The sequence below is a fragment of the Mucor mucedo genome, assembly GCF_025094135.1.
Source record: "Mucor mucedo strain NRRL 3635 chromosome Unknown EV154scaffold_206, whole genome shotgun sequence".
Taxonomy (NCBI): Eukaryota; Fungi; Mucoromycota; class Mucoromycetes; order Mucorales; family Mucoraceae; genus Mucor; species Mucor mucedo.
Window position 1 is genome coordinate 161 of NW_026252490.1, and position 72089 is coordinate 72249.

A 72089-nucleotide genomic window follows, 5' to 3' on the forward strand; every position below is an offset into this window, starting at 1 on the left:
AAACTAGCACCAGGAAACACTATATTCGCTGTGGTATCCACGTTACTCTGTGATCGGTGTGTACCAAACGTTTTTACATGGAAGACATTTATAAAAGGATATACGACAATGTCACAGGATTCTCGTCTCCCTGGTGTTGGAACGACTGTAAATTTATTAAGTGACCAACTGAGGCTAAAAACGGTGACCAACTGAAGTTCTGAAAAGTGATCAAATGATCTTCAAAAAAGTGGCCAATTGAAATTTAAAAATGTTTCCAAAAAATGACCAATTGATGGCGGAAATTCAGTCCATTTTTATTTCATCTAAAAAAGGTAAGCATACACTATTTCCCGAAATTATTGGCGCACTTTTCGAAAAAAATTAGGCTCATTGAGAGAAAAAAAATTGCTTCAAAGTCCGAAAAAAAATAGGTTCATTGACAAATCAAAATTTGACTCATAAATAAAAATGCTTAGGCTCAAAAAAATAGAAAAAATTAGCCCAAAAAAATATTAAATGTTAGCGCAAAATTAGATCTTTCTTTTTATTAAAATCAACACCTTTTTGCATGACGATGGTATAGGACGATTACACGATGACACTGGAAATGATGTAGCAGTTCTTGACATGGAGGTCGACGACGACCTCTTTCCTTTGGGCGAGATAACTGAATATAGACAATATCTCGATCTGAAGCCAACCGAGAAAGCTCCCAAACAACGCAAGGCACCTAAACGAGACATAATTGAGGCAAGTCCTTCTCAAATAGCTACCGATAAAGGGGGTAATCCGGGAACTTATAGATCTTACAAGGATGAGGACAAGGATGCTCTTTTTTTTTAATTTATGAAAAAGGATGTAGCGTCCGTAGTGCCGCATCAAAATTAAACATCCCTCCCACGACTGCTCGGAACTGGCTTAAAAAAGAAGAAGAGAACAACAATGTGGAAGTAACTGGAAGAAAACCTGGCAGCGGTAGACCAGCCGGAAGACCAACTGATTTCAATGACGAACATAAAGGATTATTGACTGAGCTGATTGACAACAAGCCTGATATTGTGCTGGACGAAATGATGGAAAGCTTGACGACACAGTTTATTGATCTTGACATTTCTAAGTCTGGTTTGCATAGATTTGTGACCGAAAAGTGCAACATCAGTTTGAAAAGAGCGCATTTTCATTCAGTGGAACAAAATAGCCCAGCAAAACTTGAGGAAAGATATCAATGGGTCAAGAAATGGCAGGACACTGACATGGACTATATGAGCAACTGTGTATTTGTGGATGAAGCAGCATTTCATATCAACATGAAACGCTCTTTTGCCTGGTCAAAAAAAGGTACTAGAGCAGTTGTCCAGATTCCAAAAACAAGAGCTAGAACGACAACCATACTTGGTCCTGTATCTAGTCTCGGAGTCGTAAATATTAGAGTTAAGCGTCCAAAAGCGGTAACTCCTCAAAAGAAAAGGAAAGCAAATGGGGGTGTAGTGAATTCTGCCAATGTGAAAGGGAGAGGTGGTACTGTTACAGGCCACTACTTTAACTTTATTGCCAGTACATTGGATGTTATGGACCAGCATGACGAGTTTAAGGGGCATTACATCATTATGGATAATTCACCCATTCATACAAATAAGGATATACAGCTATATATTGAGGGCAGGGGTTACGGTTGCATTTATCTTCCGCCCTATTTACCTGAGCTCAATCCCATTGAACAGTTTTGGTCAGTGTGTAAGAGTAAGCTCAAAAGAGAAACGCTTTTAAGTGAAGAAACCTTGACCTCCAGAATCCAAGATGCCTGCAACAGAGTCCTCTTGAGTGATTTGAAAGGATTCTGTAGGTATTCTGTCTCCAAGTTCAGCGATTGTATCGAGCGTAAACCTTTATAATGCATTCACAATTTGGTGCACTTGGCACACCCTCAATCTGTTCCATTTTATTAAGAATTTTTAAGCCTTTTTTTTTTATATATCTGAACCAATTTTATTTTTGTAAATAAACCTATTTTATTTCGGACTTTGAAGCAATTTTTTTTCTCTCAATGAGCCTAATTTTTTTCGAAAAGTGCGCCAATAATTTCGGGAAATAGTGTATAATGTATAGGAAATTAGTTCGTGTTGTGATGTAATAACGTATGGGGTGATGAAGTGAGATTTAATTTTAATATTGTTTTATGGTGTGATTAGTAACAACAGTAGGTGGATCACCACAAAATCTATACTCAGTTTCCCGCCTTACATTAAATGAATTCTACTCGTTAGAATTGATTTCAAATAACGTCGCCCTGAATCAACCGATCTGGGACACTCTTATTGTTCTGTTTAAAATACAGAATTCGAGTAAGGTATTGTGTAACGGTGGCTAGTTAAAAGATGCATAAGGTTTTTGTGTTTAATTGGTTGTGGTAGAACATGTAGTTATGTCTGATCATTTATCCATTCTGTTGATTATTTTTATCTAAGACATGGGTAAATATGTGATCCTAAATATAGAACATCTTATCGATGTTTGTATATTTAGTTGTAGAAAATAGGCATCCAAATATTCCATGCACTACTTCTCTTATACACTTACAATCGTATAAGTTGGGTTTATCAATATATAAGTAAATGAACCATTTATATAAATAGCTGTTCTATTCTCTCTATGGGTAGCTAATCCATTGAGAGAACTATTAATATTAAGTTTCTCTTTCTTATATTTCTTGATTTGATCGGAGAAGCTTCTCTTCCCGACCGGTGATATCGTAACTCAGTGGTATAGAATTCTATATCCAACTGTCATTCGTATATCGATTTTAAGCCAATCATGCAATCTTTTTATATAGAAATATGTACTCATAGTAGGAGTCGTTGTGTAGCAGTATACAGGTGTATGCTGTTACTCAATATTAAAGGATGTTTTTATTCCATGTTTTTATTTTATTCGATTTATTTGTTTATTCTCAAATAAATCATACCCAAATACGACAAACACGATCGAAGCTCGCTCGAGAGTTTCGATCTTCATTCGAAACACTATATAGCATTCTGTATCCAACTGGCATTCGTATATCGTATTTAGGCCAATCATGCAATCTTTAATATAGAAGTATGTACTCGAAGTAGGAGAAGTTGTATAGCAGTATACAAACGTATGCTGATATTGTGGAAATCGGTGTAGATTTATAAAATAAAAACAAGAAAATTATCAAACTTGCAAAAATTAACTAAGGCTTTATTAAACAAATAAAAAGGGGTCTTTATATACATATTATTTCAGACATTGATCACAGATGGGCTGATGACGGTCGTGGGTAGATTCATCCAGTTAATACTCGGATGTAATGATCCCATATAGAAAGGCCATAATGAGATGTCAATAACAATAACAATAACATTCATTCTTAAACTGTGTATGTCTTGTAGCACAATATTCGGGGGAAAATGTAGTTCTTAATTCAGATAGCTGTGGCACCTCAATGTGGCTGATGTAACCTTCATATGTGCTCATATCAATGTTATTATTTAAATGTATGTCTTATACTTGTATGAAGGATGATATGAGATCAAGCCTGTACATAAAGTAAATGATCAGTATTTGATATAACAGTATCAATAAGAATTATATTTAGGATTATCAAATGGAAGATTTAAGAAGTGTAGATAGAGTCATATATTAAGTATATAGCCTCGATCACGACAGATATGCAACATCAAAGGTTGTTTTAATTTCGTAGTTTATTTATTTTAACGACTTGCTTAATTACTCTTAAGTGAATCGTACCCAAATACGACACCCAGATAAACTCTCTAGCCATTGACGAGTACTCTCGAGTCAAGCAATGCTTAGTATCCAAAACGTTAGTGAACTGTGGTTCAATGTACGTCTCATAAGTGCTGATACAGTAAGTACCTGATCAAAAATGTGTCCGACTCAAAATCCAATCCAGAGAAGTCAATGGCAGGTAATACACTGTTCCAAAGAAGCTCAAACGTGGCATCGATGAAACAGGAGTTGTCTGTGTTGATGCTTATGTGGCTGTAAAACTTTATAGGTTGTCTTCTGTTTGGTCTGGTACGGCTACCTTCATTATACTTTCTTGTAAGCTCTTGGTACGTCTTAATGGTCAACAGCTGTTTTTTTGAGCTGGTTTAACCAGAGTAGTTTTCTTCATTGCTGGTATGTCCATTAGAATTGCTTCAAGTTCTGAATTGCGGGGTTCACGGATTTTCCGTTGTATTCTCATTGAAATAACGTCGTTTTCAGGAACATATCCTTTAGCATAAAGCTCTTCGAATAGCTTTACCGAATCTACGGATTCGACAGACTTTACAGACTCGTTGTCACTAATGTCATTCGCATCAAAATAATCATCTCCCCTCATGATATCTTGATTGGGATCATTAACAATGAACCCATTGAACACCTTTTCCATCGTTCCAGTGAAAATTATGTCTTCCAAATCAACTGTAGTTTCGGCAACTTGAATGTATTCATCAGTGTCAGCGATGTCGTAATCTGCAAGGAAGGACGCAATACTTTTTTTCAGTTCATCGTCGTGTTTGCCGTTAATTTTACAGTCCTTATTGAGAAATTCGAGAGTGATAATAGCGAATTAAGAATAAAATGTAAAATTTAACAAAGTGAAATTATCAAACTGCAAAAATAAACTAAAGCTTTATTAAACAAATAAAAGGGGGTCTTTATATACACATTATTTCAGACATTGATCACAGATGGGCTGATGACGGTTATGGGTAGATTTATCCAGATAATACTCGGATGTAATGATCCCATATAGAAAGACCATAATGAGATGTCAATAACAATAACAATAACATTCATTCTTAAACTGTGTATGTCTTGTAGCACAACATTCAGGGGAAAATGTAGTTCTTATTAAAGATAGCTGTGGCACCTCAACGTGGCTGATGTAACCTTCATATGTTTTCATATTATGTTATTATTTAAATGTATGCCTTATACTTGTATGAAGGATGATATGAGATCAAGCCTGTACATAAAGTAAATGATCAGTATTTAATATAAAGTACCAATAAGAATTATATTTAGGATTATCAAATGGAAGATTTAAGAAGTGTAGATAGAGTCATATATTAAGTATATAGCCTCGATCACGACACTTATCAACTCCAAATACATCCTAAAAGTTCGTTCCTTGATTAACAGAAGACGTCGTTTCAACAACCTTTTTTTTCTTGAAGATAGACGCTTGCGTACCGTAGATTGGATTCATGGTATCCGGAGCTCTACTATCACCGAGTTCATAAAAGCTTTTGACCAATTTTTTGAGGTGTTTGTTTGCTATTTGGACCCATAGTTTGGCCTAACACCATCATTGTAATAACCTAACATGTCATCGCCGTAGATGCAGGATACCTTGATAATTTCACGCAAAGCTTGGCTTAAATGGGATCCTTTCGTGATGAACCTATACACGTTTCGGTGGTACGATTCGATTCCATTCGATGTACGTGATTCGTGTCTACGAAGATCCTTTTTCATCAGTCATTTGGCATTGAAGATCATTGATGACACGATCTTTTCAAGCCACCACTGAAGCCATGCTCTGCTGCCAGGGAACTTTTCAAGAATGAGATTTGCCGTCTCAAGGAACAAGTCATTGTTTGTCGTCTTTTGGAGTTTGTAAGTCATTGCAATAAACGTCTTGGCATTTTCAGGGGAAACAATGTTCTGCATTTTAACAATACGTCGGACTGACTGCATCCAATGAAAGTAGCAACATTTAATATGTCCAAGAGACTTGTCCTCGCTCATATCAAAGTATTTTTGGCAGGCCTTTTGGAAACCTTAGCGTTCTGCCAAAGAGAAATCCATAATCATGCCGAGGAAAACCTTGTGCTGGATGGCGAATTTCTTAAATAAGGCCTCAAAATAAAAATCAAATTGCTCGGCCGTTTGGTGCTTAATTATAGCTTGAAAAATTACAACATGTTTTCTCATCTTTTCCACATAAACGACAGATGTTACCAGATAGAAGCCAGTTGATACCACTTTAAATGTTACATCAGTAATGATAGGATTCTTATGAAAAGGTAAGAAAGCAAATTCATTGCAGGATGAGAAAATGTGATGCAAAAATTAGAATGAACAATCTGAGCATGATTGATATGACCTGCAAAGTCTTCCTCAATTTTAACAAAATCGGCCAAAAGTCATTGTTGTTTTTGTCAGCAGAACCCTGTCGATGTCTTGATTCTTTTAATTCTCTCTTTACACGGTCTTTTTTTCCGAGAATTTGATTGATTTTTCTAATGGACTCAGTGACGTCACTGCTATTTTCGCCACCAAACACTGCGACTGTTGGTGTCATCAGTCGATTTTTTTGAACAAAAGCATTGACTTTACATTTTTTGGTTGCTGAAATATGCTTCGAGTTATAAATACCGTGAATATGTTTTACTGTCTTGTCTTTGTTGCTAATATGTGTCATTGTACAGACGCTTTCGTTGACTCTGAACAGATAATCTACAGTTACTTTACATTGAATACAAGACATGACAGTTCCGCAATGTTGACAGTTGCTGTACTTAATAGAGACAATTTTGACAGGGGATCGAGTAGCATCTTGGTAAAAAGGGCAGCTACTTTTAGGGCACTTGATAGCATCTGCGCAAGGCTTAACGATACCACGATCGTTTTTATGTTCTTTAGGATTCTCACATTCGGGACTATTATTTTTGTTGGGTTTATAAGAATTCGCTTTCGTCAATGACCAACCAATTTCAAGGCCAAAATTCTCAAAGCTTTCGGTAGACTCGTTATAATGATCATACCAAGTCTCTTCCAAAAGCTCCTCTGGAGAATTTGCTTTAAACGTGGTTTTTAGTGATGTTGCTGTCATAATTATAGTAATTAGTGAAAAAGGGGCAAGAAAAAAAAATGAAACTTCGCGAAGTACATTGTGGCTTTTCTTACACCCTCCGGGGAAATAATGTACCGAAAAATTACACCCTTTTGCCCCGGACCCTTGAATTTTGGGGGCTAGAATTTTTCGGCTGCTTCTTCTGAAGCCAATCCTTTCTTTTTTCCACCAAACGATTGAAACAATATTCGTACACAGATAAATACCTAGCATTGTTGTATGATGCACGAGCATGATGGTCCTTCTTCTTACGCATTACGGGTAAAGTAATAGCCTCGACAGCAAGCATAATGTTTTTGATGTCTTCGTTTTCTTTTTCCGTGTGAGGAATGAACTTTATTAATTGCTGAGTTTCTACACTTTTTGCAAAAGTAAATCTAAAACGTTGAAGGGTCTGGTCTGGATCTACCTTTGCAGCCTCGGCATTCTTTCTCCCTTTTGTTGTTCTGGATATACCGGTGTGCGTAAGTGGTATTTTACTTATTTCTATATTGCAATCTGAAATAAGATCAAGAGAACTCGCCTCAGCTCTTAAAACCTGGGCTTGCTCGACTAATTGACCGTGATTCAATTCAATGGTCTCTCATTCAGGGAGTACCACTTCGGCAGATTGAATGCATTTATCTTCTCTTCTAAGTCTGTTTCTAATAGCCCTTTATTTTTTGTTAGGTCTGGGCATGTTATGATAGAAAAAATGTGAAAAGGATAAAAACGATCATTTAACATTCGTCAGACGCGTAAGATTGTTCATGTTTGATTTTAGAAAGCGATAATGAAAAGACTCTCGGCATTTATTTTTATACAAAGTAATAAAGGGGACCTTAAGACGTGATTGTATACAGTTTTAGCAACCTAAATTTATATCTAAGCAATTTGTAAAAGATTTATTAAAAAAACCTTAAAACTTTAAAAATATGCCAAGTCGGCTCACCCTAAAAGGAATATGTATTAGGGGAAATATTACATGCGCGACATAGTGTGTAACGACCGAAAATGATAGAAGTCGTAAATACTTTACTTTTTTCTTATAAGTTAAAAACAGGAATCAAAAGACATTCTTGTACAAAGTTTTCTCTTTTGTTTTATGTATCTAAATATTTCATAGAATTTATTTTTTCAAAAAGCATAAGCATTTAACGTGCCACCAAGCTTAAACCTGATAAATTTTAAATTTGTTTCAATTTTTTTTTTTTTTCGAAATTGCGATGTTGGTGATGAGTATTTTTTTTTTCTTTTTTTTTGGAAAGAGTACCCAATCCCCTTGACATTAGGCAAAAATAAAAAAGTTCAGCATTGAAAATCAAATCAATGCTAATTGATGTGTATTTATAAAAAAAATATTCTATTCACGGTCTAAGTCCGAAGCGATTCTAACCTTTCTGTGGGAAAGGTACTTTTTCTCCGCAAATTTTTTCACCACTTCCCGACTGTCACTACACTTGCTGTAGGCTTCAATGTATTCAGTTGCGCGCCGAAAGTATCTTCTAATTTTGGCAATGCTTCCTGCCTTATCCAAAAATGCATCCATCTTGCTATCCAAAGACTTGAAAGTGTAATCGCATTTGAGGCGAGCCTCCCGCTTTGCTCCACCCCTATACATTTTTATCCAATTACTCTCACAGTGGTACTTTGGATATAGTTCGAAGATGTCGCCAGCATCTTCTATTACTTCTTGGAGTGTTGATTTTTGATTACAAAAATCTGGGCAAGAACCCAAGAAGTGACGAGCGCAACAGATCTTATCAGAAGATACCTCGGGTGAACCGCAACCCAACTTCCGCGCTTTGCCATTGATGTCATGACCAATCCACTGATTTCTCTCCTCCAAGATAGTTTTGATTCCTTTAAAGTACCGTACAGTTTTAGACTTAGTACGGCCTTTCTTATCTCTACTGGTAGCAACCTTGTCATAAAAGAAGGACTGCTCCAACACCTCTCCACTTGTTAAATTAAAAACAGTATCATGAAACTGAAACTTGCTCGTAATTGGCCACACTCGATCGTTCAAAGCCATTATGTTGGCCACAACAGTTTCATCGGGATAAGCTCCGTGGTTGGAACTATTGTCAAAAAGAAATATTGCTTTAAAACCTGGATGCAATGCATCAAAGAGACCGATAGCATTCTCCTCCAATTGTTCCACCATGTGCTTATAGGTCCACCAACCTTCTCTGCTATCACCTGCCTTAAACTTCGTTCTTGACGACCAATTTGCAATCTTCATGGTACCATGACAAGGACACTGGAACTCTCTGATCATAATTGAAGATCCAGGTCCCTTTTTGCGAATATGGTTCTCACCATCCTCCAGCCAAAGATCGTTTTTACCATCATTGGCCTAAAACGTGCTTTCATCCTGTGTTACGAAAACAAGCTTTTTGTTACCGTCTTCTAACGTTGGCTCCAAGATATTCTCTTCATTTTCCCCAGTATAGAAATCAATTTTCTCCATGCACTCCATCCTTCTTCTTGACCAAATATCTCTGTAAGCAACAACATCCTCACGTTCATGACCATCAAAGTAGATCATTTTCTTGTTTTTTCTATAGGCCTATCCCCATTTATACAGGTACTTGCTAATTGTTGTTTCAGCGACAGATCTATTAGCAACACCCAAAAAAGAAGGAACAACAACATCATCAATAAATGTTTTAATTACAACCAAGGATCGCTCAGCTGGCTTGGTCTTTCTCATCTCTTCAAGGATCATCATCTTAACGTCTAAATCATTAAGAAAAGACTTTCTCTTGATATGAACACCTTGAAAATGGTCAAAAAATTCGCGTTCCAGCAAAAATTTATTAGACCACCTGATACATGTCATAGCCCGATAACCAACGTTATTATCATGCCCAAACTGTTTTGCCGCATTGCGTGTGTTGCGGATATCATAGATATAATAATAAAGTTAATTGTCACATAACATTAAGGATAGATAATAAATTTAAAGTTAATCATGAATCACACATTACCCCGCTTGTTCTCATCCTACCGTTGGAGTCTGTATGTGGTATTTGACAAAATATTACATAGAAAAGTAATAAGATAAAAGTATAATTTTATTAGGGGTAAAAATAGACTTAAAGAACTCTGCTGCTATGAAATAATTGATCCTTTTTATATTGCGCAACTCTCCTGAGCTTTAATGATGAGTCAACCTTTCTGGTTTTGGAATAGATCTATACTTTGTTTCCCGCCTTGGGTTAAATAGATACTACTCGTTAGAATTGTTTCCAGATAACGTTGTCCCATATCAGTGGATCGGGAGCATGAGTATTCTAATACAGCTTTAGAATTACGAGACACTTATTCATCAGATCATGCAACGGTTACTGTAAAAGATGCATACTTGTTTGTCAAGCGTAATTGGCAATAGAACAAAATAGTTGATCATTTATTCAATATCATTGTAACGAATAAATTACGAACCCAAATATAAAATGTCTTATCGATATTTGTATATTTGGTTGTAGAAGCTACAGGTATTCATTAATTCATACACTATTTCTTTATACTCTTTATCAGCAGTATAATTATATCAATATATAAGTAAATGAACCATTTATATTAATAGCTGTTCTATTCTCTCTCTGGGTAGCTAATCCATTGAAAGAACTATTTATATTAAGTTTCTCTTTCTTATAATTCTTGATTGATTAAAGAAGTTTCTCTTCCCGATCGGTGATATCGTAGCTCAGTGGTATAGCATTCTGTATCCAACTGTCATTCGTATATCGTATTTAGGCCAATCAAGCAATATTTAATATAGAAGTATGTACTCGAAGTAGGAGAAGTTGTATAGTGTGGTAAAACACATAATATATAACTACGTAAACTACATAAATAATAACGGCTACAGCCAATAATAAATATACACAATTGCATAACAAAGCATACAACCAATAAAATACATAATACCATTTCAGATAAGGATATGACAGTAAAATATCCTTATCACCATTCTACCATTAGTCATAGACAGGGACAGAATTTCTATAATAAGGAAATAGAAAAAGAAAACTCTGTGTTACCTCACAGAGTATCTTCAAATCCAAATATACCTGCTGTAATCATAAAAGATAGACAGCCATTTTTCTGTGTAACATACACAGAATATAGTTTCTCAAGCATAAGATAGTGATAAGCACAGTAACAGCTTATCACAATTATAAATCATTACCGTCTAACAATTCATATAAATAGGACAATTTCTAGATAGATAGTTTTCCTTTAGTTTATTTTTAACCTTTAACCTGGAATAAAACCACACTGGATATTTAACTTATTCCCTGTTTTTATTTTTCTGTGTAAACTAATCCCGTTTACCACATATAGCAGTATACAAGCGTATGCTGATATGCAACATCAAAGGTTGTTTTAATTTCATAGTTTATTTATTTAAACGATTTGCTTAATTATTCTTAAGTGAATCGTACCCAAATACGACAACCATCGTAATCATTGGTCCAGATCTTTACATTCAGGATTTTGTCTGTAACACCAAAGTTACTATTAGTCGTGGAGCTTCCCTGGGGTTTAGGGGTAGCTGCAGACAGACGTGGAATTGTTTCCGGCTCCTCAGTTTGTTGAGGCTATGCTGAATGTCGACAGGTGTTCGGTTCATTTTTAAAATTTATGAGATATTTAAGATGAAATAAAAGACAATCTCCAACGTTATTTGTATATAACACTCATCATCATATCGGGAGCCAAAAATTTTACTTTGTAATGACATTGGACAACGAAAAAATTTTGCTGGAACCTGGAGGCTCCATTTTATTGGAGCGTGGCTGTTACCTTTCCATGGAGCGAATTAACGCCAAATATAAAACCAAGAGGCGACCGATCAGCTTGTGCAGAAATCTGGCTATATACTGGTCGCAATACAAAAGAGTGTTCTTGTTATAATACTGTAAGAGCATAACAGTATTATAAGACCAGTATACTTAACTAACACCTCCCTTGCTGGTGTTACAAATTACGGAGGATGTTATCTCAGTACCTCTTGTTGGTTGTCCACTGGTCACATCGCACATCACGGCAAGGAATTCAACGAACTTGCCAACATCCCGAAGCCATTTGGAATATAAAGTTACGTTAATTGTTCTGCTATCAAGATTTTGGTATTGTTGACGCAATGTTGGTGATGACAGAATGTGACGGAGAACATAGGTTGATGTTTTGATATCCACCAAAGTATTATTCTCAGAGTCAATGATGAACGAATATCCAGGACGGCTGTTGTTGAGCAGGTCAACATAACGGGTGTTTTCAGGGTTGATAGCATTACAAGCATTTTACCTTTGTAATGTTTGCCACAGTCTTTCACGATTTCAACAATTTCAATATAATAAAACTATCCTAAAAATAAATTTAACAATTTGTGATTGTTGTGCCAAACGTTCAAAGAATGTAAAAACAGAATTATCCGGCCAATATAGTATTGTATAAGCCGCTATTCGCAAGCAAAATATTTATTACGAGTACCTGGGTCTGGATGCGACCATTAAAACGTGAAAATTGATGACTAAAATTTACAACCGTATTATTCGGCTACACTCCAAAATCTACTTTACCTGTTTATGTTTTTGGCATTCGTGGCTTTATATCTACTTCGGTTCCAGTACGACTGTAACAAATAGTGCGATAAATGCATCTAAATAACTTCAATTAAATACAGTTAATTTTTAAATATCTCGGATATTTTGTGCTCCAACCAAGATCGGAACTAAAAATTCATTTTATCACCACAATATTACAGACTTATGGATTTGTGAACCTGTCAATCAGGTCTAGATGGAACTATTTTATTTTGGCAGGGACTAAAAACAATTTTTCCGAAATCAGAAAATCTATTATAAAGCCGCTTTTAAATAAGAAACAAATTACACATTTAGTAGCTATTTTTAAATTGACTTTTGAAAGGAAATAGTAATAGCGTAAACATTCCAAACATTATTTATGCATGATAAAATAATAATCTTGTTTTTACAGGACGTATAAATATTATTCGTAAGGATCCACAAGCATTAGCAAATGATATAACAAGGGTGATATGTTTACTCTGGGTTTATTCCTATAATCTGTCACGTATCTAACACCCTGTGCTGTTTATTTAGAATAAACATAAACCTATCACCAGGTTGACCCTCTAAACAAAATATAACGTCACGACAAAAATTGCGGGTATTGCGTGAGGCATTGTCATTATTTATATCGCTATTCTTTTTCAATTTGTTAATTCATCGTAGTTTAGGTTCACCTTTTACGTAGTCTATACCTTTTTTTCATAACAATGTATAAAGCTCAAATAAAACTATAATAAAAAACCACATCTTAAATAATAAAAGTGCACGGTGGTAGAGTTTCTTTCAAGACAGTAACTTGCCTGAGAACAAATGTAACAATTTGAGATTTTTGTTATAAATATGCGAAGAATGTTTTAGAAAAATTAAATTTATGTAAAGTATACAAGGTAGGACTATTGTTAAAACTATTATGGTCATCGCATTTGTTCGTATCTTATCTATCCAGTGTATTAATGACCAGCAAAAAAAATAGATGTTGATATGACGTGTTATGCTGACAATGATTTATGAAGACAGACAAAACTATTTTCAAATATGTTTTTTATACGGGCGTCTACTTATTAAAACATAATGTATAACAATTGCAATTTAATCAACGTTGCCATATATTCCATAGAAAAATTTAAGTATGACATTAAGAAAGACTTGTGGTTTCAGTAACACTATGATAAAACCAGGTTTGTTCAATGTAATTTCAAATACCTGCCCAATGATTATTAAGAAAAAACCGGTGACAGGTTAGTATGTTATATTAGGATTGGTTTAAACAGATACGGTCTAGCAACACCACTAGACTTTGAGAGTGCAGCCAGCTGTGGTATTTGCCAAGCAGCTTTAAACTAATTGTTGACGAACTCAATCAAATTCCTGCAGCCACGAAGCGAGTCGTTGAGGACGCTAATAATGAAAATGACTTGGGTGCGTTGAAGTTTTCTACTGCTGTTGCCTTGGATCCTGTTCCATCCCTGCCAACAAGAAGTGGCATTAATGAGCCAGTGATTTTCACCTTCGAATCAGATGATGTGGACATCAGCTCGGTGATGCTCACTTTAGCCAATGTAATTCCAATTAATGGCTACCCTGGTTTGGACTGCCTGGTGCAGAATGATTTTGTTGAGGCCTCTGTGTACAGACATTTGCGAAAGCAAAAAAACTTTGCCGTCGTCGCTGGCATTTTTTTGGTGTCTCGTTTTTCGAGCATTTCCGTCCGGCTCTTTGTTGAGCTTTTCCTAACAGAGCTTGTGTGCTGCTACAGTGGATGGTCAGGACGTGGTGAAGATCTTTCCCAAAAAGATATATACGGCCTGGGCCATCGGGTTTTTCTTCCTGGTTTTGTTGTCGAGTCTCTTGTGATGAATACATACGAGATGAGACTTTCGGAGGCGACATTGCGAAATGTAGACAAGTGGCTTTTGCCATCTGTGGAAACAATTTGGGAAACCGACGAAGTGGCATTTGAGGAGTTGGCCTATTTTTGTCGGTCATCTCCTTGGAAGAAAATATGCACTCGTGCGTATTTTCTTCTCATGGTCAAATCCCTTGATCCTGAGCATCCCGAGTATGCCTCCAGAAGGCTGGAACTTGCCACATTTCGTCGGGAAGTTATCCAACTTCTCGTGAGAAAATACGAGATTTTAACCTTGATGGCCAAGGATAAGCTTTGGCGTGTAAGAGACTCGAGACTTCAGTTTGTTTTAATCGACACTAACCTGCAATAATTTGTTTTTTCTCTTTACTTCTCCTCTGCCTTTTATATGCTTCTCTCTCCTTATGCTTTATGATATTTTCCACCTTCATATTTTCCTTCTTTTTAATAACCTTTCTATATGCTTTTTGTACTATACCTTTTGCTTTTATATGCCCTTACATTCTTTCTTACTATAAACCATATGCCCTTACATTATTTTTACTATCAATCCTATGCCCTTTCCTTAAACTCCAGCATGCATTTCCAATAATAAAAAATCCCCATGCCCCATGTTGTGTGTGGGTGTGTGTATGTGAGAAAAAGACGGAACATGTATAAAAGATATTTATATATATATATATATTTAAGCTTTTCTTGCTTGTTTTGTCGGCCTGTCGGTAATGGTTGTTGTAATAAAAGAATACTGAGCGTTCCTGTCTGTTGTTCTGCCTTTAGTTCTATTCCATTTGGAGTTGGCTTGAATATCTGGGAAAAGAGTAACATACCGAAACATATTATCACGAAACAAGTGATGGACGGCTTCAGCTTCTGCACGAAAATTTGTTTAACTAAAAGTTACATGACAATCATGTAAGAAGTTCTTGAATACACAATCACTGCTATTTTGGACTTGTTTCGAATAATTTTCACAATGTGATTCAGGTTGTGATAATTGCGTATATAAAAGTATATGTCTATAGTTTTTTTGTCAGAATAAAAAATAAGACAATTTATCCCTTTATTTTAAGTTGGAGAGTTTGTCATATATAAAATTAGAGGTCCTTTTAAATACGAATTATTACTTCAGGTAAATTCTCTGCTTATTTTTAATTAAGGGTTTACACGAGATAGTGATACCTTAACTTGAGATAGAAATCAATGACAATGTATGATGGAGTTTATTACTTCTGTTACGTTGGTTCTGTCGTATTTGGGTATGATTTATTTGAGAATAAACAAATAAATCGAATAAAATAAAAACATGGAATAAAAACATCCTTTAATATTGAGTAACAGCATACACCTGTATACTGCTGCACAACGACTCCTACTATGAGTACATATTTCTATATAAATAGATTGCATGATTGGCTTAAAATCGATATACGAATGACAGTTGGATGTAGAATTCTATACCACTGAGTTACGATATCTCCGATCGGGAAGAGACGCTTCTCCGATCAAATCAAGAAATATAAGAAAGAGAAACTTAGTATTAATAGTTCTCTCAATGGATTAGCTACCCATAGAGAGAATAGATCAGCTATTTCTATAAATGGTTCATTTACTTATATATTGATAAACACAACTTATACGACTGTAAGTGTATAAGAGAAGTAGTGCATGGAATATTTGGATGCCTATTTTCTACAACTAAATATACAAACATCGATAAGATCTTCTATATATTAGGATCACAGATTTACCCATGTCTTAGATAAAAATAATCAACAGAATGGATAAATGATCAGACATAACTACAAGTTCTACCACAGCCAATTAAACTCAAAAACCTTATGCATCTTTTAACTAGCCACCGTTACACAATATCTTACTGGAATTCCGTATGTTAAACAGAACAATAAGAGTGTCCCAGATCGGTTGATTCAGGGCGGCGTTATTTGAAATCAATTCTAACGAGTAGAATTCATTGAATGTGAGGCGGGAAACTGAGTATAGATTTATTACAAGACCAGAAAGGTTGACTCAACACAAGTACCAGGGGAAGTTGTTCAATATAAAAAGGATCAATAATTTCATCGCAGCAGAGTTCTTTTAGTCTATTTTTACCTCTAATAAAAATATACTTTTTTCTCATTACTTTTTCATTGTAATATTTTTGTCAAATACCACAGCATCCCCAGCAGTGGCCCTTAAAAAACGGTTATATAAAAGTACGGTTAAATAAAAGTTTTAAATCAACCCCAGCAGTTGACAAAAAAAAGTAAAAACTGACTTTAAAAGCTTAATTGTATGTGTCTGAAAAAAAAAAGTTTTCTTTTTACTCATCTTAAAGACTTTTTAACATGGAGAATTACTCAGCCCTCGCAATGGCAATTATGCAAAAGCGTAGAATAGACACTGCTGTTCAGTTAATTAAAATTGAAATGTGTTTAGACGAAATGAAGAGAAAGTCAAAGACAGGTGGCTCTGTCAAGGGACGTAGAGTCATTAATAGGGATAGTGAGGCAGGCTATCAGCTTCTTATGAACGATTACTTGGCCGAGAGACCAGTTTACGGTAAAAAGGAGTTTCGTCGTCGATTCCCAATGCGTAAAGGCCTTTTTATGAGAATTGTGGAAGCTGTCACCGAGCATGATCCATACTTCCAAAGAAAGCCCAATGCTGCTGGAAAATTGGGTCTTTATCCTTTGCAGAAAGCTACTGCTGCTCTCCGACAATTTTGTTACGGTTTTAGTGCTGATGCAGTAGATGAGTACTTGAGATTGGGCGAAAGTACTGCAATGGAGAGCCTCAAGAAATGCTGTGCTGCAGTCGTTCATGTTTTCGGTGAGGAATATCTGAGAAAGCCCAACGTGGAAGATACGGAAAGACTGTTGGAGCAGAACAAGAAACGTGGATTCCCTGGTATGCTGGGATCAATTGATTGCATGCACTGGGCATGGAAAAACTGCCCAACAGCATATCATGGGCAGTATACAGGCAAAGACAAGAAGCCAACAATCATTCTTGAGGCTGTGGCATCCTACGATTTGTGGATCTGGCATGCCAATTTTGGTTTGCCTGGCTCGCTCAATGATATAAATGTTCTTAACAGATCGGATATCTTTGATAGATATACGGAAGGAAGCGGTCCCGATGTCAAGTTTAACATTGGTGACGAAGAGTTCAATTTGGGGTATTATCTTGGTGACGGGATATACCCCAATTATGCGAACATTGTGAAGACGTATTCCGTCCCTAGACCTGGTGCCGAAGCTGTAAGTCTTGTTTTTACTAGCAATACTTAGTATTTGGGTTATTAATCGACTCTTCCTCTTAAATAGAACTTTGCCAAGACACAAGAAGTATGTCGAAAGGATGTGGAGAGTGCTTTTGGTGTGTTGCAGGCTCGATTTGCCATTATTAGTAATCCTGCAAGTCTATGGAAAAATGGTGATCTTGATACCATCATGAAGGCATGTATCATCATACACAACATGATTGCTGAGGATGAGCGCGACGAAAGCGAAATGGGATCGTACAGATACCATAAAACGCATTCTGCCAATCCTGCTGAGACTGCTGACATATCTCGTGATGGTTCACATTATAGCTTCAGTAGCTTTTTGGAACGTCATGGTCATAGCATAGACTCATCTGAGCACTTCAGATTGAAAGCTGCCCTGGTCTCCCATCTTTGTCACATAAAAGGATTTGGAAGCCCCTCAAACTAAAATAAAAAATCACATTATAAAATTAAATAAAATCGATTAAAAAAGAAAAACAAAAGATTTATTGTTCTCTGGAAGTCTTGCCTTTCTTGATCGTTCTAAGGCTTCCTCACGATTAAGTTTATAATAAAGTAATGCCGTCTCGTTACCCTCAAAATCCTTCAAGTTAATCTTGAACAAGGCGTCATCTTTTTCTCGTTCACGTTGCTCGCGATCTTCTCCCACTTGACGAAGTTGGATCTCACGGGCTTGATCCATCTGTTCAAGGATCTTCTTAAAGTCCTCTTCTCCTTGGGATTGGATCTTGTCCAATCCATCCAAAATCCCTTTGTACTTCGTGCCCAATCGGCATCGTTCTTGCTCTTTTTACGTCCAATAGGACGCACTGCGACTTATTCGTCACTCATGGCATCCTCATCGTCATCAACTGCTGCCGGCATATCAGCATGGCTACGTGGAGCTGAAGAGATAGCCACTTTACTCTTCACGACCTTTTGCTTCTTCGCCTTAATTTTGCGATCTCTGCACTTTAACTCACTTTTCCACTCAGGGGCACCATTAAGCTCCTGAAAGCACGGGAAGCATTTGAATGGAACCTGGTTCTTTCGCTCAAAAATCTTGAAGCTATTGCCCATCTATTTATAAAAATGTTTGCTCTAGATTATAATATTTTTAAAACAAATCTAATCATAATTGTTACCTCGTCAGCGGCAACCTTACCACCTGGCTTACGTCGCTCAATTGCAGCGACGACACGACAAAGCTTGCTGACCAAAGCAGAAACAACTCTCCAGTGGTCTTTCAAACTTTTTTCCGTTCTTTCTGGCCAGGCCTGGTCGCCGGCAGCCTTAAAGTCGGAAAGATCACACTTCCAAAAAGCAGATGATTTAACCGAATTTCCTTCGATAGGTCTTTCCGAGACGGCCACCCAAGACTTACACATCTGGACGTCTTGAGCAGTCGTCCAAGCATGACGCTGCTTAGGCGCAAAGGAAAGAGCTTCGCTTTGCTCCTCGACATCACTCTCATCGCTGTCATTGTCACAGGAGTAGTCCATGACGTTGGTGTTGTCATCGTCATTGACCAACTGTTCATTGTCAACATTGAGGTTGTCAAGAACCATATCCAAGTTAGTTTGGTCGTTGTCAGAGTCGTACATATTGTTTATTTCTTCGAGTTAATTTTTTTAAAAAGGGGTAATTTTTTTATTATCAAAGACGAATTTTTTTGGACTTTAAAAAATCTGTTACTTAAGCGAAATTTTAAAGTTTTTTTTAAATTTCGGTCCGATAAAACAACTTTAAGCCCACTGCTGGTGGTGAACAAATTACTATTTTGCTCTTATATAACCGAAAAACAGATTTTAAGCGCCACTGCTGGGGATGCTCTAAGGAAGTAGCGTCTATTGATGAAGATACCGAGATTTCTGAGGGTTGTAAGATTCCTCAACCTGTTGCTAAGCCCTTTAGTAAGTTTGCTCCTTCTGTAGAGGAAGTTAAGAGAGAGGCAACGATCTCGAACCTAGCTTTGCAGTTGGAAAAGTTAGCTTCCGACGTTGTCATGCTCAACGATAAAAAGTTGAAGCTTTTTGATGAAGGAATCTTTAATTCAAGTGATCCTCGAATGGTCGAGATCATTCATATTTTGAAGTTTGTTGAGGAGTCTCAACCTCCTATTGTAAAGCAGCTCGAGTATCTTGCTCGTTCTGTTATTAGTGTTGACAGTGGTTCTTCCGATGAGCTGAGCAGTGCCAAAACGCTTTACTCACGCCTCTGATTCCCGTCTTCAATGTGAATCCTGCTGCCAGCGTTTTAAACAACAATGGTTCTGCAGTTAGTAGTGGTGTGGTTGCTGCTGATGAATTTCCCTTGACCAGCTATTTGTTGCTCTTTGAGAGAGTTCTCGCCAATCATGCTGTGGATGTCAAAAAACATTGGCTCCACTTTTTGGAAATTCCGTTTGACAAATCGCCCAAGTATATTACTTGGTTTAAGATTACTCTTAAGGATTCGGGGTATTCTTGGAAGGATGCTAAAGTGGTTTTGGAGCAACGATTTGACATGGCTTCTTAGTCCAGTGTTGAAGAGTTGGCTCAGAAGTTACTAAACTTCGAAATGCAAGTTGGTGAATCGTTCATTCTTTGTTTGGAACGTTTCCGTACGTTAGTTATTGAGACCAAGCTCAATTATGAGAATAATGTAGTTTTAGTCTACATGTTTTTGAACTGTTTGCCTGACGCTGTCGAGGAAAAAGTTAAGGGTGTTCTTCGTGTCCATCAGCAGAAAGTAATTTCTGAAGCCCGAACTTTCTCTGGAAGCATAACAAAAGGTTCACTATGCCCCTGCCAGTTGGGCAGTTTTCGAAAAGACAGTGTCCATCTATGTCGCTGCAATTGAAACCTTGTTGTCTGCTGACAATCAAAAAAGATCAGTCAACAAGAAAAATAAAATTTCTGGTTTGGAAAACCAATCTTCGTCTTCGTCCTCTTCGTCCGCTCCCTCTTCGTCGTCTTCATCTTCTTCGTCTCCTTCGTCCTCTTCGTCTTCGTCCTTTTCGTACATGTCCCCCTCTGAACATGAAAGATCGAAAAAAGCTGGGTTATGTACCTATTGTAAGATCTATGTGTCGTATTTGGGTACGATTCACTTAAGAATAATTAAGCAAATCGTTTAAATAAATAAACTATGAAATTAAAACAACCTTTGATGTTGCATATCAGCATACGCTTGTATACTGCTACAGAACGTCTCCTACTTCGAGTATATACTTCTATATTAAATATTGCATGATTGGCCTAAATACGATATATGAATGACAGTTGGATACAGAATGCTATACCTCTTAGCTACGATATCACCGATCGAGAAGAGAAACGTCTTTGATCAAACAAAAATTATAAGAAAGAGAAACTTAATATTAATAGTTCTTTCAATGGATTAGCTACCCAGAGAGAGAATAGAACAGCTATTAATATAAATGGTTCATTTACTTATATATTGATATAGTTATACTGCTGATAAAGAGTATAAAGAAATAGTGTATGAATTAATGAATACCTAGCTTCTACAACCAAATAGACAAATATCGATAAGACATTTTATATTTGGGATCCTAATTTATTCATTACAAAGATAGTGAATAAATGATCAACTATTATATTCTATTGCCAATTACACTTGACAAACAAGTATGCATCTTTTACAGTAACCGTTGCATGATCTGTTAAATAAGTGTCTCGTAATACTAAAGATTTATTAGAATACTCATGCTCCCAATCCACTGATATGGGACAACGTCATCTGGAAACAATTCTAACGAGTAGTATCCATTTAATCCAAGGAGGGAAACAAAGTATAGATCTATTCCAAAACCAGAAAGGTTGACTCATCATTAAAACTCAGGAGAGTTGTGCAATATAAAAATGATCAATTATTTCATAGCAGCAGAGTTCTTTTAGTCTATTTTCACATCCAATAAAGATATACTTTTTTCTCATTACTTTTTCATTGTAATATTGTTGTCAAATACCACATATACAATCACAAACCTAACTAAAAAGGTTAAAGTTATATCAAACCCTGCTATACACCATTGAAATATAAATAAACATTCCAATAAAACGTGCTTTACTGCCAATAATAACGACGAATAAGAAAATGTGAGCCTACCAAATATAAAAAAATGGATCTAAAAGAAAGGTCAACGCTGTTTCCGTTTAAAAAAAATGGCAGCTGTGAACGTTTTTTTATTATAGAATATCATAACTACCACTTTTACAAGCCAGGAAAATGGAAGCTGTGAATGATTTGTCTTCAACAAACTAAAATAGATGCCATTTTTTACAAACCAAAAAACAGCAGGAGTGAACCTCTTGGCTTCATTTAACTGTTAAAGGTGCCATTTTTGCCAGCCAAAAATATGGCAGCTGTGCCTCTTTTGTTATTATAGAATATCATATCTGCCACTTTTGCACGCCGAAAAAATGGCAGTTTTGTGAAGTAAATGGCAGATATTTGCCATTATTTCGGCCATAGTGAGTAATGAAATAATAGAGAGGGTAACAATGGTGGATCTTTAGATGCAGGAAGATCCAGAAGACAACAATTGAACAGATGGTAGTGGTTCGCGACGAAAGGAGGGTGATGGTGGTTGATATAAAGGTGATGTTTGAGGAAGGGGGGATGATTGAGGTGAAACAGTTCTTCTTCTACTAGTGGGAGGTTCTAGGTCCTCGGACATAGAAGGTCGAACATGCTCAAAAGTTGATGATGATAGATGGGAAGAGGAAGAGGAGGGCAAAGGTTTTGCTTCTGCACTGGGAGCAAGTACAGGTGGTCGAGCCGTATTATCCGTAAAGCGTTTCGTTTGAGAGGAGTAAATATGAGGTGGTCTGATTGTAGGATAATCCTGAATTATTTCATCCAAATTTTCATATATCTCATCAGGGGCGAAGCTAGATCCTCCAGTAGTAGATCGTCTGGTAAATTCTTTTTTGTAATTCTCAACAAGACTCTTTCATTTACCCTTGATAAGCTCTAACTCGCGGGGTGGAACATTGGCATGTTGAGCGTTTTCATATTAATTTTTTTCAAATTACGGTAAGTGTCGTATGGCAGATGTATTAAATCATAGAAACAATACAAATTCAATATCAGATCTCAGTAAACAGACTGGAGATCGTAATCATGGAAAGATTGTTATGAACGAATAAGAATACATAGATAAACATTTATTCAATTCAAATGCATAAACGATTGAATAGTAAATCCCGATTGGATCTACTATTAGTTTACACACAGCTTCGTAAAAGTATAAATACGAGCTCATTCAACTCTTAATAAAAGGTCATCTTTACTTTGATTATTTTTAAAGACCATTTTGATATCTACAATATTACAGTAAGCTTCTCCAGTCTCGAAGTCGCTTCCGGAACTTTCAAGAGTAGGTATGTAAATGGCATAGCATTCGATATACAACATTGTTTCTAAAGATGACCATAGTAGTCCACGTCCTCCTTGAGAACTGGGAGTGTCTCCAAATGAAAAAACGCTGAACATTGTTAGAGAAGGTAAATAAAAATATGAAGTTTTACAAGAAAAATAAAAGGAAGAATAAGCGATTGTGGATTTTTATATATTGAAGCAGTCGGGTCATCTTAGTATTTCAATATCAAATTTTTACGTCATGTCATACTTGTTTTACTTTTTTGTAATTTATAAATTGCCAAACCCCCCATAAATTTTGGCTGGTAAATTTTTTTTCAAAGTTTAAATTACTATTTTGAGCGAAATATTTTTGTTCTCAAACACTATGGCGGAAATAATGGCAACTATCTGCCATTTACTTCACAAACTGTCATTTTTTTTGGCGTGCAAAAGTAGCAGATATGATATCCTTGTTGTATTCGAGGAGTATATACACCACAGTATTGGTATACTCCGACGATTGAAGTAATTTATCATTTTTCATATTTTGACATATGTCAGCTGCTCATCTAAAATTCACGTAGCACTAAGGGGAATTTCCCTGTTACGGACTGTTATTTTTATTATCCTTGATGTACCTTGCGGGATATTGACAGCTCGGATGATTTATAATATAATCTACCCACGATGGTAGTTTTCCCGTTTACAGTTATGGTTATGTTCAATGTGTATAAAAGAACTCTTTATTTTTATATTTAATAAAATCAAGTTATTATGCAATCTGGTTAATAATTAGTCTTATAGATTATTTTCTTCGTTGTATTTTTCACTCCTATAATAACAAAAGAGGCACAGTTGCCATATTTTTGGCTGGCAAAGATGGCACCTTTAACAGTTGAATGAAGCCAAGAGGTTCACTCCTGCTGTTTTTTGGTTTTAAAAAATGGCATCCATTTTAGTTTGTTGAAGACAAATCATTCACAGCTTCCATTTTCCTGGCTTGTAAAAGTGGTAGTTACAGTAGTCGCTCGATTTAAGGGTGACCAGAAATTTCGGAAATCTCACCCTTAAATAGAAAATGCCCTTATATCGAAAATCGTGACTACTCTTAGAAAACAGTCACCAGGCGCCAGCTGCTGTTAAATTTTGAATATCTTATATAATAAATCTTTGGATACACTTTGTCAATCCTTGCATATCTTTATTTTATTCAATATGAGCAACACACGTTTACGTCTTACAATTTCCCAAAAAATTGAAATTTTAGATCAGTTTGGAATGGGAAACACCAATCAGATAGAGCTCGGAAAATGGGCACAAAAAAAGTTTGATTTAATAAAACCTCTTTCACAACAAACTGTGTCAAACATCCTCAACAATGCCGATCAGTTGTATTCTAACATTGTTGTTATCAAGAATAGCAAGAGTTTGAAGCTACGCAAGTACCCTGAACTTGACGAAGAAGTGAAAAAATTCGTGTATCATATGAATGACTGCAGCATACCAGTAAACCGTGCCTGTATCATCAAGTACGTCAAGCGCATCGCTCGTTCAAAGTACTCCATCACTGATGATATTACCTTCTCTGATGGATGGCTTTCCAAGGTCTTCAAACGTCTCGGTTTAAAATGTAGACCAACTCATGGTGAATGTGCCTCTGTGGATGTCAATTCCCAAAGCATTCAAGATCAGCTTAAAAAAATTCGGGAAGAATTGACGGATTATCCTCTTGCTGATATTATGAACTTCGACGAGACCGGATTGTACTACAATCAACCACCAAGAAGAACAATTTGCTCACAACCACTTGGTGGGTTGAAGAAGAGTAAGACCCGTGTAACTGTCGGGCTACTTTGCAATGCGGATGGTACGTACAAAGGCCATCCCATTGTAATTGGGCAATTCAAAAGCCCTCGTTGCTTCAAGGAAAACCCGAAAATGCTTTCAATGACAGCTATTGGTACCCGTCGATACGTGGAGTACCACCACTCGCCTAAAGCTTGGATGACTACCGAGATCTTCTCGGCTTATGTCAAAAAACTGGACAATGCTTTTGGTAGAGAGGGTAGAAAAGTGGCTCTTCTTTTAGACAATGCCTCAGTGCATAAGTTGAAGTTCAAGCCGGTGAACACAAAGTTGGTGTTTCTTCCTGCCAACACAACGGGTATGTTGCAAGCTCTCCATGCAGGTAGACAGAATAAACAAGGATACTGTTTTTTAAGTCGAAGTACTAATTTTATTTCACTTTATTTAGGAATTATTGCCAACTTTAAGGCTTACTTTCGCTCCCAACAGTACATGAGAAGTCTCGATTTGTTCGCCAGCAAACAGTTAGATAACTTGGATGTTTACAACATGAATCAGGTACAAGCCATGTTTTTCTTGGCCAATGCTTGTTTAAAGGTAACGCCTGAGACAATAAAGAATTGTTGGAGGCATACCAAGATCTTGGGATTTAAAGAGAACCCTGACACGTTGGCTTTGCCACCCAATGTCACCTTGCCTCTGGAAGATAACGTTGTCCAGGAGATCAACAATTCCTTGCCCGATCTTCCTGGTAATTCAGACAACGAGATCACTGATGTCAGTCAGCTGGATCTGGATTCTGACGAGATGTTTATCATCGATGATGAGGAGATCGTGATGGACGGAGAGGAGGGGATCCCAATGATACCTGAACAGGAGATATACGTCGATATCAATGATTGTAAAAAACGGTTGAGGGAAGCTTATGAGACGATTCTGGCGCTGGATGTGCCTTTGGATGACTTGGACAATCAGTTCCATAGACGTGTTAGAATGAGATTGGCTGAATCTCGTGCTGAAATAGAAAATTTGAAACAACAAGCTGATATTTGTCGCTTTTTCCAATAAAAAAATTATTTCTCCTGTCACAAAAGACTTTAAAGAATGATGATTTGTTACTGATGAATTTTTTTTTTCGACTGGGCACCAAAAAAAAAAAAAAAAAAAAAAAACCCAAATATGGTAAAAACCCGTTTGATTTCAGGGTATGGAGAATTGGGATCTCACCCTTAAATAGAATAGTGGTTTAGTGGTGTTAATGCTGGGGACGGAAGTTGTTTTTCAAAAATCCACCCTTAAATAGAAAATACCCTTAAATCGAACACCCTTAAATCGAGCGACTACTGTATAACTTTAACCTTTTTATTTAGGTTTGTGGTTGTATACATGGCAATAAGATATACCATTATAATGCTTGGGTGTTACTTTAGCTTACCTTTGACTCTCTATATACTCTATAAAGGTATTGCTAGAAAATAGTAATATTGTAATTAATTCTACATTTTATTACCAGCCTTAATTTCTGATGTCGATGATTATTTGACCGGTGGTATTCCTAAAATGTCGTCGTTTGAGTGAAAGTTACACAGAATAAATAGTCTATATGTAAGCAGTATGCTATCAATAAGAATAAAACATAACTTTTTAAAGGCTATTTACCTGTAAAGATAGAACCGTATATTGATGAGGACCATTATCTATGGAAAATGGTTATATTATACAGACGTACTTCAGTTTGATCAAAATAAAAAAAATAGGCTAAATTTTTATCTAAAAAAAAAACCCTTTAGTTTTTTATACAGATTACACGTCATTGCTTCAGTCATTGCAAACATAACCAATTCCAACATATTTGTTCACACTTTCCGTTATTTTGAAGGGGCTATATACCCTTACCATCGTTATTTGAAGGCTATTTATTTTAAAAGATAAATAAAAGTAAAAGAAAGAGAGAAAAAATTGTAAGCTAAAAGGACGCTAAAATACACACTAATAAAGAAGCTACAAAACAAGATTGGGCCAATCATGTCGACCAGACAAGACTATTATCTTCTTCTAGTTCTTTTACGTGAAGGTTCATTCGCTACCTCTGGTGGAGGAGAACTGTATAAAAATTATTTATCGCATATGAGTATACATATATCATGCATGAAAAACAATAAAAAAAACTTACAGCACGTCCGCTATGATGGGGGACTCATCGCGACCCATATCTTCGAAAGCGTCATTGATAGAGTCTGAACTATCGGGATCTTGTTGATTCTACATTTTTATACTTTGTTATTGATATTTATGTAACAAACCGCTATAAGATCTTTTACTGTTATCCTTCTTCTGTGTGTTTGGTTGTCACTTTTAAAGCTATCCCTTAACAAGCTTTTAGCACACCACACTCTCTTACACTGGTAAATTTTAAATTCCTTGTCTTTCGCAAGTTTTTCCAGGCGCAAAGTCTTTTTTTTTTAAAACAAAATAAGTAAAAAAATGGCAACTTGTTACCATTTGCTTCACAAGCGCAAACAATGATTTTTTATACCGTAACCCATCAAATTCGGATCAATATTGCATCGATGTTTTGGCATATAGCAATTTAATTTTAACTTCGAGATAGTTTCTATAACATCTAAACTACGTATTGACGGTTCCAGAAATGTTTTTGAAGCATTTTTGTTTTTTTATGATATTATGATCATTTGTATCAATCTTTTGCTCGAATCTTATTGGCTGGGGATATCGAGCAAATAAAAAAAATGGCAGCTATGTTGCCATTTAATTCACAGCTGCTGGTATGTCCGCCATAGTGAAAACGTGAAAAAAGTTTTGCTTGAGAACGGCCCTACTGTATCTGATCCCATTATTAAAAGAGACAGTCAGGGAAGGAATCCGAAAGGAGCCCAAATTTAACATAGCCAGCAAACTAAACCTCGTCGCCTCAATGGATCTCGAATGTGCTGATAACACCGCTGCCTTCACTCAAATAAAAATTAACGACAAAGTGATTCAGCACAGCTTAGTCGACTGTGGAGCATGCCAAACAATCATGTCGCAGGGAGCAATGGAGCAATTAGGACTGGAAATTGATGCTAGCTCTCCAACAATATTTATCTTTGATAACAAGACTAAACAAGCGTCGCTGGGATTGATCTACGATGTACCAGTAGCCTTAAATAACGTAACCATACCTATCAGTATGGAAGTCATCCCCAATTCGCCATCTCTTGTCCTACTAAAAAACAATTTCTTACAACGAGGAAGCCACGATCAACTTCGAGCTAATTACCCTCGCGATCACATATAAGAAGGAAACTACAACTAACCCTATCTCTATTGAAAGGCTGACCGTGTCAGAGAGTCTACTAGTCCCATCAGGCAAGTACTGGTTGAAGTATCTGGACTAGACCCACGAGGACGACGAGATGTCGGAAGTAGATTACGAGGAAGATTGCAATCGAGAGGAGGAAATCAAGAATAACAGGTTCTGTACGATAGGTGAACATTTCCAACACCAAACGATTCAACTAAAGGACGCTGACACGATCATCCCGATAACTATATCATTATCCAAACAAAAAACCCCCCGATTAATTGAAATAAAAGATGATTCTATACAGTACATATGTGTCCGTTCCACAATAATTCATCCTCAACAATCAAAAGTACGAATGATACTGACCAACAACAATGTGGAATCCATAACTATTCCTCCTTTGGCAAAGTTAGCGGATATCGTTGAAATACTCGATGAAATTGAATACTACGAGTTTGACCCCACATTCTGCAACCTTAACAAGTCTCCCAAGACCTCGAACCCAATCACCTTAAGTGAGAAAAGAACAAAATAATAGAAATAAACGAAACCGACATTGACGACTCCATTAAAGAATCGTTCTACAACCTGTTATCCTCCTATCAAGATATATTCGGTTGGATAAGGACAAAAGTGGAATGACAGACCTAATCAAACATCGTATCATTCTCACCAAAGACAAACATACAACTAATATTCGACCGTATAAAATGGCCTCAGCGGAATTCCTATCTTTAAAGAAATAGTTGAAAAAAAACCTGGATCTAGGTATTGTCCGTCCTTCAAATAGACCCTGGTCTGCCCCAATTCTCATTATGCCGAAGAAACAAAAAGACGAACAAGGCAATCAGACTTATCGACTCGTGACAGACTATCGTAAATTAAACCAAAAGACAAGAAAAGACAGCTATAGCATTCCCCGAATAGACGACATTATCGACACTATTGGTGCTAATCGACGCTTCTCAAGTCTGGAAATGACCAACGCCTTCTATGCCATTCCCATAGATCCTGAAAGTATTGAACGAATAGCCATCTCCACTCGTGCTGGTGTTTATGCCAATGGGTCTCAGCTCAAGTTCAATGATTTATCAAAGGCTAAACAATTTGGTATTCGAAAGTATCATGAACAAATGTTTGGTAGCCTACTAGGATACCTGCAATGTATTCTCGAAGAACGACGAACAACACTTGAAATATCTCGGAAAGGTGTTTGAGTGTGTTCGAAAAGCAAAACTGGTGCTGAATCCAAAAAATCGCCAATTTCTCAGAGAAAAATTAGTCTTTTTAGGTTACGTCATGGGCAAGAATGGCTTAGAAACTTCTCCCGACATCAGAAATAAAGTAAAAAGATTTTCCGACCCAATACCGTATCACAGATAAAAGGATTTATAGGTCTTTGCTCGTATTACCGAAGATTTGTAGATGGATTCGCGGCCAAAGCAAGATTTCTACATATGCTTACTCGTAACAAGTGCGGGACTAACACCTTCTGGTTACCCGAACCAACCATCGCCTTCGAACGATTGAAAGATGACATAACCAAAGCACCTGTGCTACGCCCACATGCCTTTGACAATGAATTCCTGGTTATATGCGACGCATCGTTGCATGGACTAGGGGCAGTACTGTCTCAACTACATGAAGACGGCAAGAAACACCCGGTACGTTGCATGAGCCGAGCATTGAAACCTAACGAAGAGAATTACGAAATTACAAAACTAGAATGCCTCAGTTGTGTTTGGGCTGTGAAAGAATCACGAAATTACTTGTTGGGACGAAATTCACCATCATCAGGGACCACATCAGCCTAAAAGGTCTTATGAATCAGGAACGGCCAGTTGGTGTCATCGCACGTTGGATAGCCACTCTAAACCAATATCATTAAGAAATTAAATATCGTCCTGGACGAGCTAACAATAGCGCTGACTTCCTCTCAAGATTTGGAAACTAGATATACCATTCGACAGGAATGTCTCTAAACTATCACCCGACCGTCATTGTTGGCCTAAACTATAATGACACAGTGGAAGACTTCCAAACCTCCAAAATTAAATTTTTAACTGGGATTTAAATATTTTCCCCTTTTTTTGGATTCGTGTGACCATTTTTTAACTTGATTTTAATTTAAAAATTTACAACCAAAGTTTATTGAAGGCCCCCCCTCTACCAAGGTCAAATTTTAACTTTTTTAACTTTTTATTTTTTTCTTTGGCGCTTATTCTGTTTATTACCCTCAGAAGAATGGCTTTCTTCGGCGGAATTTATCTAAGCATAAAACAATTAGGAACTTTCCCATACAAAGAATGAGTGCTTTTATCGTTCTTACCTTCGCAAGTATTTGACCAAGAATTCCCCTCATATCATTCACCTATTCCATTTATATAGTTAGATAATCTCATTCAATAATAAGTAACGCGAGATTATAAATTGTTATCTGGCTGCCCATCAGCTCCAAGCTGCTCTCCAACGATGTCAGACAACTTCCATAGACATTATTACCACCGGCACCAGGAGAGTCTTCTGAGCTCGGACCTTCCATGGTCTTGATGGCCGCAGATATTTAGTGAGCAAGAGTGTCTGTGAAATCTTGCAGATTACTTGCCTGCGCGGCCCTTGTCTTTCTTGGTATGAGTGTCGTACGAGTGACCGAACGAGGAGAGGAAGCGTGTTGATTGTCAGCAGTTGCATTCTCCACAGTCTGCTCTTCGATTGTTGGAAAGTTGTTTCCTCCCCCCCCATTGCCGTGACCACAGTCTCTGCCTCCACATCACCATCTTCGAATTCATCATCAATTCCTCCTAGCTCAGCTTCAGCCGTTTTAAGCTTGATCAACTCTTCGATTTCCCTTGCCTTTTACCCAAAGGTGCCCTACTTGGAGTACCTAGTAGATGATCAACACGTATTGTTAATAGTTGTAAAAGAGTATCATCAATTAAATCTTAACATACCTGTAGGTGACTTCGCATTTTTGAATCTCCCAAAAAGCGCCTTGAGTGACTTGGAGTCACGGTCATAGACCTGTACGGCCACTTGATTGTTTCCGGTTCCATTTTGGCTGGCATCTTCAACCATTCTCTTCTTGAAAAAAACTTGTACAAGCTCCCATTCATCAGCACCAGTAGGTAACTTATCCTGAACAGCTTCGAGTAAAACGTCTTGCTCGATGGCTGAAAATCTGTTTGATCCGATTTTGTTTCCCATTTTGTATGAATAATTGTTTTTGTTTGATGTGAATTTATAAAAGTAATTATAATAAAAGAACATGTAAATATGATATCAGCCATCTCTGAAATACTAAATGTGGTGATCCACCTACTGTTGTTACTAATCACACCATAAAACAATATTAAAATTAAATCTCACTTCATCACCCCATACATTATTACATCACAACACGAACTATTTTCTTATACATTATATCATATCCAACTACAAGCACTATTTTAGTGCTGTGTAACTTATCCATCAAACTAAATTCATAATCCGATTTCTCTTAACATATATAAATATGCAAACTGATAGTTAGAATAGAACCCTCTCAATCTTTGAATCTACTTTTTACTCTTAATAAAACTTATAAGCAGTCTCAAAGTACTTTATTGTTTTTCTCTTTTAAAATCTATTCTCAACTATCACACTAAATACTCTTGAGACAGTCCCAAACAAAGCATTCTTTCCAAAAATTAAATTGTTTCATATATTAAAACAAGAATAGAAATCGATTAAACTATAAAGATTACGTTTATTTATTCGATTCTTTTTTCATATCTCCTTTAATACAATAAACAAGTATGCCGTCAAGTAAAAAACAAAAATTCAATTTAATTACTACTACTGCTTTTTCTGCTGCTGTTATATGCCATCTGTACCATTTGAAGTTAAACTGCCGTATTGCGGACCAATCCTACATTAACTCAAGAAGCTTGCGTAAACCTTCCGAATCTGCTGCAACAGCATTAATTAATGATCGTGATCGCAAATCTTTCCTGTGCTATTTGGGATTGACCGTGGAAGCTTTCAAAAATTTGTATGAAGAGTTCAAGCTACAATATCCTAATGAGTGTCCAACTGGACGGCCTCGTTTTCTTGATGCCAAAATGGTTCTTGTTTTAGTCTTGATGTGGCTCCATAATACAATGAAGCAAGAGACGTTGGGCATAATTTTTGGTGTTCCTGCTGCAACTGTTAGTAGATCCAAGAACATGGGTATTGAAACGCTTTTAAAGGTGTTTAGATCAAAACCAAATGATCCACGATGGAAGATTGGATGGCCCTCTTCAAGCGAAAAGGCCGAGTTTAACGAAATGGTTTTGTCAAACACAACCAATGATTTCGAAAGAGGAGTTCTCACAGGTGTTTTTGGTTTTGTTGATGGACTCAACCTTAGGATCCAACATCCTGAAGATCCTTTGGAGCAAAATGCTTATTACAATGGATGGAAAGGCGACTGTTTTGCTTCTCAAGTAATCGTTTTTACTCCAGATGGATGCATTTGTTATGTCAGGTAGAAAATGAAAATAGTTTTGTTTACAAATGAATACTGATAAGCGTGATTACATATATAGATACAACTGTCCTGGTTCATGGCATGACGCACAAATCTCTATTCCTTTATATTGAGATTTGCTCTCTCGTCGATGCCCTGAGCCTTTCAAGATCCTTGCTGACTCTGCTTTTCCTTGCAAAAGGGAATTCGCATCAAAGGTATTGAGCGTTCCCAAGAAAAATACAATAGGTTTGAACCGAGCTGATCGCGAAACGCAAAAGAAGCACGCAGTCATCACCAAACATAGACAAGGCGTTGAATGGGGAATGAGATGTCTTCAACAGTCGTTTGGAAGGCTCCATATGAAGCTTCCATCACACAAACAGGAAAGAAATGACATACTTACTGTTGTGTGGAGATTGCATAACTTCCGAACAAGGCTTGTTGGTATAAACCAAATTCGAACGGTATACTACGGTACATGGAACTACAGAAGAAATGTTCTCGAAAATAGAGTTCGAAGTAATTAAAAAATATATTGTGCAGCTTAATTAAAATTAATTTTTGTCTAAACGTTTTGGAAGCCTTAACGATTTTAATCGGAAAATGCTTTAAGGGAAGTTTAAATTAAAATTAAAATCAAGGGAAAAAAGTTTTGGAAGTCTTCCAGTAATGTCAAACTGAATATCCCAATCTAAATAAAAAGGTCATCGAAATTAGATCCTCTATTCTGAACTCTTTCTCGCTTGTATACATTGAAATGAACAACGATAACTATCAACAATTAATCTTTTACTTGGAAAGATCGTTGTACCCACTGTGACAAATGCGGTATTAACCAGTTAATTTAAATAAAGTCGACGAGACACAAATAAAGGATCTTTATTAATTTGTAAAAAGCCAAGATGGATCTTAATTGACCGGGATAGCTTCTTTGTACTTATTGCGGATTCTTAATATAGTGACTGTACGATCTCGAGATAGACATCGTCAGTACAATTGTGATTGTAATGAGATTTAATTTCATATGAATACCTGTTTAAGAGAGAAGATTATACATATCAAGTGTTCATATCTTCTCAAATACGACATTACTGTGGTATTTAGCCATATTTTACCGTAGTCGAATTAGGTTACACTACAATAATCCACAATAATTGACACTATTGTGACTACTAATAGCCTCATATAAAAGCAGAAATTAACTATTCAACTAGACGGATACTTTTTGTCTTTTTATTATTATAAAAAAACAATAAAGTTATCAAAAGTTTCATTTTATTTCTTGACCCATATTTATCACAATTACCCCGTCTAGTATGAGATTAATCTTTTTTTATCGCCGATTCAAACCATCCAAATTACTTTTTGAATCTTGGGCTACGTCGAGTGGCATTATTAGAAGAATCTTGAAAGTTTTTAAATTCTGCGTTCTGGGACTTATTAATACGAGCACGTTTGTGTACTGAATTCTTTTATCTATTACGGTATTGTCTGTATCTGAGGGTACAATCCCAATCGATTGAGATATAATGCCGGGTGGATTATTATTTGATACCGATAAGCTTTTAGGAGCATTGGTGTTCTTGACATTCTTTGGCGGAACGTACTCTTTACCAAGATGTTTTCAATAATTTCTTAGACAAGCTACGTCATTAAAGTTTTTTGCGGGAATCCATTCATCCCAATCAGTGCTGTAATTTTTCCAACGTACAAGATATTCCATATTCTTGGATTTACCTCTGTGATTGAGGATAGCTTCAACGTCGTAATTTTTAATCTCGTTACCTTCATCATCTAATGAAATAACTGCATCATGTGAAGTTTATTTCAATTCTATAGAGGTATACGCTTTAGGCATAATCATGCCAAAGTCATCTCGAAGAATGCAGGCATTACCTCAATTTTTACGAACGACCGTGTAGGGGCTGGCATAAGATGGTGCTAATTGGCCATCTTTTTCTATGGGGATCATAACATGGTCATTTGGTTTATAATAGACCACCCGATGTGTAAAGAATTTCGGAAAAATCCATTTAGCGTAGTGGTACAGAGTTTGTACTAGTGCAATGTAATTATATGGTAATTACGTCAATTAGTATTTCATAAATGCATAACCAAAATAACGACATTAAGTTTTTTTTCGCTAGTCCAAATTATTTATCTGTTTTTTGTAAACTTTAAAAATGAACTCTCGTACTTTTATGGATGATATAGCTATGTACATGTTTGATAGACAACGTATTGCGGAGCGCAACTGTAGAACAACCAGAGCAAAGTATCAGCGACCTGATTTAGAGTCATGGACAGAAGAAAAGTGCTATAAAATGTTTCATTTTACCTACAAAAGATATTTGCAAATTTGCAACATCATCGGTTTGGATAATAAATTAAGATTTAATAGCACCAATATAACCAGGAAGTTTGCTCTCGCTCTGCTTCTTTATCGGCTCTCATTTCCACGTCGCTTATCATATATGGTTGAAGATAACATTGGAAGAACTGTTAATGGACTGTCAGATATTTTACTTCCGAATTTCAGGTATGGCCTCTAGTTTGACGAGAGACGGTTTTCCAAATCCAATTGCGAAAAGTTTTCAAGAGCTATTCTAGAGAAAGGGGCATATTATCCAAACATTGTTGGTTTTATCAATGGAACTATGCAACAAACATGCCGTCCAAAAATCAACGAAGACCAAAAGGCATTATTTAACGGTTGGAAGCATCAACACTGTATCAATTTCCCAGCAATCTCTACCCCTGACGAAACTACCAGCAGTTTATCCGGTCTTTACGTTAGTCGGCGAAATGACAGAGGTATGTTGAACAAAAATTAAATGCTTCAACGTCTTCAAGCGCACTTTGGGCACATTTCTCCGGAATACGAGTATTGTATTTATGGAAACGAGACTTCCTGGTCCACAATGCATGTCATCCAACCGTATCGTAACCCACTAAGAAATGAGTTCGAAGGCAAAGTGAATCTTTCCATGTCGAAAGTTTGAGTAGAAATTGAGATGGAATTCGGCAAAGTCTCTCAGTTGTTTAGAGCATGCCAATGGAAGTATGGAAATATTGTTTCGCAGACAAGACCAGCAACAAAGTATACGCTCAGTACAGTTTTAATGAATTTTTACACCTGCATTAGTGGATCTACTGTATCATGGATGTTTAATTTACAACCACCATCTCTCGAGGAATACATACAAGAATTGATGAGTGAAAGAAGTCAATTTGATATTTTTGAATAATTAAAAGTTTATTTCTTTAAAAACATCATGACATTTGTTGGAGCTTTTGATTATCCTCATGCAATGTTTGAAGATCACTCATTATTTTTGAATGCTCTTTACTACGGAAACCATTCGATCTTTCGAGTATAGACTCCGGCCCTTTTTCTATCACACAACGGCGAACGTTTTGTTAAATTTTGTTTCCCGAACGCAAATTCAACCCAAATTATTTGGCGTCTCAGGAATATGATCAAAATTATTTTAGCATTTTGATCACTTTTTGTTATATATACCAAACATTTGGTGTAATTACACAAAAAGTGAAAAATACTTTGGTGTTATCTGACAAATTTTTGGTTTTTTAACAGAAGCTTTGATCACAGAACCCGAGTCGATCAGAATAAGTTGCGTTACATGACCATAGTTTGTGTCATAGGACAAGTATTTATGTTGCATGATAAATATTTCTGTAACGATATGCAAATATGTTGTGTTGACACATCAAAATTTTATTAAAAGGCCTTGTATTTTGGTTATAAATAAAAAACATTTTGGTCATACGAAATATATCATTCAATTGTAATATCGTGTTTTTTCATTTCGTAGGTATAATTTATATTTTAAGAAACGTTTTATTTAAAGGATGCAAATGGATATGGATATAGAGTATAGTATATTTAAATGGGTCAATTAAAGTGTTATTAAGCTAGTGAACAATGTTAGTTATACGACCTCTACGTAATCATACCTTAAATATAGATATATTTGAATGTGTCTTTTCAAAATTATTTTAAACTAGTAAGGGAGGTTAGTTATACGGTATAGATAGCATGATATATGTTATGTCAGAAAGTAGAAAATTGGCGGCCGTTGAGGCCAGCATATCTCATCTTCCTTTTGACAAGAAAAAAAAACAATGTAACAGTATCATGGGATTTAGTTTTTCAAGAAGTCAACAATGTAGACCCTCATTTGAGGACTCTTGGTTTGACTTCATTAAGAAACTATTTGAAGAAAGCAAGAAAAGAAATAATAGAAAAGAAAAATGCGGATCGACTTGCCAGTGGTACAAATGATTCTGAAACGACTCTCGAGAATTGACTGAGCTCAATGGATGATGAGGTAATTAATTTAAAAATTTGATATACTACAAGGTTTTATTGATTTCCATCAATTAAACTTAAATGACTGAAGTCGAGACGAACAAGGATGAAGAAGATGCTCAGGCCAGCTCTGCGCGCATAAAAAAAAGAGAAGCCCAGTCAGAGTTATGCTCTCAATCGTTAAAAGGAGTGAACAAAAAAATAAAGGCCACCCTAAAATAAATCAGCGATCAAAATGTTTTTTTTGATCGATATTGGCGATATTGCTCAAAAAATCGAAAATATCGATATCTCCGATATTTTTGATTTTTTGATCGCTGATCGCAAAGCCAAATTTTTAAATCTCTATAAAAACAACTTATACATAAATAAATAGATGTAGCAATACCATGTTAATAGATAAACGTGATTTTTAAAGAAAAAAAATGTTTATGGGGATGATAGCCAGGGTAAGAAAAAGACAACTTCAGATTACGTAAGTAAAATGAGAAAACGGGACATGTGACTGTGGGTTTTAATGATTTTATATTTTATTCTCAGCGGAAAACAACGTTTCCAACACTTCCGGCAGTACTATTCATATCGACTTTAAAAGCGTCACCAGTCTTTATAACATATTTGTTATTGGAGCCGTCAACCGCATTCACCAATCCGACAGCAGACAAAAGATCCTCGGCATCAAAGACCACAAATTTTTTTTGCTCAGCCTCATCGTAAGGTTTCACGCGCGGGATAGCCTTTGAGTATGGTGAGACGTCATGATTCTTCATAAGTTCACCAAAAACGAAGTTCGAGCCCGGAGCACCTTCTTGATATGTAAAGTCAAAAAAGAACAAGACTTTACAAACGTACCAGTTTTCGACAGGCCGGAACATCCTAATTACAATAAGTCAGTACACAATAATTTTGATTTGCAAACATCAACTTACCGATTTTTATGATTTGCAGTAAACATAACAAACTCACCACCACGCGAACTTGCTGCGTTCTTCGATTTGCACAAATCAGATATGTATATTTGATTGTTTGTCCAGAGTTTTTGAGAAATGTTGACAAATTGGTGCTGATGGAACGAAGTTATAACAGCCGAAGTATTACCAGTCAGACGAATCAAAAATTGAGAGAGTGCTTTAAGCCAGTCTTTTGCCAGGTAGCCGCCAATTGTATGATTGTGCTTTTCTTTTGCTTGCTTTACAACCTGGCCCAGCTTTACAGTATTTACCCGCCAGTGAAAGGGTGACCACAGCTGAGGCAACAATGGATCGTTGGACGGGTGGGGCAAGAAGTTGTTAACTTTATCCTTCTTCAAATCATAGGCGGAACTATCGATTATACCATCGGATTGCAAAAAAGAGAACATTTCACGAGTTTCCATGACACTACCGGCGTTGACACCAGGATTCAAAGATGAACGGATTCGCTTCTTGTATATGCCAATAGACCTTTCCAATGATTTTGCAGAATAACACCTTAACGGTCTACCAGAGAAATGAAAAATTAGTACAAAAGGGAAGTCTAATAACTATGGGTGTTCTCAAGCAAAAAAAATTTGTGAACCCCTCTTTTTGTAAAATCTTGGAACCCCCTCTATAAGGCAATTATAACCTTATATTTTCATACTCCTCAGCCAAAAAACGTCGAAAATTCTTGCTAACCATTTTAAAAGATAAACCACCATCAGGGGGTGGTTTAATTACGAAAATGGATTTACGAACCCCTCTGATGTAATGCTTTCATCATTCAAAAAATACTAAAATGCCCCCACTAGTTGACAGTATGATCATAATAATTTTTACTTTGTTGTTTTCTTTTCTTTATTTTTTGATATTCAAAACTAGCAAATAATATTAACTTTACCTTTATAAACAATGTTCGGTACCATCAACTTCAACGCCCCTTCCAGTTCAACTGCTTCCACCTCCAGTGCTCCTATTGAGGACGACAGAACAAGAGGTCCAAATTGGAGTGTAGCAGAAGAATGCTTGTTAATTCAAATTTATAATAAACATTTGAGTTCTCTTGAAAAAACCAAAAGTGATCACGAAAAGGGAGAGAAATACACGGAGATGTCGATTGAACATAATCAACTGGCTCGCCTTCAGAATTTGAGAAGTCGACCATCAGAGGAGCAAAAAAAAAATGGAAGCGTATGGTGAAAGATTTCAAGGAAGAGTTTGCTAGACGCCAATCAACAGGTGAATCAGGTTTCGAACCTGATGTTGTCTATGATAAGCTGGAAGAGATCTTGACGAAATTTCCCACCATCTTGCCACCACACACGTACTCATCCCATTCCAGACAGTTCGTTGACAATACTAATGGTGGAAATCAAGGATCATCTACAGCCCCAGCTGAATCTTCGTCTGTACCTATTGCAGAACATGAACGTCCTGCTCCTCCTCAGGAATCGCAACCACCTTCTTCTCGCAGAAGAGTGGAAACACCCCCTCCCGATCACGTCTCCAGTACTCCTCCTCCTCCTGTCAATCCTTCTACGACCTCACCACCCAATCCTTCTCCCGCCCCTCAACCTACCAATCCTTCTTATGCGCCACCTCGTCGTCCAAGATCAAACGTAGGTTCTACACCATCTACCACGACCTCTGATACTGAAGCTATGCTTAATCGCATTGTTGTTAGAGAGCACGAGCTTCGTAATGGAACATTTCGAGAGTTCAGAGAGTATATGGATTCACGATTAGGAAGAAGAGATCCTACGGGAGAAGCAATTTATTGCTTCATTAAACCGAGCTACAGCTGCTTTGGAACGAAACGGTGATAGATTAAACGAGTTTCATAATCGTATGCATCAACAAAGACCCAATCAATAAAAATCTTCTTTTTTTTAATACATATGTGAAATTACATTTGGTACCTCTTTATTGTCTAGGTTGAAACCATCGGTTCAACTCATCTCTTCTTGTACGAACAGACTCTCGAGCTGTTTCGCCATTCCCCTCTTCATCTTCATCCATCTCGATTCCCTCGTCAATTTCAAAATCTGGATCCCCAATGTTGATACAGAAATTGTGTAAGATACAAGCCGCAGTAATTACTTGTCATATATCTTTAATCTTCTTCATGTAGACGTGTTTTTTTATGAACCTCCATCTAGCTGAGAGTATTCCAAAAGCCCTTTCGATGGTCATTCTTGCTGAAGAGTGGACCTTGTTGAATTTGCGCTTAGAAACGGCCTCGTCAGAATTGCCTGATACTTCACTCAAAGGATATGGAACGATTACATTACGACAGAGAGCATATGCAGAATCTAAAGAGGGTGTGTAAGTAAATTATATGTTAACTTTATAGTCAGTATATAAATAACCTGCAAGAATGTAACCGTCCAAAGGGAAAAATGTTGCTGGCTGTCGTAAAAACTGGGTGTACACTTCAGTCCACTTGAAAGCACCTGCATCGTGGGTGCGACCTATAAATACTTATCAGTAAGTCAATCAACATGTTATGAATATTTCGCTATTACCAGAGTCACCGACACGGATATACGTGAAACGGCATTTGTTGTCACAGATTGCTGTCAGTTTCATCGCAAAGTTACCCTTTCGATCACGCCAAAGTTCTGGGTGATCTCTAGAACACTCAATTACAACATTTTTACCATCGAGTGCTCCTATTGCTTTGGGCAAACGACGGATAGCCCCTTCTTCTTGACCATGAGGCCATTCAAAACCCGTTTGAATTTCCTCAACCCTTTGCTGATCCATGGGCCAGTTGATCAGATCTCCGTATACCCCTTCGATTGCAACCAAAAATCTTCGGAAAAAGTTGATATAACTACCATGCGATACACCAACAGCCATGTTACTAGTTCTCTAACCAATATGACAGTTGGCTAAGCGCCATATAGCACATGAAATCTGGATGTATGCGGGGATGCTGTTGTGGGCTAGCAGATCAAATGCTGGATGCTGACTGAGGTCGTTGACAAGTCTTTCGAAGCTGTTAACATTCATGCAATACATTGCTCGAAAACTAGTGCGTGGATTGTCATCGTCAGCGAGAAAAGGGTGCGTGATTGTCCAGTAGTGATAGTTGGAAAACGTTCCATTGTTGTTTGGACGAACTAGAGTTGAACCTGTGCCAGTTAATAGGAAGGGTAAGGCATGAAAAAAGGAAGGTACATCAAAAACTGAAGAAAAATAAAAAAGAAAAGTTTCGTGAAGCAAGTTGATCTCCAACTGACGTTGTTCCATATACCACTGAATTGCGGCTACATTCATGTTAATGAGCGTCATTGATTCTTCGTAAACAGTTGTAAACTCATTGAGTGATTCTTCGAAAGTAGACATTTTGGCAAAGATAATAATAAATTTATGGGAAAAAAATAATAAAAAGAAAAAAAGTTACAGGAGGATAGTAATCTGACAAAAATCTGCCCTGATGTCATACACTATACCTAATTTGGGGGGTTCCAAGATTTTACAAAAAGAGGGGTTCACAAATTTTTTTTTGCTTGAGAACACCCTATGATGACAATCGATAACTAACCCCATTCGTTTTATCATGTATGGTATATGGTTCAGTTGGTGCATGTTCGATCTGAATACGGTTCTGGAGATAGAGCTGCTATCAAGACAGGTATCGAGGTAATCAAACCAAGTCTTAAAGCATCTACAGTAGTCGCTCGATTTAAGGGTGTTCGATTTAAGGGTATTTTCTATCTAAGGGTGGATTTTTGAAAAACGACTTCCGTCCCCAGCATTAACACCACTAAACCACTATTCTATTTAAGGGTGAGATCCCAATTCCCCATACCCTTAAATCGAACGGGTTTTTACCATATTTGGGTTTTTTTTTTTTTTTTTTTTTTTTTTTTGGTGCCCAGTCAAAAAAAAAATTTATCAGTAACAAATCATCATTTTTTAAAGTCATTTGTGACAGGAGAAATAATTTTTTTACTGGAAAAAGCGACGAATATCAGCTTGTTCTTTCAAATTTTCTATTTCAGCACGAGATTCAGCCAATCTCATTCTAACACGTCTATGGAACTGATTGTCCAAGTCATCCAAAGGCACATCCAAAGCCAGAATCGTCTCATAAGCTTCCCTCAACCGTTTTTTACAATCATTGATATCGACGTATATCTCCTGTTCAGGTATCCTTGGGATCTCCTCCTCTCCGTTCATCACGATCTCTTCATCATCGATGATAAACATCTCGTCAGAATCCAGATCCAGCTGACTGACATCAGTGATCTCGTTGTCTGAATTACCAGGAAGATCGGGCAACAAATTGTTGATCTCCTCGACAACGTTATATTCCAGAGGCAATGGGACAGTTGGTGGCAAAGCTAACGTGTCAGGGTTCTCTTTAAATCCCAAGATATTGGTATGCCTCCAACAATTCTTAATTGTCTCAGGTGTTACCTTTAACCAAGCATTGGCCAAGAAAAACATGGCTTGCAACTGATTCATGTTGTAAACATCCAAGTTATCTAACTGTTTGCTGGCGAACAAATCGAGACTTCTCATGTACTGTTGGGAGCGAAAGTAAGCCTTAAAGTTGGCAATAATTCCTAAATAAAGTGAAATAAAATTAGTACTTCGACTTAAAAAACAGTATCCTTGTTTATTTTGTCTACCTGCATCGAGAGCTTGCAACATACTCGTTGTGTTGGCAGGAAGAAACACCAACTTTGTGTTCACCGGCTTGAACTTCAACTTATGCACTGAGGCATTGTCTAAAAGAAGAGCCACTTCTCTACCCTCTCTACCAAAAGCATTGTCCAGTTTTTTGACATAAGCCAAAAAGATCTCGGTAGTCATCCAAGCTTTAGGCGAGTGGTGGTACTCCACGTATCGACGGGTACCAATAGCTGTCATTGAAAGCATTTTCGGGTTTTCCTTGAAGCAACGAGGGCTTTTGAATTGCCCAATTACAATGGGATGGCCTTTGTACGTACCATCCGCATTGCAAAGTAGCCCGACAGTTACACGGGTCTTACTCTTCTTCAACCCACCAAGTGGTTGTGAGCAAATTGTTCTTCTTGGTGGTTGATTGTAGTACAATCCGGTCTCGTCGAAGTTCATAATATCAGCAAGAGGATAATCCGTCAATTCTTCCCGAATTTTTTTAAGCTGATCTTGAATGCTTTGGGAATTGACATCCACAGAGGCACATTCACCATGAGTTGGTCTACATTTTAAACCGAGACGTTTGAAGACCTTGGAAAGCCATCCATCAGAGAAGGTAATATCATCAGTGATGGAGTACTTTGAACGAGCGATGCGCTTGACGTACTTGATGATACAGGCACGGTTTACTGGTATGCTGCAGTCATTCATATGATACACGAATTTTTTCACTTCTTCGTCAAGTTCAGGGTACTTGCGTAGCTTCAAACTCTTGCTATTCTTGATAACAACAATTTTAGAATACAACTGATCGGCATTGTTGAGGATGTTTGACACAGTTTGTTGTGAAAGAGGTTTTATTATCTCAAACTTTTTTTGTGCCCATTTTCCGAGCTCTATCTGATTGGTGTTTCCCATTCCAAACTGATCTAAAATTTCAATTTTTTGGGAAATTGTAAGACGTAAACGTGTGTTGCTCATATTGAATAAAATAAAGATATGCAAGGATTGACAAAGTGTATCCAAAGTTTTATTATATAAGATATTCAAAATTTAACAGCAGCTGGCGCCTGGGGACTGTTTTTTAAAGAGTAGTCACGATTTTTGATATAAGGGTATTTTCTATTTAAGGGTGAGATTTCCGAAATTTCTGGTCACCCATAAATCGAGCGACTACTGTATCATAAGCAAATATAATGTTCAAGTAAATATCACTACATAAATTACAACTCAACAATGAATATTTACCTTTCAATTTCCTTCACTTCAGATTCGGATATCGACCATTGCAAACTCAATTGAATACCACGAGACAGGGCAATAAATCCTGTGGTTGCTTCTCTGGCGTGAAAGAGTGGGGCAACAATCGTAGGAATCACATGCACCAACCGGGCGATCCAGTCCACCGAACGATAGATAGATCTAACATTATCCAGATTGACACCAGCAAACGAACCACTGAAAACCGCAGGAATTGCACGAAGGGAGTCATCCATGGGGGTTTTGATGCGAGTAAAATCTGCAGTCTCGAGAGCAAACGGGTACGTGTCTTCGTTACCATCAAACTTGAACCGAGTGTTGAGCTTTGGTGAAAGCATGTCGAAGCAAAGCTTGCTGACATTCGAAAACATATGTAGCTCGTCACACATGAAAAAGTCGATGGAGAGGAAGGTACTCAACTGACCAAAGGGAGAAGCACTTTTAATACCATAGTTGTGGTTGGGACAAGAAGGCTAATAAAGGTAAATCAATTAAAATATGTAAAAAATGGTTTCACACGTTAATACTTACTGCGTCTTTCTCAAGTAATAAAGAAGTTTTGGTTCTGATAGCCGAGTCTCCGCCAAAGTAGTACATGCCATCTTTTCCTCCGTCAACTGGGTGACCGCCTTTAACTAAATTTAGAAGGGTCATTTTGTTAGTGTCCGCGGTTATAGCTTAGTAAACTGACGACTTACCAATACAAAATCTACATCCCCACCAGTTGGTATGATCACTAAACATCAACAACCGCTGGTTGATCTCTATACCATCTGCAATGACACCCAAACTGAAAATTCTAGCCGACGTGACATGAACACCATTCTTGCGAACAACAACAGGTTCACGACTCAAACGATCAAGGCTTTCAATAATTGGACGCAGATACGAGTCAAAGGCTTTTGTTAGTGTCACCAAAAAGAATTGCAACTTGAAAAGTATATTCATCGGTGTATCTGCAAATGGTGTTATTACGACGTAAAAAGATTGGATGTATTGTATATAGAGCCAAAATTTACCTGATAGACGGATCAATGCTAGCAATTATAACGTGTACTATCACCATACTTTTTCTTGATACCTTCGAAGTGAACCCATCAACACATAGAACGATGGCTAAATCGTGCTGACCAGTGAAGAGACCTTTAGATTTCATTTCTTTATACGCGGCTCCAGAAAAAAAAAATCGGTATATGGATCATCGTCTGTCATGGAATCGATTACGTTTCGGTATTTTTCGACTTCATCACGAAACTCGTCACAAGCTAGCATACGACTTAAATGTTCACCAATATCAATCATTTTTACCACAGATTCTTTATGTCTAACAGCGTTACAGTGAGGACAAGCGGTTTTATCGGCATCATCGACAGGATCAAAGAGATAACACCCCTTTCGGGAACAGATTTCATGGCTTTGACTGAAAGAAAGTGGAAGTTTCTTCTTGATCAACGAACGACACTCCTTCAATGCGAGTACTTTTTTCTTTTTATCAAGGCCTAAAAGGTAAACTAAATTAGTAAATAATGATACTTTGTAAATACAAATCATTAACATACTGTTGTTTTGGTTCAAAGTGTTCTCAAAAAATTTCTTCATAACGCGCACAGCTTCTATGGTCATGTTTCTACTAAATGTAAGATAGTTGAACATAATACTACTCAGCTCGCTGGTGCTAAATAAGTTAATGGGGACAATGATATCCTGGATGTTGTCCTGTATTGTTACATTATGATCAAGTGACAATGGTTCTAAAAGTGAAAATAGTACATCCGGTAAGTTGTCATGATGTCAACAACCCAAGCATCTTTAGTTACCTTCGAAGTTCTCTTCGTCCGTGGATTCATACAAATCCTCGTCTACAACAAAACCATCATCAGAGGATTCATTTTCAGCATCTACGTCTTGTATGGACTGTTGTGTTTTAAGGTAAAGTAAAATTATAAAAAGGCTATAGGAGTAGTTTGAGACTGTTTATAAGATTGTCCTTTATTAATAAATGAAATGTACGAGTATTTATATAAAAGACTGTCTGCTGTGTTCATATCTCTAGTGCTATCTTGAAGTTATCATTGATTAACCAAAAATGTATACGATTATTACATAGTCACTAATTTAGTCTTGTTCTAATAAATGTTAAGTCTTCTTAACTCTCTTTGCTTTAAACTAAATTTTAAGTATTTCTCAGACGTACTAAATTAGACTTGTGATGTAATATCCTTATAGTTCTTACTATGACATTTATTGTTAAGCTTATATCACAAATGGTATCAGCATGGATAAACCTTTGTTAGCTCTAATATGGCTATAGCCTTGCTAGGTCACCACATTATCCCCACCCAGGTATTAACTAATACCGTTCAAGTACTTCTTTTTTTTTTTTTTTTTTTTTTTTTTTTTTTTTTTTTTTTTATTTATTTGACATCAGCTTGGTCTTTGTTTACTTAAACAAATAGATACTACTTATCTCCTTAGAAATACTAATCTTAGATTCATGAATACTACTTATTCAGAATCAATATTTCTTCTTGTTTTGACTAACTGATCTTGTCGTTCTTTTTCTCTTTGTACCTGAACTTGGTTGGTTCGCAACATTTATATCCTTCAATAATCTTTTATTGGCCTTATTGATTTCTTTGATGCTTTCTGGTACTTCACCAATTCTTTGCCAGTATTCTTTGATAAACTTTGGATCTGTAAAGTTTTCTTCTGGTTCCCAAGAATCATAAGATTCATCAAAGTCAAACCATTTGCATCTATACAAATACTTGTTATTGTCATCTTTCTTATGACCAATGATTGCTTCAACTTCAAGAAACTCATCTTGATGCTCTGAGATCTTATCAGAAACTTTCTTTAGTAAGGAAGGAGGATAATTTCTAGGTTCTAAGAAACCTTTTTCATTCTTAAGAACATACGTATTAGCAGCAGTTTTTCTAACAACAGTATAAAATCCCTTATACTTTGGATCTAATTTATTCTGTTTCTCTGTAATCAAAATCATCACTGTCGATCCAGGCTTCAGGTCTAGCATTTTGTGACTTGTATCAAACTTTTGCTTTTGCTTTTCAGTGACTTGTTTTACGTTATCATACACTGCAGGGTAGACTATCTCAGTCATTCTTTTTATCTTTTCCTGTAACTCTTTACGTGTATTTTCAGCTGTTTCATAATCCTTCTCTTGACTAAAGTTAACAAAATCATTTGCATTCCTACCAAACATTAACGAAAATGGAGTACTCTTAGTTCTAGCGTTATACTTGCTATTCAAAAACAATTGAGCAGAAGGCACTTTTAAATCCCAGTCAGCAACGTTACCAACTATTTGCTTCTTAATGGTGTTTACTGCAGACTGTACAGCTCTTTCACTTGCACCATTAGCTCTAGGGTGATACTGAGAAATTAACGCGTGTTCAAAACCAACGTTCTCTTTTATGCACTTCATTAGAGAGTTCACGAACTCACGACCTCCATCACTTTGCAACTTACGCATTGGACCCCATGTACCAATTATGTCTAACACTTGTAACGCAACCGTGGCCATGCTTTTATCTGGTATGGCACGTAACACATAAAACTTACTTGCAATGTCGATCATTACTAACAAGTACTCATTACCTTTAGTTGACATTGTGAATGGACCAGCTAAGTCGATACCCCAACTATCCCCAGGAAGTGTGGCACTGACAGGTCTTAAAGGGTTGTACCCCTTTCTTGTAATGTTATGGCGCTGACATTGAATACATGACTGAATAAGCTCATTTGCTTGTTCCTTCAACTTGGTCCAATAGATACCTTTTCTCTTTAAGGCATGTACTATTGCTTCTATACCAAAATGACCTTTCAAATGTTCTTCGACTACCAACTTATTTCTCTCATTCTCTGTAGGAGGAGTAAAGTATTCACCACTCAGGATATCTGGCAGAGGTTCTTTAGTGACAGCACTATTTCTCATTATGGATTTAACCTCATTATCCCCACCCAGTTCATTTAACAATGGTTCAGTCTCCTCAGACAAACGCGACAACGCATCAGGCAAGACATTAGCAACACCAGGTAAATGAACGATCTTAAAGTCATACTGCAAAATTGTGTCCATCCATGCAATCATCATCAGATTTGCGACACGTTGGGTGTGCAGATACGTCAAAGCTTTATGATCCGTATATAAGGTAAAAGTGGATCCATAGACATACTTATGAAAACGCTTGAGTGCAAATACTAATGCTAGTAATTCTCTTTTTGTAGCGGAATATTTTCTTTCACTCTTGGATAAGCTCTTAGCTACAAAAGAAATATATTTGGTCTTACCAGCTATGACTTGATATAATACAGCTCCAATACCACTAAGAGATGCATCACAACTAATACAAAAACGAGAATTCATATCTGGATACGACAAAACCAGATCACTCAAAAGTGCTTTTTTCAAGTTATCAAATGCAGTTTGCTGTCTAGCGGTCCATAAATGTGTAATAGACTTTTCATTTCTTAATGAATCCAATGGCGACATGATGGATGATACATTTGGAATCAACGTTCTGAAGTAGTTGATCAAACCACAATAACTTTGGATATCTTTACCCGTTTTAGGTTGAGGAAATTCTAATACATTAACAAGCTTTCTACGGTCCATGGTAATCCCTTTTGGAGAAATGTGAAAACCAAGTAAATAAATCTCCTTTTGAAAGAAATGGCATTTCTTAGGATTTAATTTCAAATTGACCCTTGTTAATCTCTCAATAACTTGCTTCAAGTGTTCTTTATGTTCCTCAAACGTCTTACTAGCACAAACAATGTCATCCACAAAAAATCTTACAAAAGGTAAACCTTCCAAAGCTATACTCATAGTTCTTTGAAACTGTGAACTAACATGCTTGATACCAAATACTGTTCCGATAGGCTTATACTGTACACCACGCCATGTGAAACTGAGCTTATGTGCATCCTTTGGGTTCAAACGCAAAGAGTTGAATGCAGACTTCAAGTCAAGAGTTGAATAGATATTAGCATCTTTCAAATCTTCAAACAGTTCACCAATAAGAGGCAGAGGCATACGATCAATTGACTTCAATAGAGTATTCACTAATCTGGGATCATGGCATACACGATAACCAGTCACTTCACCTTTACCATTTGTCTTCTTGACTACAGTCAAAGGTGTATTCCATTCCGTGTTTGCAGGAGCTCTTTCAATGATACCATTCTCAATCCATTCTTTCACCTGTTCATCAACGACACCTTGCATCGAAATAAGAATAGGATAAGGACTTCTGAAGGCAGTAGCATTCTCCGGAGTATCCAAGCAAACAACACTTTCAGGTATGGTACAAAACGATCCTTTAGGAATAGCTTGATTGTTCTTAACATATCTTTGAATATAATCCATAGCTTCCTCAAACTCTTTGGGACCAACAGCGGGATTATTTTCTTTTAACTCATTTTCTCTTTCAATGGATTCAAGAAGATCACTCTTATTGTTAAAGCGCCTATCAGCTTCAAGTCTTTCTTCGGTTGAATCTTTATCATCATAGACTAAAGGTAAACCATAAATACCAATTCCAAGAGAAAACATATAATCAGTACCAATACTGAAATCATAGTCGTTACTATTAGTCAAGTTCATCACTTCGAACTCACGTCGAATGGTCTTACCATTACAAGAAACATTCATTACACAAGTACCGATTCTTTTCACGTAAGTGTTACTATCAGCTAAACATATAAAATATTTATGCACATTATCTTTGTTTACAAATTTTTTATTAACTTGTGTTACATAACTAATAGCTATACTATTCTTCGTACAAAAATTCACATCCACAGAACTAAACGTGGCACCACAGTCCAACAACGAGATGGTTAATCAAGAGCCATCATAGACAAAGCACTAGTATTGTCCTCCAACGAGCGAGAAGAAGAAGAAGGTCCAGCCACAGAAGCAGAAGAGCTTGGTGACCCACCAGAACGAGTTGCCATTCGAGATACCCTGGTCTCTAGATATCGTTCCCTTTCAGGACAGGAGTGTCCTTTCTCCCAAGGAGACTTACACGAAAAGCAAATGTTGTCTTTCAATGCCGCCTTGAAATTCCAAGTCTTCTTGGATCTCTTACCAGCATCACCAGAAGAGGAAGATCTTTTCTTACCCTTACCAGCACCAGAAGAAGAAGAAGCACCATTTCTTTCGGCGAAAGATTTCCACTCGGAAACAGGACTGGTCTTAGCATCGTTCTTCAACAAAGAAGAGGTGTCAAAAGTCGTGGTACTTACCAACGAAATGATTTCCTCGACCTTCGATGGCATCTTGGTTCCATAATTGGATGAGAGCGGGATCATACAAGCTTGTCGGACTTCCGGACGCAGATTCCACCAAAAGCAGAGAACCAATTGGATACCATCTTCCAAAGAGGCTTGGCGACTAAATTTTTGAAATTTAGCTCCAAAAGCACGAACTGACTCCTTTGGTCCTTGCTTCATTGACCAAACACGACCCATGTTGACGAACTTTCGAAAAGGAGTGTCGCAGTAATCCAAGAGTTGACTTTCTGCTAATTTCCAACTCATAGACTTGCCCTTGAGGTTGTCATCGAACCATACTCTTGTTTCCTTGGTTAGGCACGAAGGAAGGAGACGTTCCCAAGAGTCATCCAAAACCAACGCGTGGGCTTCCAAAACAGTTACAAACTCCTGACAAAAATCATAGACAGAATCGAAGAGTTCACGAGAGGGCTTTTCCAAATACAAGTCTGACTTCAGCTGCAGGAAAGGAAGGTTGTTGGGTACGAAACGGCTTCGTTCATCTTGTACCGGGGCAGAAGGCGAGTTTTCTTCACGAAGGTTCTTCAAAGTTTCTTCAGCATCCTTGTAAAGAGCGAGGGCCTCCTTAGACGAAATTGATGCGTTCTTGCTTGCATCAGAAAGAGCATCCACCTTGGACAGAGCCAAATAGTTACCAAGACAGATATAGTAACTATTTTTCTTACGTTCAAAGTCTTCTTGAGCAGACTCGAGAAGCATACCGGCAGTGTACTCAGTATTGATGTTGATTCTGGGACCATCAGAACTACCAGCAGCGGAGAGAGCAGAAGAGGAATGATCAGAATCATTTTCGGACATCACAGTGTCTTCGTCACGAGCAACAGTAGGAACTTGATCACGATAAACATCGTTTTGTTGTTCATGAGCAGCAGGAGATTGGATAGGAGATTGTTGAACAGACATAGTAGAATTCAAACTAAAAATGTTGTGTTTTAAGGTAAAGTAAAATTATAAAAAGGCTATAGGAGTAGTTTGAGACTGTTTATAAGATTGTCCTTTATTAATAAATGAAATGTACGAGTATTTATATAAAAGACTGTCTGCTGTGTTCATATCTCTAGTGCTATCTTGAAGTTATCATTGATTAACCAAAAATGTATACGATTATTACATAGTCACTAATTTAGTCTTGTTCTAATAAATGTTAAGTCTTCTTAACTCTCTTTGCTTTAAACTAAATTTTAAGTATTTCTCAGACGTACTAAATTAGACTTGTGATGTAATATCCTTATAGTTCTTACTATGACATTTATTGTTAAGCTTATATCACAAATGGTATCAGCATGGATAAACCTTTGTTAGCTCTAATATGGCTATAGCCTTGCTAGGTCACCACATGGACATTTGTCCAATTAAGGGAAGAGTGATTTGGTTATCGAGGTCAGCCATATCAACATCATCGTAAAAATCCATTTCTTCGTCATAGTCAAAAGGTGTAAGGTTGGTTATTATAGCAGTTGGGAAGCCAGTAGATACTGAAGAAGATACAGCAAAAACAGAAGTGTCAGTTGGGCCAGGTACAATGGAGGCAGCAGTAACGGCCAAGGGTTCATTTGTGCCTCTTAAAAGACGTTGGTTAGCGCCGTTTCGAGAAGCTCTAAGGTTCTTGGGTTTTTGAATTTTGGGGTAAACCATTTCGAAAAGTTTTTAAGAATTTTGTTTTTGGTAAGTTGGGACCCGATTTTTGCGTGTAGTTTTATACATGTTGCTACATCTTATTAATAGTCACTGACCGTTCTTAGAACCAATTGGAATTACTCGTGAATTTATCTTATAATTATTAATAGAGAGGATATAGTAATTCTGTGTAGACTATGGATACCTTTCAAAACCACTAGAAATCGTTGTTTGGGACTTCAAGCTGGATCTATTGTTAGATTTTCGTGTAACGAGGTTATTAAGCGAAAAAAATTTTAATTCTGTACCGTGATTGGTGCAAATAAGTTTAACCACTTACATCAAGGTAAATGAGACTGAAAAAAAATGTATCTTTAAAACGTCTATATAAGATCCAATACTTACACCTATTTTCTCATTTACATCGATTTTTCATTCTATTTATCACAATGAACTGTACCCAAAACTCAAATTCTCGAGACGAAGTCATTGAAAAACTCGTTAATGCCATTTACGATATGCAAAGAAAGCTTGATGCGATGCCTGCCACAATGAAAGAATATATCTACCTGCCAGTTGGTCAACACTGTGAATGCTGCAGCAAGGTTAAAAAAGTGGTCAAATCCAATGAGACTTCTGCAATTACTTCTCGATCTGGATATATCACTGGTACGTTTTTATTTTATTTTACTTTGTAAGACGAATTAAGTTAATAATTGCCCTATCTTTTCAGCAAGAAATTCCGCTGCTCGACAAATGTACGAAACTGTGGTCAAGGCTGTCGCCTATTACAAGGAGCATGTTATACCCAATGGTATTCACACCTCTTGCAATTCTCTCGGTGTAAGATCCATCAACGTATGTGCTTATACAAAGAAAACCGTTATAGATACGGTTGCTGCGTACTGGAGATCTTTGGCAGGTACCTATACTGAGAATCAAGCTAAAGAAAGGGCAACAGCAGCTTACAACAATGTATTCACCATTTGCCAACATTTCTTGAAAGCATTGTACCAAGAACGATTTGGAAAGAATGGCGTCATTTGGAGGGGGATTCCTGCAAACGAGCAGAATGAAGTATTGTACATGTTCGAAAGAATTGCATACTTTTGGAACAAGCGCTCTGGCTTGAACGTTGGTACACCCGTTGAGGCATATCCTGGAGACGTTATCTCTGTCATTGACGCCGAGAATCCTATGCTACCCATGCACCTCGCCGATAAAAACTGGATATCCAAAAATATGATCCAGATAATGTTGAGGAACTCAGCAAGAGTAAGTAAAGTTTAGATATCAAATTAAGAATTTTTAACATTAACATAAACCTCAACTCTAGCCAGATGACATTGCTCATGATACCTCCGGTTCATTTTTGACTGGCCTGGAATACCTTGGTGTCAATTCGGGTACTGAAGAGAGGTACGAAGACTTGGATATGGGCCTGTTTGAAAATTTATTTTCGATCCCTGATAACAGACCTCTTGCACCATCGTCTTCTTCCGCTTCGGTACAAAATCCTGTTTTGACCTCTCTTCTTCCCTCTGAGATGCCTCCTCTCTCTGACTCGCCTCCTCCTGACTCTGACTCTCCTCCTCCCACCTCTGACTCTCCTCCCACCTCTGACTCTCCTCCTCCCACCTCTGACTCTCCTCCTCCCACCTCTGCACCTGCCCTCTCCACCCCAAGTACTACCCGTCCAAAAGGTAAAAGAAAGGCTGATGAAATAGCATTTGGGACCAATAGTCGACCCTCAAGGGCTTTCCAAAAATAGAATTGAGCTTGAATTTTTTTTTTCTTATTTAAACTCTGATTTTTTTATTATTTTTTTCTTTTTCTTTCTATTTCTTTCAAATAAAAACTCAACTTAAGGTTTGTATATGTGTATAGTTTGTGAATATATGATTTATCATAACCATTTGTTTACAAATGAAGATATAGTTATGTGACTAAACATTAAACGTGCCGACACTCTCCAAACAGATTAAACCAAGACTCTTTGCTTTAAAAGTAAATTTACTTACTCTTTTTATATGTATTAACACATTTGTATAGCTGAAGCCATCTCTACTTTCACCGCTTGTGAAAAGGTAAATATCTCGACTTTGGTTTATGTGTTTATTACTAGTTAACCCATATTCCTAAAGCTAGCTACTATCGCTGTTTATTTGAGGCTCGTACATCCCACGGTTTTGTAAAGGTACACATTGCAAAACTTGATAATTTATTCTCTTATTAACGTAAACCATCTTTATGCAGGTAAGTGAATACTGCTGCTCTTCCGAGGTCTTCGTATGGTCACTATCGTAGTTCCTCTCATTATGTCTGTCTCTGGTCATATTTTACTGGTCATTTTCTATATTTGAAGAGGTCTATCATGATCAGATTCGACGTTATTTAGTTTTTTTTTGTAAATAGAATTTTTTTTCCAATATATACAAACGTATCAATTTTAAGCCTGTATCCTGATTTAGCAAGGGTGTAAAAGTAATATTATATCGATTATCGATTACCCCATTTTTTTTACCCCATCCAACGATATTTTTTTGTTTTTTTGATTTATGGATGGATATCGTCAATCGCGATATTTTGGAAAGTTTGATCGATATTGCCAATAACGATATTTTAGAAATTTTGATCGATATCGCCAATCGCGATATTTTGGAAAATTTGATCGATATTGCCAATCGCGATATTTTGGAAAAATTTATCGATATCGCCAATCGCGATATTTTTAAAAAAAAGATTGTTATTTCCGCTCTAATTTGTTTGCGATATTTTTCAATTTTTGATCGCTGATTTATTTTAGGGTGGGCAACTCAACGTGAGATTAAAGAAAAGCACCGACAGATATCTCAGCAGCCAGAGGCAAGAGAGGAGACGTATGTGATCGAAGACGATAACAACAAGATGGAACGTCCCACATGTGGTGATCTGCTATATTGTTGCTACATTAAATAAATCCATATCTATGACATCAATACATTAAGAATGATTAAGGAATCAATTACCCAATATAGATAGTTAGTACTATCATATCACAAGGTTACAAGAACACAGTGACAAAGGCTTACTAAAGATATGGAAGTACAATGTGTCTAAGATGACAGTAATTCCAAGTGTAACATATTTACAAAATAAGCAGTTAAAGGTAACAGGATACACACTGGGAAAATGATAACAACTTCAAAGATACACTAAAGATAGTGGTACAGCAGATAGTCTTTTTTATATAAATACTTGTTCATTTTATTTCATAATAAAGACAATCTGATAAACAGTCTCAAATTATTCATAAACTGCCTTATAATTTTTACTTACCTCAAAACACAACACCACACAACAAAAACATTTTGATAGAAAGCGTGCAGTAGAGGAAGCACGAAAGAATGAGTATGCTTTTGCTTTGGCTGAATCGGAAAAGCAGATACGATACCAGCGTGCTTTTTTGAGCGATGTTAAAAGATTGATCAACAAAGGCAAAGAGGAGACAATTGCGGCTGTAGAGGCAAGCGAAAAGAAATTTGCAGATGACATCAAGATAAATCAAAAGATCTTTGAAGATAACTTGTTGACATCTGTAAATAAAGCAATATCGTCTCACGCCAACGCTCAGCAATACCCTCCGCAGGTTGTCTATCCTTACCCCCAAAACCACCTCAACAAATACCTCAAAAAATGTATCAATTTAAACAAAAGGACTCAAAATAAATTTATTAAATATTAGTTATACTGTCGATATATTGTTGTAACGTAGGAGGTGATAGTCCAAAGTAAAAGCCGGTTTGATTTCCATTATTAATACAGGTATGTATATTTTTCAAAAGGGTTGAAACAACATAGAACATTCCAACGCGACTTAGAAACACCTTTTGTCCTGGTCTATATCTGACAAAAGCAAGCAGAGTTGCGACAAGCCCAAATTCCCACTCCACACATTCCCTGACTGAGGACATCATTTCGTTTGTTGTACGTTGATTATCTGTTAGAGCCAAACCAGTCAAAAAAGGTCTAATAAGGCAAGATGATGGCCGATATGCCGGATCACCACACAGAGCGTAGAATTTATCGCCAATATCTTCACAGTCCAAGATTTCATCCAATTCGCTAATGATATCTGAGCTATCCAACATGTTCATGTCATGAATCGCCCCAGCAAATGGTCCACACAAGCTAACAGTGATACCGTCTGGAGTTACAACTGCTTGGTATTTCAACCCGTGCCCTCTCACATGACCATTGTATACACTACCTTGATTTTCACCAGGTCTACACACAGCATTCAAAGTTCCATCTATAAATCCAACGACCTCAGTATAAGAAAAGCCTTTCTGGATGATAGCTTCGCTGAATCGTCTCAAGTTGTAAGGTCGCAAATGATTTCTTATAAAACGTATACCTTCGTTGTACTTCGAATACAATAATACAATCATTTCATTGAATATCGTACAAATAGTCGCGTAGCTTATACCAAAAAGGAGTTCAAAATCAATCCATCGAGACGGATAGGCAAGTCTACGAAGCATGATAGCAAATGCCTCGATGGTATCCCAATAAAATTGTTGGGATGCATTTGCACGACAGGTAATCCTCTCAGTAAGATGCATGCTGATCACTACAGATTGTATTTGCTGATACGTAAATCTAAATAGATGGATACTCATCTCGTCGGTGAGTGACTGGATATCTAGACGTGGACCATCATTGTACATCGTGGATGGCATATCTTTCTCGAAACCGTCCTCGAAACCGTCCTCGAAATCGTCCTCATATTCGTCCTCATATTCGTCATCGAATTCTTCTAGAGTCTGTTCCTCTATTTCACGTAGCCGGTTGTAGGCACTGGTTAAATTATTTTTCCACATGTTAATGATATATTCAGACAATTTTATGTATTGTTTCAAAGATTATTTGAGAAGAAAAAAAGAGTAATGCCATGAGTTCATGTTATCATTATATTTAAGTCGCAGATTCATAAATGTCTGACGTTATTGGATTATATGTTACGCTTTATTAGGAAAGTGCAAATCTACGATGACATCAATATTTATTACCAAAAAAAAAGTGTAAAAATTAGTGAAAATCTAGTCCCCTAAAGTCTCTAATATGAACATTCTGGTCCGTTATCCGGCAAGATCCAATAGGTTTGGGTACTCTGGTCCGTTATCCCTCAAAATCCGTTGATTTCAGGGTATTCCGGTCCGTTATCCCTGAAAATCCGTTGACTTTAGGGTACTCCGGTCCGTTATCCCTCGAAATCCGTTGACTTAGGGTAATCCGGTCCGTTATCCCTAAAAATCCGTTGACTTTAGGGTACTCCGGTCCGTTATCCCTCGAAATTCGTTGACTTCAGGGTAATCCGGTCCGTTATCCCTGAAAATCCGTTGACTTCAGGGCACTCCGGTCCGCTTTCTGTTGTTATGCTGTTGTATCGCAGATGTATTGAATCATAGAAACAATAGAAATCCAATATTAGATCTCAGTAGACAGACTGGAGATCGTAATCATGGAAAGATTGTTATGAACGAATAAGAATACATGGATAAACATTTATTCAATTCAAATGGATAAACGATTGAATAGTAAATCCCGATTGGATCTACTATTAGTTTAGACACAGCTTCGTAAAAGTATAAATACGAGCTCATTCAACTCTTAATAAAAGGTTATCTTTACTTTGATTATTTTAAAGACCCATTTTGATATCTACGATATTTCATATGCGATACTTCAGAGAATTCTGGTCCGTTATCAATACGGATCCGACACTTACGGGTTCACTGATTACATTTAACTAACAACCAAAATAGAAGTACACACCAACTGAGTCTCCTCAACTTATATAGTAAGGTGCCCTCATCTGAATGTAAACTTTATTTTTAAAATCTTTCGTCCAATAAAATATCCAGCCCACCAAATCTTCTTAGCTCAATTTGTAGATAGTCTCTTCTGGGAAACAATTATGCTTTTGAAATCATTTTATCCAATGAAATAACGAAAAAAAAAAAAAAACTTCTAAGTAAAAAACAACATGGCGAAATTAACATGTACATGATGATTTTTATTAAGACAAATTTTATAAATTTTTAACTTTATGAGACAATGCCCAGTAGAAGGTGCCAAACTTGCTGGTGTTGATTAAGTTGAAACGAGGGTTCATCTTTCTTGAAAAATCAAGCATCTCCACGAACTGACACTCTGTTTCTCTGTATGTCGACTTCGTCCGCAACAGCTTTTCAACAACAAGATTTCCTCCATTGTCTTTGTTACAAACATAATAAACGCAGGAGTTTAAACCGTCGGACTGGCTTAGAAGTTCGAACCTTGTCACAGGTCCACGTTCACACCAAAGAGCGTATTCAACGATGGTGGCAGCACCAGTCAACGCATCGATTTTGACGACTTCGCCGATAAAGAGGTTGTTTCCGTTTTGAAAAATTCCGGTTGAGCCAACTTTCATGGTCTTGTCATCATCATCATTATCAACAAAGTCTCTAATAGTGGACTTGAAGGACACAGCAACCTCGAGGACTTTGTTTGAAGCTTTAACTGGATAATCCTGACCTGCCACCAACCAAGAACCACCAGTCAATACATGTCGAGCCATCAACCTCTTTGCAAAAGCAACCGCGGCATCTCTTGAAGGATTATGTCTGTTGGTACGAAACAGACACTCTCGAATGAATTTATTAAATTGCTCACCCTTCTCAGTTTCATAAAAGATTGGGGATCCAAATCGATAAATATCAGCAACAAGATGATGCATGATGTGCATTTTACTGGAGTTATAAACGGAGCCACCCCTTCTGCTAGGATACTTTCGCTTCATGTAAGCATCATGCTCCATCACCGAGACACGAAGATCATTGTAAGTGAACTCCACATACTTCAGGTACGAATTAGACTTATGCTTGATTTTGCTGATATAAGAAAGCGAAGCTAACTTGCCCAAATTTTCAAAGCAGGTCTTGATCAAGAGAACACCGTCATCACGTCGAATTTCACCAGAACAGATCAATTGATTCAACAGAATTGGTACTTGCTGAACGAGGATTTTGTAATCCCTACCTAAGAAAGATCCATGAAGACGCAATGATGAACGCAGCTTTCGGGTAAACCCTTTGCTAACGTAACCATGCAATCTTGTTTCGAGGATACTTTTCTCGGTTGGATTCAGATGGTCTTGCAACAATGTTTTTACCAAGGCTTTGCCGACACCAAGCATTATCGTATGAAGGAGCTCGATTGGACAATCCAACATCGTATCGAATGATTGAAGGTCTACCAGAGCTTGACCACCAACAAGTTTGTAACCAGTATCGACATTTACCAACAAAGTCTTGTCACCGCCAGAAGCCAAATATCGCGCGTACATATCTGCAACCACTTTTTCAGAGCGAGGGTCACAACGATAATCACTGCCATCAAGTCGAGCTGGGGTTTTTAATTCCCAAACACACTTTCGGCATGGCATCTTTGAAATGGCACCGCGACTAGAGGCAAGCTCCGAATGACGCGCATTATCAGCAGTGATAAATTGCAACGGAGCAACGACAATGACAGCCTCACCACCAGGCAAAAACATCTCCACACCTTTCTCCAACAACAAAAGATCTTCAACAATAGCAGGAAGCATTTGCATTGCTGACAGCAAATGATCTGTACAGATGAAGGCTGTATTCTCAAGTGCATGTCGTTCAGCAAGAGGCAAAGCGGCGGGTACCATAATCCAACTATCAAACTTGTTGTGTTTCTTGGTTCGATTTCCACTCATATCATCAGTAAAGAAATTCAGGGGAATAACCTTAACGGGCTTGGATTTACGAGCAGAAGAAGGAGAGGGGCGCTTCAAAGGATTTGGCATTTTCAATCTACTAATAATGGTACTAGAAGCTCTAAGGAGATTAGAGTCATCCAGCACATTACGTTCGAAATCCAATGACAAAGTTTCCGGGCGATCACACAAAATGCTTGAAATGAGATTCACTTCGACAGAAACTTTCCTGGGCATGTTGTGGAGGTATGACCTACCATCAACGGGAAGAACTTGGTAACCTTCAGCCATAACGATTGAATGATTCAAGGTATAAAACCTCTCCACAATCACAAAAGTTTGACCTGTTTTGATCAGATCACCAACCCAGATATCCTTTGGGATGTTGTTGATTATGACAGAGACCATTGGATGTTGAAACATCTTGTGGGTACGCCATTTGTTCGACTGGTAACTATCGACAAGCTCGCCCTCTCTATGATCAAGAAGTTTTGATAAATGATCAGTGACAGAAGGGTTTGCAACCAACAACTTCAAGACTTCGGAGGGAGGATTCATATAGAACGGGAGATCTTCTTCGACTTCTTGACCATTCACCTTTTTCTGAACCTTGACGTAGTGCTTCGTCTGTCTGAGCAAGGGAATCTGGTTTCTTGTTCTTCTTGAATCATCAAAGTTGAATATGAGATCAGCTGCAGGTACTTTGACTTCGGGATAAGCAACCTTGGCTTCAGTGACGTCCTTGACAAGCTTCACAATATCTTTCATCAAACTTTGAGATATGTCACCCCCAGACCGATAATAGAATTGATACATCAATTGATGTATCTTATCCCTGAAAGGAAAAAACTCGCCGTTGACAACTATGGGTGTTTGATCCTCGATTTCGTCGACTACAGCTTCCGGTTCATCAACAATGGATTCAGTGAATTCAATGTCTTCATCAAAAGGTTCATCTTCGTCCTCGTCGTCTTCCTCGTCACTGTAATCTTGGCATTCAGATTCGTCCTCTTGATGAAACACCATACGATCCAGACTGATGCGAGTAGATCTAATCGACTCAGGTAATGCAGTAACTTCTGGTCCATTCACTCGCCTGAATGCCGTGTTGCTTGGGGTAATGGGTGCCTTGAAAGTGAAGGCTTCGGTAATTTTATGTGATTTTTTATGACGTGTAAGGGCGCTTGGATGCCGGAAGCGCTTGCCACATTCATTGAAATCGCAACGATAGGGGTTTTCGGTTTCGTTGGTTTGTTCAGGTTGAGTATTCATAATTCAGGAAGTAAAAGAGATAGAGATATAGTTTTTTTTTTTTGACTTAGAGGTTTTTTATATGCAAAGGTTTAGACCAGAATTTTGAACTACAGCTATTTCCAGCAGGTTCTTTTTCTTTTAGCTTCTTTTTTTTTCTTCATGTCTTTCTTTCCGTTTCTTTAACTTTTTAACTTGGTAAGTTATTTTCTCTTATTCCCTTTATAAACGCTAAAGCTATCTATCTTATAGTTTTTCACTTTTATGCTCAATAGTACACTCATAACTGACCCATCTATGTGGAAGGTATATTGCTAGCACTTTTTTTTTTTTGTTCAAATGAAGACTAAAAAAAATTTTTATAACAGATTTAACGCGTAATGAAGTGAGGTAAGTCTATTGCTTTTCGTGTACAAACAACATGCATTAACGTTCATACTTCTTTAGTCAAATACGGATTACTCTGAACGGCACAAGAAATAAGGTGAAGTGATTTTTATTCAACTATTCCAGTATCATTTACGAACTATTTTTTTATAGGTTTGTTGTACGCATCTGGCTATACATGCTCTATAGAACAATGCATACTGTCTTACAGTCTTCTGGGAGTAGTGGATTAAATTTATGCATTTTTTACACCATCCTGAAGGGATTTCCAATGGCTGGCAAGGCTGTATGGCATCCAAGCCATCCATTATTTTTTTTAAATAAAATCTACATTTTAAGCCTATAATTCTATCCAATGAATAATTATTTTTAAACAATTTGAACCATTTTTATTCTGGCAAAAACGGTTCCACCGAAATACAAAAAATTCTATAACCCGACGATGTCCATATTAAGATTAACCAAAAAAATTGAGCTTTGAACGTCCGAAAAACTCTATGGGTGTGTAGGGTTAAGATTCAACTCTCGGTGGTTAATCAGTTAATAAGTAGATATATACTTAAATATATAAAATAGAAGATAATGTTTATTTGATACAAAGCTACGAGCTATTTATACTAGTTTGGGGAATATATAGAATGTGATAATAATGTGATAATGTAATGCTGATATGTATGGTGATAATATAATAAAAGTATGGTGATAGATATAAAGATGGATTGTGATAAATATAAGTAATCAGGTTATTGAATGTAGAAGTAGTGTTGTGATATTTATAATAAAGTGGTGTTACTTCTTTGGCCGTTTTCTATTGGCATTGGTTATCTTGGGTACAAACTTCCTTTTTAGAAGTTTAGCTTTCTTTAATCGTAATTCGATGTCCAGAGGCATTTCAACATCCATGGTAGAGTCCGGGTCGGGTGCAAGAGTCCGGGTCGGAATGTGGCTTAGAGAAGCATCAGAAGCATCGACAATTGTGGGCTTGACAAAATCTGATAAGTTCCTGCGTGTCTTTATGTTTACCTTTGTAAAATATATTACGAGCGAGTAAACAAATGTGTAGATGAATACTAAAAGGAGACTGTAAAGACTTGAAGATTTAAATACACAGACAGTTGTAAGAGAGATTTGCACTAGTAAGCTAAGGAAATCTGCCAAAGTAGTTATCTCGAGGAAATATGAAGAACTTCCAAAAATAAGACTAAGAATAAGATTATTTTTATTGATTTACAATTTTAATGCTATTTTTATAGCTGTCAAATTTAATCCAAAATCATCCAAGAAAATCAAACCATAACTATTTACAGAATCAATTATCCGGATATCATCCTGAGATATAAAATTAACGGATAAATCATACGCGTTCCCAGATAGACCAAAAATAGACTTAACATACAGCAAACGGGGTACTCGAACGGTAATAACGGTATTTACCAAAGTGATCATAACACAAGAATGTAAGAATAAAATATTTACTCTCAGAAAAAAAGAAACAATCCCCACCAGGATTCGAATTCAGAACACCTTAGAGCATCCCCAGCAGTGCCCGATAAAAGTCGATTTGCCCGCTAATTAAGGGAAAATTAAAAGTTTTTTACCCCCAGCAGTGCCCGATAAAAAACCCTTAACTTTGGGAAATCAAAATTTCCCATAAATTTTCCCAATCCGAAGTGTTTTTTTAGAGGAAAAAAAAACATCAATAAAAAATACCCCTTTTTATCTCTATAACCTTTTTTAATAAAAATGAGCAATAACAACGATTCTGACTTCGACAACGGTAACTATTCTAGTAACGATGCCAGTGATGATGGTAATGTCCATGGAATTGACGACCACGAGCAAAGTGGCAATGAGGATGCTGGTCCTTCCGATACCAGCAAGTTAAAGCGTTTCCGCTGGACACACGAGGAGAATGTCCAGGTGTGCAAGTCATGGTTGCGCATCTCGGAGCAGGCAGTCCATGGTAATTTGATGAAGGCGGAAGTGTTCTGGAAGTTGATTATGAACGACTTCAAGACGGAGGGTGAGCTCGACTGGCCAGAAAGAAACGAGAAGGCCTTCAAAAACCATTGGGGGAACATTTCTGCTGCTGTCAGCAAGTACTGCGGCTGTGTCGCAGCAATCCAGCGACGCAAAAAAAGCGGTAATGCTGCTGCAGATGAAGTACGTATCATATAACTATCGATAAAGGGATATAGTAGTTTAACTCAAATAATTTAACAAATAGTTGGGGGATGCTTTCAATTTGTTTCAGACAAAATACCGTGTTCATTTCGCTTTTTACGATTGTTTTTTGGTACTTCGTAGTAGTCCAAAGTGGAATGATGAGATGGCAAGAAGAGACGCCAAGCTCGTGAGAAAACAGGCGGTAAAGGCAGGTTCTAAGAGAACGATTACCGCTTCTTGTGCTCCTGGTAGCTCTGCTGCTACTGAGGTTGGGACCTCAACAGTGATTGCTGAGGATGAAGATGGTGAAAGTGATGGATCCATCATTGCGCGTCCTAAGGGACGCAAAAAGAGCAAGAACCAGGCTTCCATGGACAAGAAGATCACTGATTCCTTGGTTAGCTGGGAAACAAACCAGCAACAGCTAGCAGACGAATACTCTGAGATGATGAAGAAGATGGATATGGCGAACGCCATTAAGCAGGAGAAATTGGCTGTCAACCAAAAGCTTTTGGCAGTCAATCAAAAGTTGTTGGATGAGAGATTGTTCAGCGTTGACTTGGAGAAGTTCAAGGATGATGAAGAGACTTTGCGTTTCTATAAGCTTAGTCGCAAACAAGCTTTGGATCGCCCCGAAGCTGAGATTGAGAACGAAATACTTCGTACAGAAGATATCAATGGTGAACAATAAATATGTTTAATCCTCTGTTCCATTCTCAAAATTATTTATATTTTTAAAACTAGATAGACCTATACTTTTGAGTGAATTTTATTTAGAAGTGAAGTCTAAACAATTCCATATCCTTTTCTATGCCAGAGATGCGCGATCAAGGCCTTCTTCAATCTGAAATGTTCAGATGCATCAATGATGTTTCCGTGGCGCTCTAAATAGCTAGAAAAGCTATAGAACGAAGGATCGCGAGAAATGTCTGCAGCATCAGAAGGATTGGCAGGATGAGACTTAAAGTAATTGTTTGGAAGGGTGTCACTCTCATCCCGCTCGTCTTCGACTATCATATTATGCATAATTATGCACGCCTTCATGATCATACCAAGATCTTTTCTTTTCCACAATCTTGCAGGACAACTAATTATAGCAAATCGAGCCTGCAATACGCCAAAAGCCCTCTCGACATCCTTACGGCATGCTTCTTGTTGTTTAGCGAAGTTCTATATTTTAAGAAGTCATGAGTAATAGCTAGCATATAAATTTTAATATTTTAGAAACGATATTTACTGCCTCGGCACCAGGTTTTGGAACAGAAAATGTCTTTACCAAATTGGCAAAGTTGGGGTATATCCCATCGGCAAGATAATACCCCATGGTAAACTCCTGGTCACCGACGTCAAACTTCACATCCACGCTGCTGCCGTTCGTATATTCATCGAACAAATCTGATCTGTCAAGAACATTAATGTCATTCAATGAACCTGGTAAGCCAAAATGGGCATGCCAGATCCACAGGTCATACGAAGACACTGCTTCCAAAATCAATGTCGGCTTCTTCTCCTTGCCGGTATACTGACCATGGTATGCTGTTGGACAGTTTTTCCAAGTCCAATGCATACAATCGAGAGACCCGAGCATACCTGGGAATCCACGTTTTTTGTTCTCTTCGAGGAGTCTCTCGGTATCTTCTTCGTTGGGTCTTCTAAGATACTCCTCTCCAAAAACCTCAACGACAGCAGCGCAGAATTTCTTCATACTTTTCAAGGCAGTACTTTCACCCAAACGCAAATACTCGTCTACCGTATCAGCGCTGACGCCGTAGCATAGCTGACGTAATGCAGCAGTAGCCTTCTGCAAAAGATGAAGACCCATTTTTCCAGCAGCATTTGGCGTTCTTTGGAAATACGGATCATGCTCGGTGATAGCTTCCACAATTCGAAGAAAGACATTCTTACGCATTCTGAATCGACGACGAAATTCTTTTTCGCCGTAAACCGGGTTTTCGACAAAGTAATCATTTAATAGACGTTGATAGCCGGATTCACTGTCTCTGTCAATGACTCTGCGTCCCTTGACTGAACCACCTGTCGTTGACTGACTGTCCATTTCATCCTTAAGTCTTTTGATGTTCAGTATATGAAGGACATTATTATTTGCACGCTTTCTGAGATTCAGGAGTGCCATGGCTGCGAGTTGTTCCATCTTAAAAAAATTCGGGATTGAGTAAAAAGATCTTGACACTTTTTTTTTTTCAGGTACATTTAATTAATTAAGTTTTTTGAGGTCCGTTATTTAAGAGTTTTTTTTAAAACTGCTGGGGTTGACAAAACTTTTATTGCTGAATTTAAAAAAAAAAACTCAAACTTAAGAGTTTTTTATCGGGCACTGCTGGGGATGCTCTTAGTAGAACTACTTGAATTTTAAAATATACATTAAAACAAATATTCTTAAGATGCGTGACCCTTTTTAAAAATAATTTATATATTGAAAGGCTTGAAATATTGATTTGAAATTGTTTAGAGACAGCCTATGAAATCGCAGCCGGTAGGCTTAAAATCACCGACCCTGAAAAAGGGTAAAATAGTTTCAACCTTTTTTATGTACTAAGTGAAATCATTTGTAATTTCGAATATATTTTATAAAGTATATTCTTAAGACGCGTGACCCTTTTTAAAATTAATTTATGTATTGAAAGGCTTGAAATATTGATCTGAAGCTGTTTAGAGCCGGCCTATGAAATCGCAGCGCCGGAGGCCCAACATTACTTCCACTGAAAAATTGTTTTAAAAAAAAAAAAAAAAATCTGGCTATGAATAAGTTTCCTTTATATTACTTGTACTAGTCGGAGATAATGCTCAAAAATGTCACAAAACCGTTAGGAACTACTGAAAAGCAGATGCACTCTATTTTGGATTATCAAGTCTTTCATTATGAAACAAAACACTGCGCATAGATAGCTAATCAGATAAATAAACAATTAATACTTTTTGCGTTAGATCGACTTTTTTGCGTGGGTCTAGGGATATCGTCTTTTCCAGATATTTATTACTATATATTGAGAAACATCAAAGTTTTCTCCAGTATCAAACTAATAATAGGCAGTGTAGCTTAAGTTATAATGTGCATGGGCTTCATGGTTAATTAATATATGTTAAGTTTGTTATATTCAAAAACAGGCCTGCGGCAGCACGAGGCTTTTTCAAAGCGCAGCGTACCGAACCATAGTGGCAGGTCCAAAAATTTACTGCAGCGCAGCGAAGGTCAAATTTTACCGAAACGGAGGTTTGGTTTGAAAAAGCCTCCGTTAATATTAATATATAAAAAAAAATAGGAATTAGAAATTGTAAAAAAACCAGTCACAAATTTACGAATGTTTTGAGGGTTGCCCATCTATTTAGCATTAATTGTTACCTTCTGAAAAACAATATTCCTTTTTTTTTTACAGCGCTGTGTTTTTAAAGCATGAATTTTTTTATGGCGTAATATTTCTGAGCCGAGATACAAAATTAGAGGATGGGAAACCACTCCTCCTAAGAATTACGACCCATAATATTAACCATTAGACTAAAAAAAGAGCATATATAAAAACTGATTTGTTGGAGAAAGTCATAATATAAAAGTGACTTTTACAGAAAAACGTCATTGCAAAAAACAAATTGTTACTATGGTGATTTCGGGGTAGAGGTTACCATTAGCCCCAGTATAACAACTAATACCATAAGCATTATATATCAGGTTAGAGAAAAGTATATGAACACTTTTTCACAAACAATATGTAATTACTCGAGAAGAACTGAAAATTGTTTGTTTTTGGTGGATGAAGGGGTCACCTTTGAAATTAATATTAGGGATTATCAAATCTTGCGTTATGAAGTATAAACATTCTGCATACAATAGTTAATCAGATGTATAACAATTAATTCTTTTGCGTAGATCAACGTTCTTGCCTTGGGCTAGGGATATCGTCTTTTTCCAAATATTTATAGATGTATTGAGAAACATCAAAGTTTTCTCCAGTGTCAAACTGATAATAGCAGTGTAACTTAAGCATTAGAGGTGCGTTAAGTTCACGATTAATAATATATGTTAAGTCTTTCTATTTCAAAACAGCCTCGTATGTTTAATAAAGCTTCAGTTTAGTTTTTGCAGTTTCTTAATTTTACTTTGTTTTAAATGTTCCATTTTTATTTTTAATTCGTTATTCTCACTGTCAAATGTCTCATACATAAAGTTTGGTTTATCCTTTTTGTGTCTTACAGTGTTGACAATAAATGTCCTCAGACTTTGATTGATAAGCTGCCATACTACGCGCGCGGGTACTCAATTTGAGAGTAGAAGCAGTTAATATTTCATGGTTGGAGAGCGCAATACTATGTATAAACGGACGATACTATTGGTCGGAAAAGAAAAAATTTAAAGTTTTGAACCTGCTTGTGACAATACTTCGCTCATGCCTAAAATCGAGTTGTTAAAATTCCGGACCCCACTTTGTTTTTAGAATAAAAATTTCACATTCTCATTTTAATCATAATTAAAATGATATGTGACTAAAAACATTGCGCCTTCATTATGAGAAAACTGTTGTGGTCCAGTTTCAATATCTCTCTCTGCTTATAATTGTTTTGGCATATTGAAGTGCGGATGCACTCTACGGTCGTACAACAACGGCTTAAACTTCACTTTGATAGTTGTTTATTCTTAGTAATCTGTTCAGAACTCTTGCGATTGAGCCTACGTGTTCCGAGTTTGCGGCAGTATTTATCATGTTATTATACTGATGCTCTCATCAAATAAGGTAGCACCATCATTTGCTCAAATTTATGTTTTTGATACTGAACATTACAATCAAATAAACACCGTGTTGCAAGCCATGTAAACATCAGAACTTTGGGAGACTTGCAGACGTTAATGCATGATATCAATTCAATAGTCAGAGACTTTATAAAACATAAACCAATTTGTATTGAAGATCCAGATCATGTTGCGGATGTCGTACAGGTATTTTCGGCTGACGAACTACCAGATCCACGAGGATATAATTCAACAACTACTTCAACTGAAATTGGTGTATCAACTTTGGGAAGTGATAATAAATAGGAAGGGGTGAGATAATAGGTAGGGATATTGTTATTAGACCCTAAATCAGCAACAACGTATGTGTATAAACGAGTTAAAGCAGACAAAAGATCGATTATCTTTCCTTCATGCGGTTGTCTAAATTTTCGGAATATGCCAATGGCATAACAAAACAGAAACAGTGCAGCCTAAAACTGTTTCAATGGCAATTTGTTACATTATTCTACAATCGATCATAATTTTATTTTCGCTCACTTGTTGTTTACATTCAACCATCTCACCATTTGGTCAATGCATATGAAGACTCGTCACTGGTGATGAAGAATGCTGCTGGTAAGCCTTTGTTGTGGTAGTGTTACTCACAACAATGGTGAAGAAGTAACAACGCTTGCCCTGTGCATGACGTAAGTGCATGTCTTTTATGTTCAATCCAAGCACCATCCATAGGATAATTCTAAAAACTGGAAACAAATTTAAAATGGAGTGATAAACTTTAAACAACAGTCAGAGAACATGTTCTCCCTTTTGACATGGCGAGACCCTATCTACCATCTTAGGCCCGTCTTCTTGATCAAAATATTAAAAGCCTGATAATTTTTATTAGTAGAAAATCAGTCCATAGCTCTACACTGATTTTTTCTGATTCACCTTTTCTGTACTTCTTCTTAAGTCTTTCATAAATCATGTTTTGAACTACTCTATGATTGATCCACATAGACATTGGTACACCTTGAAAATCGGCATTTTTTTCAATCTTTGGGCCAATTATTATTTGATAAGCATCTGTAAAGCATTTACGTCATCCGTTTGTTCATGGCTTGATAGATTTGCAATCCATGTTTTGTCAACATGTGTGGAAATTCAACCTTGAAATCCTTTGTGAGTTTCGATTTGCCAATGTCGGAAGTATCTAATGGATTATGGTTTTTATGCTCCCGAGAATAGGACACCTCTACCTGGCCGTTGAGCATTTCTTTGTATCTGAATTTTGCGGTACAGCCAACTTTGATTGATAGACTATAAATGCGGGATTTTTTGGCAGGTCTATCATCGCTATTTGTAGGCTTGGTATGTGTACGTGGCTTTCCAGCATGATTACAAACAAAACATTTAACATTTTTAATTGTTTTGGCTTCATCAACTGTTTCACCAAGAATGATCTTTTTTCTTGATTAACATCTTTGAGAAAGAACCCAGTTTCCGTGACGCTTGGGGCCGTTTGGGAACCACAAGTCATATTCGGCTACGGATCCTTTAAATTGAACTACCTCATCGGCGTAATTAGACAATTCCCTACAAATAAATTCTGTCGTTAAAACAATGCTTTGATTTGACATTTTGTGTTGCTAATCTATGTAGATGATTAAAAAAAAGTGTTGGATATAATGACCAACTCCGGTCGTGCTTTCTTTTTCAAATTATTGAAATTTGGAAAGTCTATCCTCCGTGGACGATGATGATCTGTCCCCTGGATCTCTACATTGGACCTTCAATGCGTTACAGTACTTTGACCTCGCATTGATATTCCAACCAGTTCAATCGGGATCGCATTGTTGCCGCCAATCTAAATTAACTTGGCGCTACACAGGATAGAATATTGCTTTAAATACGCTTCCTTTTTTTTTCAAATAAATATTACATCAGTTTTATTTTGACTAAAATCTAGTTTTGTAATAATTTGTAATTGACTCCTTTGTGTTCCCTCAACTTTTTTACTTCTTGTTTATCGAACGTCTTTACTTATCATATAACATCTGATTCAAACTCATATTTCACACTCGGCTTTGGTCCTTGTATTATCGAAAGCGTTTTATAACATAGTGTTTTCAAACACATAATTACTATTCTTTTTAATCTTGGCAATCAGTTTATATTTATGTTGCTTACGCCCTCTAAAATCAACATTGATTATCTTATTATCCTTAAAAGTTATACTATAAGAATTTTTAGTCGACTACTTCCAGTCTGGTGTTCACTGTCATAACTACTTATTTTTAACATCAGTCATTATGGCGAAATAGTTGGTGACAAAACGTACCACTTTTACAGCCAAATACCTGTTTGAAAATAGCTGACATCAATTATTGCGTAAAAATATGTTGAAAAAGCGTCTAAATATACTGTTTGTCAAACAACCAAGTTCTTTGCTGTCACCAATGTTGATTGCAGAACGTACAAGTTTGTTGTTCGTTATTTAACCAACTTTCGTCGTTAAACGACAGGTGTTGTGTTTTTTTCACTAACAGTAAACGTTAAACGTACAAGTGTTATCGCTTTTTTTCACTAACAATGAGCCTTAAACGTACAAGAGTTTATCCTTTTTTTATTAACAATGAAACATTTAACGTACAAGTGTTGTCGTAAAACTACCAAATTATTCGGTTGTTCCCCTGCATATTTGTCGCATATCAATATTTCTGTGCACTGTGTCCCTTTGTTTTTTTTACATACGTAAACTTTATTCAATACGAATACTTAATGTTTTCATAGAAGTTTTAAGTATATATTCAACCGCCTTTCAATTAGAAGCGTCTTTTCCGTAACTAACTTTCATGAAGGTAGAGAATTTACGCGACCATTTAAAATACGAGCGACATCGTCCCCTTAGACCAATATTCGTACCCTTAATACAATTAATATATAAAATAATAGGAATTAGGAATTGTACAAACAGTCACACATTTTTGAATTTTTTGAGGGGGGTGTGGGGTTTGGGGGGAGGGCAAATCCCTCCTCCCAAGAAGACGGCCCATAACATTAAACATTGGAGTATTACCATCAGAAAAAACAATATACTTTTATTTTTGTTGCAACAATATATCTTAAACAGATATGTAAAATAATCGGGGGTGCGGGGTTTCTTATGCAAAAGGGGGTACGGGGTTTGGGGGAGGGGGAACCCATGTTCCCAAGATTACGGCCCATAATATTAATCATAAAGTGTTACCTCAGAAAACTGATCATTTCTGCTTTACAGCATAATATCTTCGGTATAACTTTTTTTTTACAGCGTATTTTTTTTTTACAGCGTAATTTGATTTTTACAGTGTAATTTTTTAAAAGCGTGTTTTTTTTCTTCGACTTATAGCTTTGTAGAGATATGAGATTGGGGTACGGGAGATCTCTCCGCCAGATGTTGAGGGTTTTACGGTGAGCCCTCTGCCCAAGAATACCACACATAACATTTAAGATAAAACTAAAAAAAAAAGTGCTCATATAACAATCGACTATTAAATTAAGAAAATAATTAAAAAGGGACTTTAATGGAGAAAGTGATTTAAGAAAAAATCCGGCCGTACTCAAGGCTAATCAGCCTTCCCGGGGGCGCTTTTCTAATACGACGTGACACACTTTTTTTAAATCACATGAGCTTAAATTTTATTGAATAAATGTGCTTAAAAGGTAATATATAACGGGTCATGGTTAACGGGTCATGGTAGCTTGTAAACAATATGTATACTGCCTTCTTGAACAGTAAAATTAGTAAATATGTTGTCGATGAATGTGCCATTATTTGTTGTAGATTTCATATCATCTGGCATGGCTGTGTACATATTGTATTTATCAAGAAGTTGTAATAATTTTGTTCTTGATGAAGATTCGTATAAAATCAACATTAAAATCACCAGCTAAAATTATCTTTCATTGACTGTGATACATGATTCTATAATTGGAATAGCATCGTCTAATTTGAATTTAGGGAATATGTAAAATGATAGAACAAGTAATGTCGGAGAACTGAGTCCCGCTATAGATATACCCTTCACTGGATGCATTCAATAGCTGTATTTTGC

The 72089-nt window shown here is 36.9% G+C and overlaps 5 protein-coding genes across 5 annotated transcripts; 1 reads left to right on the forward strand and 4 right to left on the reverse strand.

Moving 5' to 3' along the window:
• Window positions 1–10906: 10906 nt before the first annotated feature.
• EV154DRAFT_487835 (uncharacterized protein) lies at window positions 10907–12830 on the reverse strand (the record flags this gene model as incomplete). Its single annotated transcript, XM_051599021.1, has 6 exons — window positions 10907–10969; window positions 11672–11772; window positions 11877–12112; window positions 12176–12196; window positions 12488–12530; window positions 12791–12830. 6 exons carry the CDS (start codon window positions 12828–12830, stop codon window positions 10907–10909), a joined length of 504 nt encoding a protein of 167 aa, XP_051451087.1.
• A 761-nt stretch (window positions 12831–13591) lies between these two features.
• On the forward strand, window positions 13592–14681 carry EV154DRAFT_487836 (uncharacterized protein; the record flags this gene model as incomplete). The annotated part of the gene is made up of 2 exons (XM_051599022.1): window positions 13592–13700; window positions 13837–14681. 2 exons carry the CDS (start codon window positions 13592–13594, stop codon window positions 14679–14681), a joined length of 954 nt encoding a protein of 317 aa, XP_051451088.1.
• Window positions 14682–26726: 12045 nt separating this feature from the next.
• EV154DRAFT_607610 (uncharacterized protein) lies at window positions 26727–27441 on the reverse strand (the record flags this gene model as incomplete). The annotated part of the gene is made up of 3 exons (XM_051607623.1): window positions 26727–26879; window positions 26950–27038; window positions 27409–27441. The coding sequence occupies 3 exons, from the start codon at window positions 27439–27441 to the stop codon at window positions 26822–26824; spliced, it is 180 nt and encodes a 59-aa protein (XP_051451089.1). The 3' UTR covers window positions 26727–26821.
• A 3117-nt stretch (window positions 27442–30558) lies between these two features.
• On the reverse strand, window positions 30559–31287 carry EV154DRAFT_487840 (uncharacterized protein; the record flags this gene model as incomplete). Its single annotated transcript, XM_051599023.1, has 3 exons — window positions 30559–30920; window positions 30944–30967; window positions 31035–31287. The coding sequence occupies 3 exons, from the start codon at window positions 31285–31287 to the stop codon at window positions 30559–30561; spliced, it is 639 nt and encodes a 212-aa protein (XP_051451090.1).
• Window positions 31288–68195: 36908 nt separating this feature from the next.
• Window positions 68196–69632, reverse strand: EV154DRAFT_570943 (uncharacterized protein; the record flags this gene model as incomplete). Its single annotated transcript, XM_051606228.1, has 3 exons — window positions 68196–68433; window positions 69094–69436; window positions 69503–69632. 3 exons carry the CDS (start codon window positions 69630–69632, stop codon window positions 68196–68198), a joined length of 711 nt encoding a protein of 236 aa, XP_051451091.1.
• Between the last annotated feature and the right edge of the window lie 2457 nt (window positions 69633–72089).